General features: G+C 42.8%; 1 protein-coding gene across 1 annotated transcript; it reads left to right on the top strand.

Moving 5' to 3' along the window:
• Positions 1–13,129: 13,129 nt before the first annotated feature.
• Positions 13,130–66,473, top strand: MAP2K6 (mitogen-activated protein kinase kinase 6). The gene is made up of 13 exons (XM_047081505.1): positions 13,130–13,134; positions 16,258–16,261; positions 21,229–21,295; positions 31,627–31,675; positions 32,504–32,617; positions 34,468–34,587; positions 35,887–36,003; positions 36,662–36,713; positions 38,999–39,126; positions 40,055–40,132; positions 41,739–41,878; positions 49,924–49,969; positions 56,157–66,473. Exons 5-13 carry the CDS (start codon positions 32,540–32,542, stop codon positions 56,232–56,234), a joined length of 837 nt encoding a protein of 278 aa, XP_046937461.1. The 5' UTR covers positions 13,130–13,134; positions 16,258–16,261; positions 21,229–21,295; positions 31,627–31,675; positions 32,504–32,539; the 3' UTR covers positions 56,235–66,473.
• The last annotated feature ends 5,391 nt before the right edge of the window (positions 66,474–71,864 follow it).

Raw genomic sequence — 71,864 nt, 5'->3', positions numbered from 1 at the left:
GGCTCTGTGCTGATAGCGCAGAGCCTGCTTGGAATAATCTCCCTCTCTCTCTCTTCTTCCCTCTGTGTGCCCCCCCCCAAAAAAAATAAGTAAATAAATATGAAAAAAAAGAAAACATCTTAAAAAATAAAAGACGCGGCACTGCCAGGTCGCATCAGTGTGGAAGTGGCCAGAACCTGGGCTGAATTGGAAAGCCAGATCAGGGAAGGGGGGCAGGGCTCGAGTTGTCCTCTGCACGCACTGCACTCCAAACGGGGCGAGTGAGGGCAGTTCAGGATTGGAGCAGAACACAATCTGCTCCACTCTTATCTAGCGGTGATGCCCTGGAGTATTTACCTAACCATTCTAAAGTTCAGTTTCTCAGCTGTGCATTGAGGACAACAAATCATTAGGCACTCGGGAGGGTTAGCAGAGGGTGATATCGGTTAAATTCCTCGCTTTGGGCCTGGGGTAAATGTTGGTGACCTACCTCCTGCCTGTGCAGAGCAGAAGATCCACGGATAGCTTTTTAGTCTTATGGGTGGAGGGGAAGGGAAGGAGATGGGAGGTGAGGGATGAGTAGGTAAGAGGAAGTCATTGGACCAAAACGTGGGCAGAAGAGCTCTTCGTGGGCAGAGGACTGTGTGTATGCACTGCACAGGGAGCAGGAGCAGCATGGCCAGAGGAAGGGTCAAGACCAAGGTTGGGTGTGTTCAAGGAAAGAGCAATGGCTTCTGTGAGGCTGGGTCTTAGTTACTTCTTAGAGGTGGCAGGAGTAGACAGCACAACTAGGGAAGGCTCTTGAAAGCCAGCTTGAGTAATTTGAATTATACTTGGCTGGCAGTTAGGAAGGAGGCAGAGACAGACTTCCTCAAACATTGGGAATTAACCACAGGGGCTGCCTGGTTTTCTCCTGTCCCCACCGCCCGGCTCATTTAGGCCATGTAGGAAGTGACCATAGTTCTGTCCTTCCTGGAGCCACTGGGAGTATCCCAGTGTAACTTCATCATTCCAGAAAAGACATACTGGAGAGTGGGGTGGGCAGGAGCAGGGGGCTAGCTCTGATTACTGTCTTACTTTCAGGGCATAGCTTGGTGCCGACGCGTAGTAGGGACTGAGTAAATATTTGAGGGGAGGATGAGTGAACGGAAGCGGCATGTGTTAATCTCTTCAGTTCCCTTCTTGGTGACATCATTAGCTTACGTGGCCCCTTGGGTAAGACATTGGCCCCTGTTGTGCCAGTGCCAGCTGGGAGGCATCCGTCGGCCAGCTACCCAGCTACCACAGAGGGGAGTTTTCTTAGGCTCTGAGTATAAAGACTCCGGGAAGGGTTTTGAGCTGAGCTACCTGTTGAGTGTTCGTGTCTCCACTTTTCTCCCAAGGTCAGAGCAAGCTGTGTTTCAACTTGTGCTTGTAAAAGTGTTTAGTTCACTGAAAAAGCACGTGGTCACGTAAATACTCAGCGGGAAGCCTGGTGTTTCCAGTGATTCCAGCCTCTGCCAAAATATTTCGAACAGGTTGCGTTGTCTGTGGAAAGAGAACTAATCCCATAGCCCTAGCTACTTATTTGATATATAAAAAAAGAAAAAAAAAAAAAAGGCTTAGCCCCAGTTAACGGCTTACTTTTTCCAGGCGGTCTTAAATATTACAGAATTTCAGTACCGCCGGAGAATTTGAACAGTTTCTTGGAGCTTTATGTAACAGGGTTTGACTGACCGTGATAATATTTGGGGAGCCAAGCCCGGGACATGTGCCTTTACCTTCCATAACATCGCTTTGTACACATCCTTGGCTGCCTGCTCTCCCCCCGCCCTCCCCGATACAGGAGGATCGGGAGCGTGAACCTGATATCCCCACACTGAATGTTCTCTTATTTGCTTATAACATGTAAGAATCAAATCGTTTGCAAGACCCAGTCCAGCCCTTCACGGGGCTTCTAGTCCTGAAAGCTAAGCATGCCGAAGGACTTAGTCTCACTTCGTAGCATTTTGCATTTCTGTCTGCTCCTTCATGCTCTTTCACTTTCGTTCCCCAGCACGGGCAGCTCCTCCTGCTGCCTGTGACTCTCTCTGTGCCCCTCCTCTTTGTCATGGGACATTCCGTTCTTCCCACCAGCCTCAACCTGTTTGCAACTTGGCACACAGGGAGAACGCGACTCGTTGCGCAGCCTTACCCCCTGGGACCGTCCTACTTTCAAGCTTTGCAGAGAGCAAAGCTTTGGGCCCAACGGCTTGAGGAGACTGAGACCATTGGAGACGCAGTAAAGCGTTTAGCTTCAGAGAACACAGTCTTTGGCACACAAGGGGGAGGCGACAGAGGGTAGGATTCCATTTATCCGAAGTGTCAAGGATAGGGAGGTCTCCGGGGACAGAATTTAGACTGGTGATCGCCTAGGACCAGAGGGAGGGATGGCCTTGGAGGAAAATAAGCCGTGATGGTTAACGGGTATGATGTGTCTTTTGTGGGTGAGAGATATTAGGGAATTGATTGTGGTGATAGCTGCACAAGTCTGTGAGCATGCTGAAAACCATCAAATTGTACAAATTTATTTATTTCTTTGTTTGTTTATTGTTTATTTATTTTTGAAAGAGAGAGAGAGAGAGCGCAAGTGGGGGAGGGGCAGAGAGAGAGGGAGACCCAGAATCCGAAGCAGGCTCCAGGCTCTGAGCTGTCAGCACCGAGCCCGGCGTGGGGCTCGAACCCAGGAACCGGGAGATCATGACCTGAGCCGAAGTCGGATGCTTAACCATCTGAGCCTCCCAGGCGCCCCTCAAATTGTACAATTTAAATAGATAGGGGCACCTGGGAGGCTCAGTCGGTTAAGTGACTGACTTCGGCTCGGGTCATGATCTCCCGGTTCGTGGGTTCAAGCCCCGCATCGGGCTCTGTGCTGACAGCTCAGAGCCTGGAACCTGCTTCGGATTCTTTGTCTCCCTCTCTCTCTGCCTCTTCCCCACTCACATTCTGTCTCTCTCCCTCTCTCAAAAATAATAAAAACACATTAAAAATTTTTAAAAGAATTCGAGCTCTTTAATAACAGACTTGCTGAATTCTCTAGAAGGATGAAATCTACAACATACTCCCCACGTGTGAGCTTTGAGACTCATGGATAGTTCTTGAGCTGAGCACCACTTCTGACTCGTTTGTTTCCAGGTTTTATGATGAGCCACTTTGGAATGGAGGAGGTTCTTGGAGGAAATAAGGAAGTTATAGATCATACCTACTTTAGCTTTACATAGTTGAGTGGTCTTTTGGAATGTTCCCTTATGTTTTTCATTAGCTACTTCCTCGAGAGCTTATATACTGCAAGGGTATGTGGTAAAGTTTCACTCGAAACTACAGGAACTTCTTTGCCGACCTATTCTGGCTGTTTCTAATGTTTCTTGGCTCCGTGTTTCCTAGGACCCCATGGGAAATCTTGGCAGAACACCCTGTTATACGTCAATACGGAGTGCCTCTCTCAACTTCCCTTCACACTGAATTTTCTTTTTTTTTTTAATGTTTATTTATTTTTGAGAGAGAGGAAGGGGTTGGGGGGAGGGGCACAGAGGATCCAAAACGGGCTCTGTGCTGACAGCAGAGAGCCTGTTGCAGGACTTGAACCCACAAACATGAGATCCTGACCTGAGCCAAAGTCGGACACTTAACCAACTGAGCCACCCAGGCGCCCCTTGAATTTTCTCTTTGTTGTCACTATTTATGCCCTTCTTCCTTCTTTATGGTAAAGAGAGACCCTCCACTCCTTTCTCTGAGTCCAGCCTTCTCCACTGTGCTATTGATCCCACGCTGCCCGTTGGGAATTTTGCCCCATCATTTCTGTGTACTTCTCTGGCCTCTTTGTCTCTTTCCCCATTGGCTTCTTTTCTCAGCTAGACAGCTGCTCAAATTTCCCATCGTATTTAGAAAGTGGTAACAAATGCACAAGAGAACCCAAACTCCCAAACTTTCCTTAGATTCTTATTTCTTCCTCAATATACTATGTGTTGTCTCCCCGCCCACAGTTACCTTTTTTTTTTTTTTTTTTTTTTTGCAAAGTCTGTGTATTTTCCTGTTTTCATTGATGTGTCCTTTTGACAAAGAGATTGAGTTACAGAGTTGGGAGTCCTGTGCTAAAATTAAGTCTAGAGCATATCCTACCTAGGACAGTTATGGATGTGAGAGAGAAATGGGGTTTCAGCAAGATGGAAAGCAGATTTTCCAAATGGTTTTCCCAGGCATTGTTCCAGAGGCCCGACAACCCCTAGTGGACTCTCATTCTGGTTATGTGGCCAGATGCAGTGAGAGTGTTGATTGTTGGTTGGTTTATTTGTTAAGCACTGCAGAAGGGGGCAGTTTCCTGGAGAAAAAGTACCACCGTTACTCAGAGCCAGGAGTTCTTCCATCATAGAAAATTCCCCCAAGGTATTGGTTGGAATATATTTAGTTTTGTGCATTTATTTTATGTTGAGTGTTGGGGTGTTTGGAATATGATCAGATTTAAGGGTTTCGGTGACCTTGAGTGTTTAGTCCAGCCCAGAACTGGTGAATCTTCTGGTAAAATGGGAGAAACATCAGGCTGAGATGTTTCAACCATCGGGATGAGCCAATCAAGGAGTCCATTAATGGACTGAAAGCCCCCACCCACCATTTTTTTTTTTTTTTTTGTATTGAGAGAGGGGCGTCCCCGCACAGCCCAAGTTGCACTAACACAGTGTTTTGCAAACAGAAGCCATAGTGACAGCTTTTAAATAGCCACTTGGCCATTAGCCTCCCGCTAAAGCAATTTATGTCAGGTAGGAGACAGGCTTATCAATTTTATCAGAACCCCCTTAGGGAAGGAGTGCTGGTCTACGAACATACCACAGAACTATCACACGGTAGACAACTTTATGACATTGTCTGTGAAACTGGTATCGTGTTCCTCCAAATACCAGAGCTCCATTTAATGAGAAGATTAGCTAGTTTTATCGATGGAATATTTTCCATTTCAGCATCAGGGGAACTACAGTCCAGAGAGGTTAAATAAAATATCTTGGACAAAGTTCATGACAATAGAGCTTTTCGACTGAGCCTTGATCTCCTGGTAGGCCTTAGGTCAGGTCACAGTGGTTCCTGGTAAACAGCTTTGTAACCTACGTGTGTTATCTCGAGAAGTCTGGGCATCGGGGTAGAAAGTCTGCACAGGGGATTTAACCCAGAACTGTTACTTTCGGATCCCAGATTTTAGGGAGAGCCCGGACACGGGTCGGCAATAATCCCTCTACGAGCTAATGGAAATAGACTTGAGACGAAAAGTAATTGCAATTGAAGGACTGCATATCATTATATTTAATAGGAAAGCCGACTGCTCACATCTGTAAAGCTCCACGTGTCTGGACAAGGGCCTTGAAATGGAATAAGTAATACTCATCCCATGCAGTTGTACTCATCATTAAATTAAGAGCTTATGTGTGAACCTGAGCACCATGCCTGTATGTAATAAATTCTCAATAAATATTAGTTGCTATTATTATTCTAATGAGCAGTTACTTGTTAATAAGAAAGCACCTAGGGGCCCCAGGGCAGGTCAGTCGGTTAAGCGTCCAACTCTTGATCTCGGCTCAGGTCATGATCTCACGGTTGGTGAGTTTGAGCCCAAGCATCAGGCTCTGCTCTGACAGCACGGAGCCTGCGTGGGATCCTCTCTCTCTGCTTCTCCCTCCCTCCATCCCTCTCTCTCTCTCTCTCTCTCTCAAAATAAACAAACATTAAAAAAATTAAAAAAAAAAAAAAAGAACGCACCTGCCAAAAATGGTAGAGTAGCCTGACATGGCAATTTTCAGCGTTCAATTATCCAACACAGTTGTGTCCACTGGCCCTGCATATGTTTTGCTTAGCCTGTGTCATTCCACCAAGGTGAGATACAGATATTCCCATTTTAAGGATGAGGCTTAGATTAATACCTTCTCACGAGCCATTAAAGCTGGCTCGGGGAAGTTGTATAGAGAACGGTGTGTAAGAGACCTCACAGAGTCTATTTAAATTTACACGTTTCACTCCCATTTCTGATCACGTGGGTAGGTGGAACAGTCTCCTGGTGCGGTAAGGAAGTTATATACTTTTTTGGGTCCTGAGTCTTGGACATTAACTGATTTACATGTTTCACGGTGACTGACTGCCTGGAACAATTTCTAGACTTATTACCCAAGACTAGAGAACTCCACTTTTTTTGACACCTTGAGTTATAGTGCTGCCTGAAGCAATAATTGTTAATTACGGTGACAATGGCTTATCCAGAGTTAGAAACTGAGGGCCTGAAGTCTTTCTATGGCACTGTGGAATTTTCCCTAAAGGGTCCCACAGGATCTGACATAGTATTGAAATATGAGTAGATTCACATCAAAAACTCTGCTTTGGAATTAAGTTGATTGCTTTTGTATGTTAGCATTCTCCTCTTGGAAAATCACATTTAAATTTCGTGGTGTTCTCAAAGCTATTTCTTGGTCTCTGTTTTTTAACGGACCGCCGTGAACCTCTACCGAGGAGTGTGCCCAGGGGAAAATGCACTAAGCCAGGAGAGTACGTTGACTATGGTTTGCAAAACAGGACTCTCAGACCGACCATCCTCCCTGGAAAACAAAGGTGACTTAGACATTGCAGAAGCAACCTTAGTGCAAAGGATTATACTGATTTTTTTTTTTTTCCAGGCTGGAAGGTTAGAGTTGCATGGCGAAGGATCCTGACATAGTTTTTTGATGTTGTTTTGGCCACGGTTTCTTTACATTCTTGTTTCTTGTTGGCAGGGTGCATAAGGGATTCCAGAATGAGCCACAGGCCTGGAGAAAGGGCTGCATTTCTTAGAAGTTTTCTTTTGAGATGGCATCCAGTTAGAACTGGAAGCCTTCCAGTTCAGCATTCATTCCTTCTTTGTTCCAGCGAAGGGCATCCACCGAGGAGTGGGATGGCTCCGTCTACCCATACCCACTCCTTCTAGTTTGCAGTTAGCTTCTCAGTGTCGCTTGTTTTGTCCCCTTTTACTGTCAAGGCTTTCTAGGTGTTTCTATGACCACCAGGATTGTAGGATCACAGGATGCTCTGGAAGTCCTGCAGCAGAAGCAGTTAATAAGGAAATAAAGGGAATGAAAATGAAGGGGAAAAGAAGGGGAAAAGACAGAAAAGTAAGAAATCTATTTGGTAGAGAGTGGGGCAGCTTGGGTGTGGTAGGAGAGACACTGGCTAAGTTTTGAAAGAGAATTTGATAAACTTCAGTGTCCATTTCTAATAATTCGCCGTATTAGTTTCTTGCAGCTGCTGTAACAAATTACTGCAAACTTGGTTGCTTAAAACAAGAGAAATTTATTCTGTCTTACTTCTGAAGGCCAAAGTCTGAAATCAAGGCGTGGGCAGGCCAGGCTCCGTCCAGAGGCTCTGGGAGAGAATGGGAGAGAATCCTTTCCTTGCTTTGTGTAGCTTCTGGGAGCTGCCTGCATGCCTGGGACTGTGGCTTCCTTACTCCAGTCTCTGCCTCCATCTTCTCTGGGCAAGCTGAACCTCCCCTTTCCTCTCATTATGAGGACACTTCCGATGGCCTGTAGGGCCCGCCTGGATAATCCAGGATAATCTCCTCATCTCAAAATCCTTAATTTAATCACATCTGCAGAAGTGTTGCTAGGGTAGTATTCACAGGTGCCAAGGATTAGGATACGGGCACATCTTGGGAACCTTTGGTAGCCTACTCCCCTCACTAAAATGTGAACAGTTATATACTTCTACGAATGAATTAAACCAAGCATGCTTTTTTTAAGGTGGAAGGCTAGAAGTTTTCTTCGAGTCAGGATCAAGTGAAGATGTCTGCAGTGACCATTACATTTAATTATTTTTTGACATGGAAGCCAATGAACTTATAGAAGAGGTATACATGTTAAAAAGGTATAGAAGATTAATGGAGGAACAAAGGGACAGATCAACAGGTGGCATTGGGACAACTATCTAACAGGCGGTTTTGGGGAAGAGGAAACAATGTTCTTTCCTTATAAAAAGGCAGAGGCCACTGGGGCGCCTGGGTGGCTCAGTCAGTTGAGTGTCTGACTTTGGCTCAGGTCATGATCTCACGGTCCGTGGGTTCGAGCCCCGCGTCGGGCTCTGTGCTGACAGCTCAGAGCCTGGAGCCTGCTTCGGATTCTGTGTCTCCCTCTCTCTCCCCTCCCCTCCTCACACTCTGCCTCTCTCTCTCAAAAATAAATAAACATTAAAAAGTTTTTTAAAAAACGCAGAGGACAGAAAGGAATGTAAAAATTTTAAATTTTGTATAATCGAAAGGGGAGAAAAGCCCAAACATTGTGTGTGTGTGTGTGTGTGTGTGTGTGTGTGTGTGTGTGTTCCAATACAAACTTCCAAAGGGGCAATGTCTTCTCTTATAAATAAAATAATAATAATAATACTAATATAAAAATGAGCAAATGGTTTGAATGGGCAGTTCATAGACAAACACAGATATCAGTAGACATACAAAAATATTTGTTAATATATTTGTTAACTGTGCTAAATATTTTAAAAATGTGATTAAAAACAATGAGGTACTCTTGTTTACTTAACAAACTGACAAAGATTAAAAAGTTTGTTGAATACGGAGTGTTGTTGAGGGATTATTTATTTATTTCTTCCTTTTTCCATTAAGAGTTGAAGATAGTTTACTAGGATGCATATAATTCAGCAATTTAGCATAAATAAAAAGTAAATGAGGTCACCTGTGAGGGAGTCTTGACAAGCAAAAAAGTCATGTTTGAATCTGATTGAGCTCTAACTTACAGAGGAGTGTGGGAATCAACAAGGGATAAGATCAGCAGAACCCAGTGGGAAGCTTTATGGAACAAATGGCCAGATCTTTGCAACAAAACAATTTCATGTAGAGGGAGGGACAGATAATAAGAAATGGAGAAGGAGCTTATAGACGAAGAGAGACAGAAGAAATTTTATCAAGCAGTCATAAAACATGGACCTAATTTGGATATTGATTCAAACACACCATAATTTAACACTATTTGAGATATTTATGAGACCATTAGAATTTTGAACACTGAGTAGATATTGAAAAATTATCTATTTGTTCACATGCGATGACACTCTTTGTGATTATGTTTTTTTTAATAGTCAATTTCTTTTGGAGATATTGGGTAACATATTTATGTACAAAATGATTTGTTGTCTGGGAAGGTGGGTGGGTATAGGTGAAACAAAATTGGTCATGAGTTGGTATTTGTTGAAGCTGGGGAATGGGTTCATGTGAGTTGATTATAATTGTTTTGTTTACTTTCTCGTGTATCTAAGATGCTCCATGATAAAATGTTATTAAAGGGGTAGATAAGACACAAACAGAAAATACTTACTTGCGGGGGGCGCCGGGGTGGCTCAGTTGGTTGAACATCCGTCATGATCTTACGGCTGGTGGGTTCAAGCCCCGTGTCAGGCTCTGTGCTGACAGCTCAGAGCTCAGAGCCTGGAGCCTGCTTCGGATTCTGTGTCTCCCTCTGTCTCTGTCCCTCCCCTGCTCATGCTGTCTGTCTCTCTCTCTCAAAAATAAATAAACATTCCAAAAAAAAAATTAAAAAAAAAAAGAAAATACTTACTTGGGCACAAATATGAATATGAGTCCCAGTTTGGCCCTAAGCTTTAAAAAAGTTTTTTTTTTTAATATTTATTTATTTTTGAGAAAGAGAGAGAACATGAGTGTGAACAGGGGTGAGGTAGAGAGAGAGAAGGAGACACAGAATCCCAAGCAGGCTCCAGGCTTCGAGCTGTCAGCGCATAACCTGACGCGGGGCTCGAACTCACAAGTCATGAGATCATGAACTGAGCTGAAGTCAGGCACTTAATCGACTGAGCCACCCAGGTGTCCCGGGTTTTTAGCCATCAACCCAAGGACGGAAACAAAAAGGAAAACATTCATGTCATCCATAGGGAGAGATTGATCAATTATACAGAAGAAGTCAACTCTTCTAATTATTGATGACACACATTTTTTTCTAAGAGTCTTTATAAAGAGGGCATTACATAAGGTCATGAAATATATCCTTACAGAGATGAATATCAGATGCTTCTTTTTAAGGTGTACCTTCTTTCATGGGTAAATGATATCATGGTAGAATGTAGTTCAAGAGGAGAAGTGGGGTGAAATCAGGAGAGAGGCAGGATGGACTCTGCACTGGTTAACACTCTAAGAAGGATTATAGACGAAGGACTTTCCTGTGTTATTTCTTTGCATCTCAGCCTTCATGCAGCTGGTGGAATCAAAGTTACTCCTCTGTAGTTTTCCTTGGCTAGAAGGGAGGTGATCACATTGCTATTAAAAGTATGACCTTGGACCAGAGGGGGAAAAATAATCCATTTCTCCCAAGGAAAAAAAAATTCAACCCTCTTATTCACTATCCCTCTATTTTAAGTATTAAAAGAGAATTTTCTGTTGTTCAGTAGCTATTTAATAAAATCTTTATGTTTTGGAAAATTTCACGTATTCACAGGCACCCAGGACAATGAATTACCATGTATCTGTCACTTAGCTTTGACAATTCCCAACTCATGGCTAATCTTATTTCATCTATAGCTCCCCTCCCCACCCCTACTCCACCATATTATTTTGAAGCAAACTCTACAACCATATTATTTCATTTGGAGACATTTCAGTATTTATCTCTAAAATATGAGTGCTAATTTTAAACCTAAACTAAAATTTAGTGCACCATTTTGAAAAGGTGAAACACGTCACTAAATTTCTCGGCAACCCCTTGCCACATTTTTATTTCAAAGTGGTACTTTAACATTCGTATGACTACATTTCCTTTCAGTAGAGACTCATGAATGAAGCAGCCCATAAATGAGGAAGATGAGCACAGACATTGGGGATTCCCCGCCTAACCACTGCCTGCCTCCTACCTTCACTCGGGGCCCAGACCACAAGTAAAGGGCATTGGCTGTGATTTGCTTTTACATTCCTTCAAGAACACATAGTCAGCGTCAAACCGTTAACATGAGAACATGCTTCAGTTCAACCCAGTCTGAAAAAAAAAAGAGCTTCGATCACCTGAGGTTGTAAGGAGAGTCTTCTGAGTGCTTTCATTCTTTGAAAATATGGCCATTTCCGAATGAGTTGATGGTGCTGCTCTGAACACGTTGGCTTATTCCTTTTTGGTACATCCATCAATTCTCTGTGTGTTTCACTGATGCTTCATTCACATCTCATTCTGTCAAAATGGTCTCGCCTTGTCTGCCTTCCATTCTCTTGTTCTTTTTGTTTCTCAGCCTCTCGTCCAACTCTCTACTTTGTTTTGTTTTGTTTTGTTTTGTTTTTGACTCTCTACCTTTGTTGGTCACTCCCAGGTGTGCATATTCCCCGCCCCCCCCACTCCCACCTTAAGCTCCATTTGTCTGCTTGAAATTTGTCACAGTCCCCCCACCCCCACCCCAGCATCTTAGACTTTACTTGTCAGAATTGGGACTCATTGTCTTCCTTCTCCACCACCCATCCCAACTGGCCTTGACCTTCTTCTTTCACTTAATTTCATTTAGGTGTAAAAAAGCCAAACTACTACTACTAGTGTTACTGCTGTTACTGCTTATCTTCTGATCTTCCACACCTCTAATCCAGTAAATTACTAGAGCCTATGGGCTTTGCCTCCATAAAGTTTATTAATTTTTTTAATGTTTATTTATTTTTGAAGGAGAGAGAGAGAGAGAGAGAGAGTGTGTGGGGGGGGGAGGGGCAGAGAGAGAGAAGGAGACCCAAAATCTGAAGTAGGCTCTAGGCTCTGAGATGTCATCATAGAGCCCGGCGTGGGGTTCAAACCTACGAACTGCGAGATCATGACCTGAGCCGGTCAGATGCTTAACCGACTGAACCACCCAGGTGCCCCCTCCATAAAGTTTAAGTAGCTTATTTATCAGTCAGATGGCTGTGGTCTCTGCCTCTGACTTCTTGGGTCTGTTGCTTACCCCATGCCTGGGTAGGACATGGTGGATGGCTTTGAAGAGTTGGCATTCGAATGCAAGGCATGGGTGAACAGATGGATTCAGTCAATCAGTATAGAAAGGAGACATCCAGATTGCTGTGACCACAGAGAGGAGGAGCATTTATTCTAATTTTTTTTTTTTGTTTATGGAAGTCTCCCGGAAGGAGAATATGCCTGAGTTGAGTGTTCAAGTTGACCAGTAGAGACAGGTGATGACAACATTCCAGGGAAAATATAAGCCGAGACCTGGAAGCTTAAAACACCCAGGTGTGTGTATATGGGTGTGTGTGTGTGTGTGTGTGTGTGTGTGTGTGTGTGTGTTGTGTGTGTGTGTGTCCCACAGTTTCAAAATATTCTGCAGATGTAAGATTCACCTTGTTACGTTATTTTTTTTGAAATGTGGATGACCTAACGTGACCTCCTCAACTGAAAAACATAGCTGACTTCCCTTCTTAAATATGAAATTTAAAGATTATTAGTTTTGGGCTTTCAGTCTTTGGCTGAATATACCACGGTGCCTTCTCTCCACCACTAGGAGCTCATGCTCACTCTGCTTAGAGCCTCACTGTTGCATTTCTGTGTTCTGGTTGTCAATATCCTACCCATTATTTTTTAAAAAAACTTTTTATAATGAAAACATTTAAATATGTTAAAAGAAGACCTATTGTATAATAAATCCTCATGTACCCTTAAAGCCTACCAGTGATCAAAGGACCACCTAAAATATCACTTCCCCCATGAGACCATTTGTTTTTCATTTCCCTCATCGGCTTTGAACCTCCTGTGTATTCATGGTGTGACAGTTGTCATTTAATACTCTAATAGTACAGGAACTGGGTTTTCTTATCCCCTGACTCTTTCAGAGCAGAGTTTGTAGCTTGATGAACTTTTTGTTCCTTGCAATGTCTACTTTGGTGAATTATTAACAGTTTTGGCTCGAAGATATAGAGAGCCTGGTCAGGAGCTTCATCTGGAATTTCTTACTGGCCAGAAAGAACTGACTGGTGATGGGGGAAGGACCAGGAACCGAGGGGAGAGTGACCTTGTCCTCATGAAGAGAGAAAAGGTGAAAAAAAGGAAACGCTTTACTTAAACATACCCTTGACAAGGGGTTGTTAACCCTGGCTGGAATCTTCAATCACTTGGGGAGATTAAAAAAAAAAAAAAAAAGAGGGGCGCCTGGGTGGCTCAGTCGGTTAAGCGCCCGACTTCAGCTCAGGTCACGATCTCACGGTCTGTGAGTTCGAGTCCCACGTCGGGCTCTGGGCTGATGATGGCCCAGAGCCTGGAGCCTGCTTCCGATTCTGTGTGTCTCCCTCTCTCTCTGACCCTCCCCCGTTCATGCTCTGCCTCTCTCTGTCTCAAAAATAAATAAACATTAAAAAAAAAATTTAAAAAAAGAAGTATGTAACGCAGCCGCTTTGGAAAACAGTTTGGCAGTTTCTTGCAAGACTAACGTAGTCTTACCATATGATCCTGAAATCACACTCCTTGTTATTTACCCAAAGGAATTAAAAACTTGTGTCCACACAAAAACCTGCACACAGATGTTTATTTTTCATAATATTATGAAATGATAATTATGGGATCATTATTCATAATTGGCAAAACTTGGAAGCAACAGATGCCTGTCAGTGGATGAATGGATTAACGAACTGGGGCACATCCAGACAATGGAATATTATTCAGTGCTAACAAGAAGGAAGCTACCAAGCCATGAAAAGACACAGAAGAATCTTCAAGGAATATCACTAAGTGAAAGAAGCCAGTCAGTATGATTCCAACTGTATGCCATCCTGCAAAAGGCAAAACTATGGAGACAGTAAGAGGGTCCGTGGTTGCCAGGGGTTGGGGAGAGGAAGGAACAAACAGGCAGAGCACAGAGGGCTTTTAGGACAGTGGAAGTACTCTGTATGATACTGTAGTGATATCCATGCATATCTGTAAATGTCATATATATCAGTATACCTGTTAGTATCCATGTGTCCAAACCCATAGAATGTACAATACCCGGAGTGAACCCTAATGTAAACTATGGACTTTGGAGTGATAATGATGCATCAGTGTAAATTCATCACATGTAACAAACCCATCACTCTGGTGGGGGGGGTTGTTGATGTTGGTGAGGCTGTGCACGTATGGGGGCAGAGAGTATATGGGAAATCTCTGTGCCTTCCCTTCCCTTCGATTTTCTTATGAGCTTAAAACTGCTTAAAAAAGATAAGCCCTTTATAAAAAAAAAAAAAAAAAGATACGGATTCTGAGGCCTCGCTTCCAGAGATCCTGAATGCTAGAGCTGAAATAGTTCCCATGGTCAGTGGGAACCAAGAGAATATGGTTCAAAATCAACGAGATGTTTGAAAAATGTAGGTTTTTTTAATTAAAAAAAATTTAATGTTTATTTATTTTTGAGATAGAGAGAGAGAGCAAGAGCAGGAGAGGGGCAGAGAGAGAGAGAGAGAGAGAGAGAGGGGGAGACGCAGAATTCGAAGCAGGCTCCAGACTCTGAGCTGTCAGCACAGAGCCCGACGCGGGGCTCGAACTCACGAACTGTGAGATCATGACCTGCCCGAAGTTGGAGGCCTCGCCGACTGAGCCACCCAGGCGTCTTGAAAAATGTAGTTTTAATATAAATAACATAAGAGAAGAAGAACAGAGGACATCTGAAGAAACATGCTCCCCATACAGGGAACATTCTATTTAGCTCATATTTTAGAAATTTTAGCACAAACATGGAAGGGAGAACAGAAGCTAGTACATATTGAGCACCTGTTATATGTTAGACCCTGCTAGATATCCTCACATATTTTGTGCCAGCTGAGTCCCTCCGTGACCTGAGCCTCTCATCTTACATTTGCAGGTGTGGAAACTGGGTTTAAGACATATTTTCAAGCTCACCGTGTTAATAAGTGGCACAGCTGGGATTTAAAATGAGGTCTACTGGTGTTGAAGTTTGTGCTATTTCTACTCCAGTCTGTTATTTTTGTTTTTTTTCTGAAGGGCTCACTCAATACTAATGTTCAAAACAGTTGAGAAAAGAACAAATATTCAGCCCACAAGTATTTATGATGTGCAGGCACTGGACATCATACGGCATTGCTGCCGTAATGGAACTTCTATTGGGAAGATAAATACTAAATAAGTAATAAATGCAGAAGTAAATACATAAATGCAAAAATAATGTGACATTGTGAGACATGGTATGAGGAATAGAAGTGGAAGACAGTCGTGCAGATCTGTTTGAGACAGAGTGGACGGTTTTTTTGATGGCTTAATCTATTAGTTTCCGGTGTGTAATATAGTGATTCAACAATTCTATACATTACTCAGTGCTCGTCATGATAAGTGTGGTCTTTAGTCCCCATCATCTGTTTCCCTTATCTTCTTCCCGTCCCCCCTGCCCAGCTCCCTTCTGGTAACCATCAGTCTGTTTTTTAGAAGTAAGTGTCTGTTTCTTGATTTCTCTCTCTCTTTCTCTTTCCTTTTGTTGGTTTTGTTTCTTAAATTCTACATATGCGTGATATCGTATGGTATTTGTCTTTCTCTGACTATTTCACTTAGCATTATACTCTCCAGCTCCATACATGTCATTGTTAATGGCAAGATTTTATTCTTTTTAATGGCTAAATAATATTCCATTGTATATGTGTGTGTGTGTGTGTGTGTGTGTGTGTACGTGTGTGTGTGTACAAAACATCTTCTTTATCCACTCATCTGTCAGTGGACATTTGGGCTGCTTCCATAGGTTGACTCTTGTAGATAATGCTGCAATAAACACAGTGGTGCGTGTATCCTTTTGAATTAGTGTTTTTGTATTCTTTAGGTAGTATGATTACTGGATCATAGCATAGTTCCATTTTTAACTTTTTAAAAAAAGTTTACTTATTTATTTTGAGAGAGAGAGAGAGAGAGAGAGAGTGTGTGTGTGTGTGTGTGTGTGTGTGTGTGTGCGCGCGTGAGTGGGGGAGGGGCAGAGAGAGAAGGAGAGAGAGAGAGACTCCCAGGCAGGCTCCGCACTGTCAGCACAGAGCCTGATGCAGGACTCAGTCCCACCAACCACGGGATCATGACCTAAGCCAAAACCAAGAGTTGGATGCCTAACTGACTAAGCCACTCAGGCAGCCCTCTTAACTTTTTGAGGAACCTTCATACTGTCTTCCAGAGTGGCTTCACCAGTTTGCATTCCCACCAACAGAGACAGAGTGGATGGACATTTTAAACTAAAACGGCGGGGGTTCGGTAAAGTGAGTCAGGTTCACATTGTAGGTGAGATGCTGGAATGTGAAAGCCGGATGCATGACCCTTAAGCGGTGTTCAGAAAGGTCTGGGAGGGGGTTCTGTGGGCCATGCGATATGAGAGCTGGATGTGGAAGTTTGAGTTCCCGTCCACAAGGGCGCCAGAACCTTCTAGGCAGAGGCAGTACAAAGATAAAGGCAAGGTCCTGGGAAATCCACCTCCCTCCTTGAAATCAAAATGACTGTGTGTTTTTTTTTTTTTAATTTTTTTTTTAATTTTTTTTTTCAACGTTTATTTATTTTTGGGACAGAGAGAGACAGAGCATGAACGGGGGAGGGGCAGAGAGAGAGGGAGACACAGAATCGGAAACAGGCTCCAGGCTCTGAGCCATCAGCCCAGAGCCCGACGTGGGGCTCGAACTCACGGACCGCGAGATCGTGACCTGGCTGAAGTCGGACGCTTAACCGACTGCGCCACCCAGGCGCCCCAAAATGACTGTGTGTTTTAACACGAGCTTTTTGGGCTTTCTTTCTCTAAATTTTATGTAATTCTGAAGAACTTCGGCATGCCGGCTAGAGCCTCAGGGGTGGGTGCGAGCCGGGGGTTTGGGGGAACAGGAGCATCGGCGTCCTACCGTGTTGTAAAGCCAGCTTTCCCCCTGCACTCCCTTCCCGCTGCTCCATTAGTTGCTTTGCGTCTGATCATCGCCATTTAATAACATTTAATGACACTTCTCTGCCGATCTCAGTGCCAGCTACCCTTGGGACTTAAGCCTAGATGCAAGTATGAAGGAGAGGGCAGCCAAGGCCTCCAGGTTGCCAGTGACTTGGCTGGAAACCCCATTGACGTTGGGAAACAGACTTTTAAAATAAATCTGGCCCTGGAAGCCATGCCATCCTTTTGTAAAGCTGTGTCAATAACCGTAAACCGTCATAATCATGCCCCCCCTCGCACCCCCAGCCCTCGGCCGAGCTGACACATATTTAGGCGTCAGCCTATCCTTACGATGCCACCTTCTGTTGACCCTGTGGGATTCTCTTGCTGTTTGGGTTGGCACTGGAGCACAGTCTTCTGTTTTATGTAATAAAGCACATGAGAGAAGCTCTTTGTGCGTAGCCTGTCCGCGTGGGTACTGAGCAAGAGGTCTGGTACACCCCATCATTTTCAGGATGGCCGAAGCTAGCGAACATTTCTGTGGCCTGGGAAATGTTTGCGAGCTCTTGGCAAGGCTTTTAGGCTCCAGTGCCATTTTGCTCCGGGCCAGGATCGCAACGACCCCGGCTTCGGTTTAAGATGAATTTCTGCAAATGTGTGTGTGTGGCGGGACTGCGTTTTCAAAGAAAACAAGCGACGGGTGTGATACAGGCTGATGTAATCTAGCACTGCCTATGCCCAGCCAAGCCAACGAGGCTTACCCTTTGCAGATTGTACCAGTAAGAGGGCAGAGTTTGTTGAGGTCTGCAGGAATACACAGAATTCTCTCTCTCTGAGAAGGTGGTTCTGACCATGTGACACCACACGGAGCCTATTTCCTGATACGTTTATGTTTTTGTTTTTGCTTTAGGCTATCAAAAGAGACAGCCACTTAACATACTTGGGCACTTAGCTGTATTAATTCGTATGGTCTTCTTGCCTAATTTTTTTTTTTTAACGTGTTAAACGTTAGCATCAGGTGTTGGCAGCCTTGCGGGGGGAACAGATTGCTTAGAAATAAACACAGCTGGAAACTGACCATGTATTGTTTTTCTTCCTTTTAAGAAATGAAAGAGGCATTTGTAGAAAGGCTGGAGAATGCGGTCCTGGCCAGAATTACTTTATAGATTTATCCTTCCAAGTCTAGCTAATGATTAACATCACGCCTTGGTGTCTAAATGGACCCACTTTCCTTCTTTCTCTGTGAAGTTGGCGGTTTGCTGGGAACAATAAACTCAGAGAGGTTTGCTGCGATCCGCACTGGGGAGGGTGGAGTCTGTTCAGTTCTGCTTGCCTCTGCTGAAGTGTGGTGTTCAGCACTGAGCAAAGAATGCCTCGTGTGTGGTGTTCTTCTGCTAGTCTTGCTTGCAGCCTTGCAAACCTCATCAGAGTCACTTCTGGCCTCTTACTGGGCTCCTCCTTCAGTGATGGGCAAGTAAGTGAATTATGGAACGTTGGTGCCTGTGTCTGTGACTTTTGTTTTATTTGATGCACTATCAGAAATGAAGGCGGGATGTATACCAACCGCGTAATTCAACCAGCTTTTGTGTCCCCTGCAACTGTTTCGCTGGCTGCTGTCAGAGAAGAGGGAGCCTTCTCTTCTCACACCTGGAAGACTTTATTTTTGTTGTGGTCCTTTATTCCTTTAGTCTCTGTGCCCAAAGGTTGCTCCCTCTTTCTCTCGTAATATTACTCTTTCTTTGTATAGACGTTTCCATGATTTGTTGAGCTATAGTATAATAATGAATGGCTAATAATTAATTGCTGTGGTGGAATGATTCATTGCTCTGTTTCTTTTTCAAAGGCAGTTTGTCCCATAAATAGCTCCCTCTCTCTCTCTTTCTCTCTCTCTCTCTCTCTCTCAACATCTTTCTTAAGAGCTGAGTAAGAAATGAAGAAGCGAGAGATGTAGGAATTTCAGAGTAACTTTTGCTTTTGGTTTGCTTACGTGGCTACCATGCCTTTTTCACAGGCGAAATGTATTTGACTTTTGTTTTATTTTGTTTTCACTGAGAGGGCTACAGGGTTGTAGCTGCTGGGAGATCTGAATTACCTGTCGCCTGTGTTGGAGTATAGATGTAGTTATCTGGACAAATGGAATTTGCCGTTCATTCCTCACTGGAGTATCCCATTTAAAATAGCAATCGTTATCTATTTGACTGAGGCTCATGGATAGGAATTGTTGGAATTAGGCCATTCATCTATTTGGATTTTCACCATCAGATCCAGCTACTTAACATTCTTGGTACACAGCACAGCCCTGTGTATTGTCTACCCATATGTATGGACACAGTTCGTTGCGTTGCCTAACTAACGTAGTAACATGTGCTAAGCGGCCTTCCAAACTCTGGGAGGAGGAGGTGAATAGTGAGTCTTGAGTCTTATAAAACACATAGGTAAGCCCAAAGGAGGAGAGAGTCGAGAAGACCTGTTACAATGAAGGTGGACCCAAAAGGCTTTCTCTGCATTGACCACTGCCAAGCATATTTTTTCTTGCCTTTATGCAACTTGGCAGAATTGATCTTCATTTTGGACTTTGAAGGCCTAGAGGGGGAAAAGAAGACTCAATTGCACATTGTCTTGGGCTGTGATGATCTGACCAATTGTGCTCATGAATTTCTGAAGTGATTTTTTAAAAATGTGTATTTATTTTGAGAGAGAGAGAAAGAGTGCAAGTGGGGGGTGCGGGCAGAGAGGAAGAGAGGGAATCCCAAGCAGGCTCCACACTGTCAAGGCAGAGCTTGATGCGGGGCTCGGTCCCACGAACCGTGAGATCGTGACCTGAGCCGAAATCAGGAGTCAGACGCTTAACTGACTGAGCCACCCAGGCGCCCCTTAAATGACTCATTTTTTTTAAATATGAAATTTATTGTCAGATTGGTTTCCATACAACACCCAGTGAGATTATACACATTCTTTCTCTGAATGATTATAATTAACAGCTACTTAAGGTATGTCTGTGTTCTTTCATATGTGACACCTCATGGTTCTCATATCCAGCCCAGGAAGGTAGGTATTGGTATTATTTCCCCATTTTACAGTTGAGGATATCGAGAGTCAGGTGAACAGTGATTCCGGCGGTCACTTAATGAGTGAAGTACCAGATGTAAGCCGAGTTTTTAAAAGCTCATAATCCCATGTTCCCCTGCCCCCCTCCTCTCATCATCTCTAAACTCCTTCCATTGTAGACTAGGGGAATGAGCTCCAGTCTGGGTTTTGGAGACCTAGATTCTGATTCCGACTGGGTCATCGCTGGCTCTGTGATGTTGAGCAATCATGGAAGCCTTTGGATGTCATTTTCCTACCAGGAGGTTATACTGTTTGATGTCTTAAGTTTCTTTGCATCTTGAGAGTCTCTGTCCGTCTGTGTCTACCCGACCCTCTATGGGGCTTGCGTCATTGCCATAGTGTGCACCCCTGCGATGTAGAGCAGGGGTGGGGGGAGAAGGAAAGGAGGACCATGGGCATTTGATCCAGCTCTGTTCTGGTTTCTCCTACCAGAGAAAGGAAGGAGGCACAGAATCTCCTTAGGTGAGGAAAATCCTGGGCCCTTAAGAGACTGTTTTCTCTGATCTGCCTCCTGAGGTGGCATTTCTTAGTCTGCTCTTTGTTTTTTTTTTTTTTATTCATCAGCAACAATTATTTGAGCCAAATTCTCTGTACTTTCAGCCCAGGGATGAACACATGGGTTGACATTCCCATCTGGCCCCCAAAGAGGCGATAACCTCTTTGCATGAGCCCATCTATTATCCTTCTTCCTTTTTGGAACAGGGTAAATGTAAATAAATACTCTCTCCGTCTTTTAGGCGTTTCAGCTTATATGGCAGGTGGTTGAGAAATGGGCAGGACAGAAGCGTGGGAAAGTATTGTTTATTTTACCTCCAGAGTTGACTCTATCAGATGTTTACAGATTAAATTAGAAAGTTGTAAGATGCTGAGACGAGGGTGACTACATTTGACTGACATTAAAGGGGAAAAAAAATGTGTATTCGACACCATCTACCATCATCATCATCGTTGTGTACGAGAAAGAACGAAGAACTCAGAATGACCACCTCTCAGCAGGGAGGAAAGGGCAGGTCTTCCTGGGTAAAGAGAGTTAGCATTCTAATAAGGATATTTTCACCCGTAAGTGGCGAGAAACTTCATCCACGACCACAGAGCATTTGGGAAGCTGTGCTCTGCCTGGGGCTTGGGTGCTTGTCACTCACAGGCTTCTCGGGTGGGAAGTGGGGTTCTGAATGGGGAGATGAGAGCAACACATTCCCAGGCTAGCCCTTTTCCTTTGCTGCAGTCTCTGTCCCCACTCTCATGCTGTCATTTAGACCTTAACCTTATCCTTATGTCTTTCCCCCATAGGCAGGAAGCGAAACCCTGGCCTTAAAATTCCAAAAGAAGCATTTGAACAACCTCAGACCAGTTCCACGTAAGTTGGCAAGATCATCGTCTTAATCCAAACACTCCACTTTACAGATTTCCTGGGAATAGGGGTTCATTTCTGGACTGGTGCGCAATGCCTCGACTATGGAAAGCATTGTTAGAAAGAAGAGCCCTTTAAAGGGGAAAGCCATGGACCTGGAATAGGTCCGTCAGTCTATATCGAATGGGTCACTTTGAACTCAATGTCTCACATTACCGGTTGGCAGAAAATTGAGTGTCACAAAGTCATTTGGCAGATGGAGTCTTATGAAAGGTTCCTGGACGTGGACTTTCTGCCTTTTCCGTATAGGCTTGGGCCAACAAGCGAATCCCCGTATAAAGCCACTACTGTAAAACATGAGTTGAGATGGAAAGATGGCATTTGGTAAGGACTCACCATCCTGACACCTAAATCCCATCCCGTATAAATAGAGGGCAAAATGAGGTACAGGAGCGTTTTTTTTTTTTTTTTTTTTAATTAGCCGAGGCTTTGGCCCAGATCCCTAAATGAGCTCGAGTCCTGGTGAAGCGGGCTACCCTCTCCCGTTCTCTCCCTCTTAATTTCTTTTTCACTCTGTGGGGGAGTGAGAGTACCCCCCTGTCCCGCTGGAAGTATGGCCAGCTTATAAAGCATCTGCTTGGGAGGAATGGAAATTGCAAGGAAAAAAAGTCATAACAGGAGTATTGGAGGGGCAGAGCAAGCATAAAGAAAGAAAGGCCATTCCAATTGAAGCTTGAGTTTACAAGGCCTTTGCTCATCTCTGCAACGGTGCCTCCCTTTCAAAAGGGTTTTGGACTTAACCATGACCCATCCTATCAGTAAGCGCACCTCCTGGTGTTGGAATGTGCTGGTAAAAATGATCATGTCTACCGTAAGACTTTGTCGAGGCCATTGCCGTTGCATTCCATTGAAGAATCTCCTAAGTGCAGAGCGGAGTGGAGGGCTTGTCTTCAGGGTTCTACACCATAGTTCAAGGGTCAAGCTCACGTTGCACGATTCCTTTCGTGAGGCTCTACAGGATAAGGTTCCTTCCGTTGCTATCGAGATTAGTTCTTTTGGTCTTTTTGTTTTTGTTTTTTCCTCTGGACCTAAGACCTGTGTAATTAATAACTTTTCCCCTCTGATTGGTTTCTAGAGAGTTTAGAGTCAAATATATTGTTTCCCTGTACTATCTGTATTGGACTCTACGTGATACACTTTTAGAACTTTTCATCTTGAAATTATTGTAGATTCACAGGATATTATACAGAAATGTACAGGGAAGTCCCATGGACTCTTCCCCTAGTTTGTGTCCCTCCCCCCAACATCAACATCTTACACAACACAATATCAAAACAAAGTGGCATTGGTGCAAATCATAGAACTCACTGAGATTTCGCCAGTACTGCACGTACTCGTGTGTGTGTGTGTGTGTGTGTGTGTGTGTGTGTGTGTGTGGCTCTATGCAGTTTTATCACATCTGTAGACTTATGTAACCACAGCCATAAGCAAGATACTCAACTATGTCAACACTGTAAGATTCTTTGACGTCATTCCCTTAGAGCCATGCCCACCTCTAACCCGCAGCCCAAATCTCTGACAACCACTAATCTGCTCCCCATTTCCATTTTGTTGTTCCATGGTTGTTACATAAATGGCATCATGCATCTCCTCCTGTTTGAGGTTGGCTTTTCCATTCAGCATAGTTTCCTTGAGGTTCATTCAAGTTGTTGCATGTATCAGTAATTCATTCCTTGTTATTGCTGACCCCCTTCAATGGTATGGATATGCCACACTATGTTTAACGCTTTAGCCTTTGAAGGAGATATGGGTAGTTTCCAGTTTGGGGCTGTCAATGATAAAAACAAGTTCCTGCTTGAAAATAAGTCTTCATTTCCGTGGGACCTATGTCCAATAGTACAATTGCTGGGTCATATGGTAAGTCTGTTTTTAGCTCTGAAACAACTTCCAAAGTGCTTTCTGGATGATTGTACCATTTTACATTGTTAGCAGTTTATGAATAATCCAGTTTCTCTGCATCCCTGCCAACATTAACACTATTTTCCATTTTCGCCATTATGATAGATGTATAGTGATACATCATTGCAGTTCTGATTTTCGTTTCTCTAATGGTGAATGGTGCTGAGTATTTTTAGGTGTTTGTTTTTCATCCATGTATCTTTAGTGGTGAAGAGTCTGTGCACATCTTTTCTTATTCCTTAATTAGCTTGCTTTTTTAATGTTGAATTTTGAGAGTTCTTTCTATATTCTAGCCATAAAGAGTTTGTCAGGTATGTGATTTAAAAGCATTTTCTTCCAATCTATAATTTGTCTCTTCATTCTTTTATTTTGATGAAATCCAGTCTAGCAATTTTTCTTCTTAGGGATCATGCTTTTGGTGACAATTTTAAGAACACTTTGCTTCACACTTTGTTCTTGTTTTTCAAAATAATTTTGGCTATTCTAGTGCTTTTCTGTTTCCATATTAGTTTTATTTTTTTATTTTATTTTTTCCATATTAGTTTTAGATCAGCTTGTCTGTGTCTACAAATAAACTTGCTGAGATTTTGGTAAAAATTGTGTTTAACATATAGATCAGTTTAGAGACAATGGACATCTTTCCTAACTTGAATCTCCTAATCCATGAGCCTGGTAGATTTTGTAAGTATCTAGATTTTCTTTGATTTCTTTTCATCAGTATTTTATAGTTTCATTATACCTATTCTCTACATCAGGTTTTTTTTTTTAATATTTATTTATTTCTTTGGAGAGAGAGAACGAGCAGGGGAGGGGCAGAGAGAGAAGGAGGGAGAGAGTCCCAAGCAGGCTTCATTCCATCTGTGCAGAGCCCAATGAGGGGCTCGAACTCACAAACTCTCGTGAGATCGTGACCTGAGCTAAAATCAAGAGTCGGAACTTTAACTTACTGAGCCACCCACGCATTCCTGCATTAGGGTTTGTTAACATTTATACCCAAGTATTTCATTTTGTGGAGAGCAATTATAAATGACACTTCATTTAAAATTTTGGTTTCCACTTGTTAGGAATCAGTATATAGAAATGCAATAGATTTTTCTGTGTTGATATTCTATCCTGTGACCATATTGAATTCACTTAATTGTTCTTTGAGTTTTCGTAGATTATTATTATTATTATTATTATTGTTATTTTGCATTTTTGTAGATACTTTAGAACTTTCAATGGAGACGATCATGCCTTCTGAAAATAGAGACAGTTTTCTTTCTTCCTTTGCAAGCTGTATTTTTAAAACTTTGAATAAGATTATTATTATTACTATTTTGCTTTGTTTCAGTGGCAAGAATGCCCCATGCTGTGTCACTTAAGATTGATGAGAGCAGGCAACCATGCTTTGTTCTTAAAGAGAAAGCGATCAGTCTTTAACCATTAAGCAGGATGGTAGGTTTTGTAGATTGAGGTTTGAAAAGTTCTTCTCTAGTTGTAGGGTACTGAAGGTTTTTATTGTTAATGTGTTTTGAATTTTGTTAAGTGCTTTTTTCTGCATCACTTGGCACGATCATAGATTTTTCTTCTTTGTACTGTTGATGTGGATTACATTGTGATTGATATTTAAATATTGAACTAGTTTTGCATACCCCAAATAAATTCCACTTGGTTATGGGTACATTATTTTTTTTACACACGGTGGGACTCAATCTGCTGAAATTTTGTTGAGAAGTTTTGTGTCTAAGTTCATGAGAGATGTTGGTCTGTGGTGGGTTGTTTTGAGTTTTGTTTGTTTTGTTTTGTTTTTGTTTTGTTTTGTTTTGGTGTGTGCTATTATTTTCTGGTTTTGATATTAAGGTAGTATTGGCCTCATAAAATGAATTGGTAAGAGTTTCTTCTTCTTTTTTTTTCTGGTAGACACATAAAGTCTATGAAACAAAATTAGCCAAAATATTTCTTTTTCTGGAGCTTTTAAAATACAAATTCAGTTTCTGTAGTAGTTATAGGACTATTCAACATTTATTTATTTTTTGGGACAGAGAGAGACAGAGCATGAACGGGGGAGGGGCAGAGAGAGAGGGAGACACAGAATCGGAAACAGGCTCCAGGCTCTGAGCCATCAGCCCAGAGCCCGACACGGGGCTCGAACTCACGGACTGCGAGATCGTGACCTGGCCGAAGTCGGACGCCCAACCGACTGCGCCACCCAGGCGCCCCATTATAGGACTATTCAGATGACCTGTTTCATCATGGCTAAGTTTTGGTCATTGGTGGTTTTCAAGGAATTGGTTCATTTCTTCTAAGTTGTTGAGTTTATAAAAGTTGTTCATAGTACCTCTGGATTATTCTTTGAATGGCTACAGGATATATTGTGATATCCCCTGTTTTTTCCCAAGATTGGTAATTTGTGTGTCCTCTCTTGTTAAATGTTTCAGTCTTGCTAGAGGTGTATCAATGCTATTGTTTGTTTGTTTTTTTAAGAACCAACTTTAAAAAATTTTTTTTTTTATTTTTGGCTTCTCAATTTTACTGATTTCTGCCCTTATTTTTATTATCTTCTTTGGTAATACATTTTTATATCACCCTCTCAATTCTCTTACATTCCTTCCCTTCACATTTTTAGTCTTCATTCATTTCTAACTGATATTAATTTTCTGCATTTTATGAATTTTTGAAAGCCATCATAAATCCTTCCTTGGTATAAACAAGTGAATGAAAGCCTACGTAATGCTACGCTATTTCTGTGTTCTTTCCCTCATGTGGTAGAATAAACTTTGAATATGATTTTCTTTTTCACTGTGTAAAGCCAAGAGTATCATTTTATTATTGTAGACAATACCACTCAAGCTCATGGAGAGCCCATTATTATTATTATGATTGTTATTATTATTATTTTAATACTAATGCGTAAATTTGTACTCCTAAAGAAGTAGCTTCCACATTTTGTGTTTTTCTTGGCAAGTTTTTGAGCTTGGCTTGGTGACTCTTACCATTTATACCCTGCCTTCTTCTGCAGTACTTCACAAAAATAAATATCCTGGGACAGAGCTCCATTCTTCCTAGTTCCATGTGTGTGGTCCCTCTGCTGGAGCTCTTTCTTTGAGTAAGTGATGCCAGTGTGTCTTTGGCTCAGGTCTCTGAGCTGTCCCCTTACTGGACTGGCAGCGGCTAATTCTGAATTGATTCGATGCTGGTGAGTATTATTCCAGTTAACCTCCCAAGAAGCTCAGGAGGCCGTTACTGTTACTCTTACTGAGAAAACAGACCTGTACGAGGTCAGGTGCCTTGCTCAAAACAGTTGAGTATCACTTCATGGGTAAGAGTTCAGGCTCGAGTAAGTTGGTCCGTGTTCGTCTTTGAGATCTACATTTCACTAGTTGAATGAATACTTTAGGCAAGTTATCTAACTCGACGGAGCCTTAGTTTCTTCTTCTGAAAGATGAGAATAAATAATGATGTGATTGCTGTGAGGTTTAGGCATCATAACCTCTATTAAGTGTCTAGCCTTTTCCCTTGGGATTTCTCAAAGAAGGCTGCTCCAAGTGTTGTTGCTGTTATTATTACTAATCCACTAAATAATTATTTAAAATGTTTTTATTTATTTTGAGAGGTAGAGAGAGAGAGAGAGTGAACGGAGGAGGGGCAGAGAGAGGGAGAGAGAAAATCCCAAGCAGGCTCCATGCTGTCTGTACAGAGCCCGATGCGGGGCTTGAACCCACAAACCCATGAGACCGTGACCTGAGCCGAAATCAAGAGTCAGATGCCTAACCGACTGAGCCACCCAGGTGTCCCCACTTAGTAATTATTAATAGTTATTATTAAGTGGAAGAGCTGGTGTGCAAAGTCAGGATTCTCTGACTTTCAAGTATATGCTCTTAGCCACATGTCGGACTGGTAGAGAGTGTGGCCAAATAGTCTGTGGCTAGTGAAACAAGAGGCAGGATCTTTTACTCTCGCAGTTGAGAAGACGTTAGAGTGAGGCTCTGGGTTCTAATTTCACCATGTCTTTGAATGACGGGAAGTTATTTAGTCTGTTTTGATGTCAACTCTTCCCATTAAGGTAGAGATAATAGTCCCTCTAAGAGTTGTGTAAATTAAAGAAGATATTTTATATAAAGGGTCTAGCACATGGGTGCCTGGGTGGCTCATTCGATTAAGTGTCCGACTCTTGATTTCAGCTCAGGTCAGTCCTGATCTTGTGGTTCATGGGATTGAGCCCCACATTGGGCTCTGTGCTGTGGGTGCAGATCCTGTTTGGGATTCTCGCTGTATCCCCCCCTTCAAAATAAATAAATAAACATTAAAAAAATAATAAAGGGTCTAGCATAGTCTCTGGCCCAATAGACGAATAATAATTGTCATAACACCCAGTAAGCTGATTACTTATTACTTAGAATTACAAATAAACAGTCACTATAATATGCCGAAGCTTGTTGTTCCTATAAAAGCTAATACTAGGTGACCGTTGGAGTACCTTTGGCCTTCCAGGGAGGGAATTTTGTAATAAGCTTGTTTCTGTCCCCACAGGTCTAAAATATTGAATAAGCAACGGAGAACATACACCCACAGTTTAACCTCCTGCAGAGACTCAGTGCCCCAGGCAGACTAATAATATGCCCAGTCTGGACAGAACACAGTGTCAACTAATCTAATACGAGCTGTCAGTCTTGGCTGCATCGTTTGATGCTTTTGGCAGACTTGATGAGTCCAAAGGCCTCAGGCTCGGGTGGATTGATCATTTTCATTAGAGGGGACCTGGGTGTTGAGAGTAAGTTCCTTGGATTCAATTAGACTTGGATTGAAATCATGGCTTTACCACTTGGGAGCAAGTTAGTTAAACTCTGAACCAGATGGTTTCTCATCTGGACCATTGGAGTAATGATACTCATAGGAGTGTGTGTGTGTGTGTGTGTGTGTGTGTGTGTGTGTAAGGCATTAAATGAGATGTAGGTAAAGCACTTCACCTGATTCTTTAGGTCAAGACAGATTCAAGTGACATGAGTTTTATTTTCAGCTCTGTTAGGCTGTATGGCTTTAGCAAACCACTGAGCTTTTCTGGGTTCCATTTTTCTCTCATTCTGGAAAATGGCATGACCTCCTCCTATTAGGTAGAGGTATAATGCAAGGTTAGTATAACACTTGAGTCTGTACACTTTTTTTTTTTTTTTTTGCAGAAGTCCAGATAGTAAATATTTCAGGCTACTCGGGCCACAGTGGCCTCTGTTGGATATTCTTCGTAAATTGTTTTTCCACAACTTTTTAAACTTGAAAAAAATTATTAGCTGGGCCACGGGCTGTAATTTGCAAAACTCTACATGGATACTGGGACACCAGAGCTGGAAGGGGTCTTACCCAGTGCCCTCATGCAAGAAAATGGAGGTAGCCCCAAATAACCAGTGACATTTCTGTTGCTTCATACCTTTTTTTTTAGTGTTTATTTTTGAGAGAGAGAGAAAGAGAAATCAAGTGGGAGAGGGGCAGAGAGAAAGGGAGACACAGAATCCAAAGCAGGCTCCAGGCTCTGAGCTGTCAGCTCAGAACCTGACTCAGGGCTTGAACTCACAAACCGCGAGATCATGACCTGAGCTGAAGTCGGACACTTAACCACTGAGCCACCCAGGTGCCCCAGTTGCTTCATACTTTTTAAAAGGAAGGGTCCTGAACAATTGCAAAAGGTTTTTTTACTGTTTATGTTAGTCATGTTTCAAGTAATATCTGTCTTTATTTCAGAATTGCATTGTAATTAGTACAAACTATTGACAGTGAAAGAAACAGTTTTGGAAATTTTAAGAAAGAGAAATCAGATTTTTAGAGACTTAATCCTCTGGAACGTATTTCTGAAGAAAATTTCCCTGCTTATAAACACAAGATCTATAAAAACATCACTGGTGTGTGCGTGTACGAGTGTGTGCGTGTGGATGTGTGTGTTTTCCTCTCAATCTCTTCCTCCTACTCCCTGGTTTTAAGTTAGTATAGAAAAACTTTATTTTAGGTATTCTCTGTATTTCAAAGGGATTTTGAGGTGAGGGAGGGCTTGCCATTAAAACTTTAAATTTATGTTTATACCTATGTTTATATTCTTACTTTTTCTTGTTTTTTAAATTTAGTTTCAGCACATGGGGTAGGATTATAACACACGAGGATTCTTCTCTCCTTTCCTTTCATCTTCCCTGTCTTCTATTTTTTCTTGTATTTTTGTAGAGGCAGAGTTCTGGCATGGAATGTCCCCTTAGGAGGACCTGGTTCTCTTTGGTCATCCTTGATTCTGCCAGCACTGGGATCCTTTTGTCTTTTTCTAGTGATGCTTTGGGTGCATTTATTTCAAGAAAATGCTTTTCGAGGCTCCTAATTAGTGGCAAGGCCAAGGCCAAACATCCTTCTCTTGAGTGGATTGATATCAATCCAGGTAGTATTGAAGTAGTAGAAATACATACCCATGAGGGGACTGTGTGCTTTCTCTATGGAGACACAAAATCAGCCAACCTCTGGCTTCTGAGATGACCCCTGGGTTGCACGTGCACTATGTATGGAAGAAATATCACAACCGGATTAGACAGCCTGATAGAACAGAAAGTATTCTGATCACAAACCAGGAGACCTGGGTTAGTTGTGACCTTGGGCAAGTCACTGGGTTAGTTGTGACCTTGGACAAGTCACATCAGCCTCTCTGGATGTTTTTTCCATCTGTAAATGTGGGGACTAGATAGATTTGGAATTATTATGGTGAGTTAATATAACCATAGGCTAATTATTGTTTTTTTTTAAAACAATTGTGGAAGGGGTGCCCGCGTGCCTCAGTTGGTTAAGCGTCGGACTTTGGCTCAGGTCACAATCTAATGGTTCATGAGATTGAGCGCCACGTCGAGCTCTCTGCTGTCAGCACAGAGCCCACTTTGGATCCTCTGTCCCCCTCTCTCTCTACCCCTCCCCTGGTCTTGTGCGTGTTCCCTCTTTCTCTCTCTCTCTCTCTCTCTCAAAATAAATAAATAAACTTAAAAGAAAACAATTGTGGAAACAACCAACAAAACTAAAAGGCAACCAACGGAATGGGAAAAGATATTTGCAAATGACATATCGGACAAAGGGCTAGTATCTAAAATCTATAAAGAGCTCACCAAACTCCACACCCGAAAAACAAATAACCCAGTGAAGAAATGGGCAGAAAACATGAATAGACACTTCTCTAAAGAAGACATCCAGATGGCCAACAGGCACATGAAAAGATGTTCAGCGTCGCTTCTTATCAGGGAAATACAAATCAAAACCACACTCAGGTATCACCTCACGCCAGTCAGAGTGGCCAAAATGAACAAATCAGGAGACTATAGATGCTGGAGAGGATGTGGAGAAACGGGAACCCTCTTGCACTGTTGGTGGGAATGCAAATTGGTGCAGCCGCTCTGGAAAGCAGTGTGGAGGTTCCTCAGAAAATTAAAAATAGACCTACCCTATGACCCAGCAATAGCACTGCTAGGAATCTACCCAAGGGATACAGGAGTACTGATGCATAGGGGCACTTGTACCCCAATGTTCATAGCAGCACTCTCAACAATAGCCAAATTATGGAAAGAGCCTAAATGTCCATCAACTGATGAATGGATAAAGAAATTGTGGTTTATATACACAATGGAATACTACGTGGCAATGAGAAAAAATGAAATATGGCCTTTTGTAGCAACGTGGATGGAACTGGAGAGTGTGATGCTAAGTGAAATAAGCCATCCAGAGAAAGACAGATACCATATGGTTTCACTCTTATGTGGATCCTGAGAAACTTAACAGGAACCCATGGGGGAGGGGAAGGAAATAAAAAAAAAAAAAAAGAGGTTAGAGTGGGAGAGAGCCAAAGCATAAGAGACTGTTAAAAACTGAGAACAAACTGAGGGTTGATGGGGGGTGGGAGGGAGGGGCGGGTGGGTGATGGGTATTGAGGAGGGCACCTTTTGGGATGAGCACTGGGTGTTGTATGGAAACCAATTTGTCAATAAACTTCATATATAAAAAAAAAAAAGAAAAGAAAACAATTGTGGGAAAATGTGGTGGAGTAATTAGGCACATTGGTGTTTTTGGATGAAAGAAAAAGTTTGGGACTTACTAGAATAGTATGGTTATTTGTATAACTATTTACACCTAGATCATATTTATCGGATATTTACTATATGCCGGCCATGTTAAAGAAGAAATAGAAGCTCAAAGAGATTAAGTCATTTAAACCCGAATTTTATTTTATTCCAAATCCCACACTACTAACACTTTTGTGCTGCCTAATTTTACTGATGAACTTCCACTTTAATCCTGCAGAAAAAAAAACATCTCTCCAGTTGTATATGATTTGAGAAGGGCATATTTGACTAAATATTTCATGGTTTTTCTTTACCCCTTTTCTTTCTTAGGCCACCTCGAGACTTAGACTCCAAAGCTTGCATTTCTATTGGAAATCAGGTAAGAAAAATCATGTGTGCCAGTTAATATCTTGACCGTTTTCCATATATGCTTTCTGACTGGCCATTGAAAAATTTATTTTCCATTACACGCCATAAGGAGATGGGTCAAAAAGTTTGAGTTTAAGCAGATGTGATATGTGCTCTTGCTATTTTGAATGCCTTATTGAAATCAGGCTGGTGAGGTCCTGATGGAAGGTGTTTGAGGAGAGTAGATGATTTGCTTTGGGACACATTCCTTAAAGTCCAAGTGTAGATCTCGTTGCCATCGGTCAGCAAATGGGTGACACATGTGATGAAGGGGGCAGAGCTAAGGAAGCACAGTGTGGACAGCTCAAACCGAGCAAGTTGAAAAAAAATTTTTTTTGATGTTTATTTATTTTTGACAGAGAGAGAGAGACAGAGCCTGAGCGGGGGGAGGGGCAGAGAGAGAGGGAGACAACAGAATCCGCAGCAGGCTCCAGGCTCCGAGCTGTCAGCACAGAGTCCGACACAGGGCTCGGACTCACAGACTGCGAGACCATGACCCGAGCCGAAGTCAGACGCTCAACCGACTGAGCCACCAGGAGACCCGCAAACTGAGCAATTTGCAAGCTGAGTTGGAGCTGGATCTCTGTATTGCCCGTGACCAGCAGGTGGCACACCGTGAGAGTCTAAACTTCCCATGGTGCATCTTGCATTCAATGGCTGCCTGGATAAGCTTCTAGACAAGAAGCCTGTGGGCTAGAAATAACCCATAGAATGTTGGGAGAAGCCAGAGAGAGGACGAAAGAGACTGTGTCCTTTATTTCTTTGTTTACTACTGCAGTATTCCTTTTCTCTCTTGCAGAACTTTGAGGTGAAGGCAGATGATCTGGAACCAATAATGGAACTGGGGCGAGGTGCGTACGGGGTCGTGGAGAAGATGCGACACGTGCCCAGCGGGCAGATCATGGCGGTGAAGGTAGAGTCGATGGTCCCCAAACGTTTTCTGTCTGTGGTGTATATGTTCGTCCATCTCAGTTGCAGATCAATTCTTTTCATAGAAGCAAAACAATCTTCAATGGAGTAAAACAAAGAAGATTAATTGTAGGGAACCCTAGAGACCTCCAAATGTGTGGAGAAGGCTTCCTCGGTATAAGTTACATCAACCAGTTGGTTGTTGTTGTTGTTGTTGTTTTGTTTTTTAATTTTTTTATGTGTATTTATTTTTGAGAGAGAGAGAGAGACAGAGTGCGAGCAGGGGAGGGGCAGAGAGAGAGGGGGATGCAGAATCCGAAGTGGGCTCCAAGTTCTGAGCTGTCAGCACAGAGCCCGACATGGGGCTCGAACTCACGGACTGTGAGATCATGACCTGAGCTGAAGTCGGACGCTCAACCGACTGAGCCACCCGGGTGCCCCAGTTTTTTTAACTGATAAATCTGACCTCCTCCTTTTAATTTTTTATGTAACCACCGTGTCATCATCACGCTTAAAAGAATGAACAGTACTTCTTTAATGGCATGGAATAACAGCTCCAAATTAAAATTACCTTGATCATCTCAAAGTTGTTTGGTTTTCTTTGCCTGGTGGTTGTTGAAATCCAAATCCAAATAAAAGTTCACAAATTGCGTTTGGTTGTTATGTCTCAAAAGTCTTTTTTATTCTACATTCTGTTGTTTTTGAAGAATGATCCCTGAAAAATCAGGAAACCAGCAATGTCTCCATTTGTGGAAAACAGGAGAGTAAAATGTATCTTGAGTGAATTTGCATCATTTTTGAGCTGTAAAAAGAAACTTAGAATCACTGCATATTTCTTGAGGGGCTTTGGAGAACTACCCTCTCTCCATGAGTTCATGGATTTGGACCATTGTTAGGAAAGCAAATGGTCAGACGACTTGGATCCCTTTGTTTTTGGAGAATGGAGATACCTTTCCCTTACCTTGTAGAGTTTTCAATTTGTTCTTCTGCAGACTTTTCGCTAATCAGGGAAAAAATATGAAAGCCTAGTGATGCTATATCTTTAAAAAAAATTTTTTTAAGGTATATTTATTTTTGAGAGACAGAGACAGAGCATGAACGGGGGAGGGACAGAGAGAGGGAGACACAGAATCCGAAGCAGGCTCCAGGCTCTGAGCCGTCAGCACAGAGCCCGACGCAGGGCTCGAACTCACGAGGCACAAGATCATGACCCAAGCCAAAGTCAGATGCTCAACTGACTGAGCCACCCAGGCGCCCCGGAAGCCTAGTGACATTATATCTTTACGCTCATTTAATAGCAAAATCGTGCTTCTTTAAGGCTACATTTACTGACGTAACAGATTTCTCTTCTCTCAGAAGCGCTGGGATGGGAATGAACATTTTCTCCATTTCTGTTTGATTCTGTCCATTTCTGATAGCTCTGTCACTTCTTTTACAGTTGCTACTTGATCCAAATATTCTTACTTGTTCCCAAAGAGGGCCTTTGGGGTTTTTTTGTGGGATCCCAAATCAGCCACAAAGTAATGGATACTGTGGTCTCTGAACTGAACATGCATAACATAATGAAGCAGACTGTTCTTGTGACTTGGAAATACACTCCCCAACGTTTGCATGTTTTCCAAAATATATTATCAGAGGGCTTGGGATTTTTCAGGAAATCCAGTGAAAGTCTTCCATATTTCTCATTTGTTACAAATAACTCATCACTAGGACAAATACTTGAGAGGTCATTGCTAGAACTTGTGCTGTGAATTTTGTAGTATTTTCAGGATGGGACTCCTTAAGGTCCCTGCCTTATTAACTGACTCATCCTCAGAGCAGTAACCATAAACTTTTCCATGCGTTTCCATTCAGCGGATCCGGGCCACAGTAAATAGCCAGGAGCAGAAAAGGCTACTGATGGATTTGGATATTTCCATGAGGACAGTGGACTGTCCTTTCACAGTCACCTTTTATGGTGCACTCTTCCGGGAGGTAGGTGATCCGTCAATTCAAAATCTGAAGAGAACAGTAACTTAAAAGGAAGTTTCTCTAATTATATCAATGTGATGTATGGTCATGGTCCTCTTTCTTGTTTGACACATCTTCTTTTTTTTTTTTTTTTGGGTTTATTTATTTAGTTAGAGGGAGAGAGAGCACATGCACATGAGTGTGGGAGGGACAGAGAGACAGAGAGAGAGAGAACCCCAAGCAGACTCCTTCCGCGAGAGCCCCACGTGGGCTCGATCTCACGAACCATGAGATCAGGACCTGAGCCAAAATCAAGAGTCTGAGCGTAACCGACTGAGCCACAAGGCGCCCCTGGCATGTCTCCCATAGACTGTTTTATATTTGTGCAATGATGACAATGCCCCGCCACAAAGTTGGCTTGAAATCGTAGTATTTTTAACTGTGTTTAGCCCTTTTGAAGATGCTGAGGCTCCCTTTCTCCTTTCTGTTTTGGTTTATTTTGGCAGAGTGGTCTATATCAATTGTCTATGGGCTAATTTAGATAGATTTCGTAAAATCGGATATGTTCTAGTCTTTCGACCAGTGGATAAGCTTTATTTAGCCTGTCTATGTACCCTCGAGGCTTAAGCGTATCTCTTGGCTTTACCTTTGCTTTTATTTTACCGTGACACGGATTGTGATGCTTCAACTCACTCTTCTGACCAGCTTTTTGATTCTTGCCAGCGCTCCGTGTGGGAGAGCAGACATGAAGCAGGCATGGAGACCTAAGTTCCTACAGGGCAGTAACAATAAAGGCTTATATTTCTGGGAATCTACTGTTTGTGGCTATTAGTACTGATGTATTTGTTTATTTAAAAGCTTTTTTAAAAATCTGAGTTGACACGCTATGTCACATTAGTTTCGGGCGTACGGCAGAGTGATTCAACCTCTCTGTGCATTATGCTGTGCTTACCATAAGTGCAGCTACCATCTGTCACCATACAACACTATCATAATATCATTGGCCGTATTCCCTGTCGCGTGCCTTTTATTCTCTTAAGTTTTTCATTCTATAACTGGTGTGGCTCTTGGTATTTAGGTCCTAGTCTCTATCAAGGAGCGGGTGATGGTATGTAATTCCTGCTTGGCAATCTGCTAGTTGACTCTTTGGAAACAAACTTGCTTCCTTGTAAGTTCCTTTGAGGTCTGGAAGGGAAATCGTCCATTTCCTCCAAAAACTCAAGTTGAAAAAAAAAAAAAGAGTTCTTCCTGACAGGTGTTAACTGTTTCCTCTTTTTTCCTTTTCTCTCCTTACTAACCGTCTCTGAACCAATCGGTCTCCAGGGTGATGTTTGGATTTGCATGGAACTCATGGATACGTCACTAGATAAGTTCTACAAACAAGTGATTGACAAAGGCCAAACAATTCCAGAGGACATCTTAGGGAAAATAGCAGTTTCTGTGAGTACATCATGAACCCTACTTACAAGGAGAATGTGAGAAGTCTAGACCTTAGGTGTCCCTGATTCCCTAGTATGAAGAAACGCTAGCTGGACTAGAACTTCCCTCCGATTCATGTCTGTTGAATGCACGAGTACATCTGTGGATGAGCAAATGAATGCTTTTCTTTCTGGGCACCATGTAGAAGATTCTACCACTGACCTGGTTGGTAAACTCTCAGTTAAAATGTCTCTAAGCAACGCATTCATCTGCTGTGACCACGTTCCTGGTGGCTATATCCTGATATTAGTTTATTTTGATTTTCACTTGTAGATTTTTAAATATTTTCTTAGGGCTAATAGGGCATAGAAGGAAGCAGAAGAAAATGAAATGGAAAAAAAAAAGGTTGCTCTCTTAATGGCTCATGAGGGTGGAGAGAAAAAATGTTGGAGACCAAATGAAACACCAGTTAGAGGAGGGAGACGCTGTGAGATCCGGTCCTCTCTGGTGGGTGGAGTCCAATTAGTGTAGCTTCCTCTGTGTTTTCCTGGATAGGGCCACCACTATTTGAGAATACCTCACCTTATGACGTTAAGCCAGGGATAATAAACCTGGGTATACTTAACATTCAGTTTCTTTCCAGTGATGGAGAAAAATCGATCTTGTGTTTCTCTTGCAGATTGTAAAGGCGTTAGAACATTTACACAGTAAGCTCTCTGTCATTCATCGAGGTAAGCATCCATGGTGTTGCTTTAGCTGTTCCTTTTATAAAATCTATTTCTTTCACCCAGATTTTTCTTCCCCCAATGGATGGAAGTGGAATTGAGTTAGGCAATAGAACTGAGGGGTTTTCCTTCCCAGATGAATAGCAAATCAGATAAGTAGCCGCTTTTTATCTTGTCTGAGGACATGCGAAGACATGGGCTTTTTATTACACCTAAATTGAATATAAAACACCTGCTACCAGACACAGCTCTGGGATTACCCTACTGAGAATTTTGGAGAAAAGGATGAAAATGCATCTCGTATTGGCTGGCACCTGGGAGCTTGTTAGAAAAGCAGAATCATGGGTCCCAAGACCACCTGAATCTCCATTTTTAACAAGATCCCCAGGAAATTTTTGCATACCTTAAAGTTGGAAGAGTTCTGGTATAAAGCACAGCTTTTTCAGACAACAGGAGGCAGGATAAAGTGAAAACATCGGTAGATTTGTCTCTTTCTTCTTCCTCTACCTCCTCTTTTTTCCTTCTGATTGATTGGCCTGCCATCTTTCATCCATCCATCCATCCACCCACCCATCCATCCATCCATCCACCCGTGTATCAATCGTTCATCTTTCACGTATCCATTTGTCACTTATACTCCTTTTTCTACCATTTATGCAGCACTATAATAGATACCCCAAGAGGTATCTGAGAACAAAACATATTCTTATTAAAATTCCATAAAGGGATTCTTGATAGGGAAATAAGACAAATATACAACAAATGCATGGAGAAAATAAACCACATTGCAAATATAGGAGTGCCAAATATGGAAGCAGTCTAGGTAGAATATAAAGCAAGGAAATGATTAGCACCGGGTGACTATAGTCAAAGAAAGCTACTTTGAAGATGCACTCAACCAAATCTGAGGAAAAATTAATGGAAAGTATGGATAGCTAGTAGGGTAGTGGGGTTTGGTAATTCTTATACTCTCTGAGTCTGAAAGTGATGCAAAATGCCTTACAGAGAGTGCCCGTTATTGCTGTTATTACTATCATTGATTGTTACTTTTAGAAATTGGAAAAATAGGAAGGAAGTGGAGGAGGAGAAGCAAGTGGGCAAGAATCCAGATGGACAGAAGAATGTGGATTACCCACAAACAGGAAACTTAATTTTTAAGGATTTATTTCAAAATTAGGGAGTATTTCGTTTGTATTAAAAATGTATAAGTGAAGTATAAAAAATAATAAAATGTGCATGTCCACTGTTCAGTGTAAGGGAAAACATTATAAAGGATAATTTTTAATGTTTTTAGAATAAGTCTGTTGATTACGTGTGCTTTGTGAAAAGCATCACAAAGGAAAAAAGTTGACCGTAATTTCTAAGTCCGTTATCCAGAGATAATGGTAATCTCTTTGGGGGTATGTTTTGTGGTCTGAAATTTCTGGATTTCTGATGAGTTTACACTATGTGACCTCTGACAAGCCCCTTGCAGAGGCTTCCATCAAAACTGGTTGCTTTGATCAGATTTGATATATCATTTTATTGCGGTCTGCCTTTTCATTCTGTGGTCTGTTTACTCCTACTGTTTTTTTTTTTTTAATGTTTTTATTTATTTTTGAGACAGAGAGAGACAGACCATGAGCAGGGGAGGGGCAGAGAAAGAGGGAGACACAGAATCCGAAGCAGGCTCCAGGCTCTGAGCTGTCAGCACAGAGCCCGACGCGGGGCTCGAACTCACGGACCATGAGATCATGACCTGAGCTGAAGTCGGCCGCTCAACCGACTGAGCCACCCAGGCGCCCCTTACTCCTACTCTTAATGTGCAATAGGTCATGATGAGCCGGGCTTTAAAAAAATGATTTTGTTGTCACAAGAACATTTAACATGAGACCTACACTCACGGCAAAGTTTAAGCATGCAATACAGTACTGTTCGTTACAGGGTCAATGTAGTACAGCCGATTTCTGGAACTTACTCATTTTGCATAATAGAGACTATGCCCAAGGAACTGGGCATTTGATTCACTAATAGCTTTTTAAGTTTTTACTACGTGTATGGGGGCAATAGATAGAGGCAACGGCCCTTTCCATCGGTGGGTTCGCAATCCTACGAGAGGGACAAAACATGAAATAGAAAAGTTGAAAGCAGGAAGGTCTATGAAGTGTGAGTCAGGGATGGCTGTTGACTTTTGTGTTGGGCCTCAGAGGGAAGGGAAGGGGAGGGGGAATGGAGATTTCAGGCCCCCTGGTGGTAGACACATGGATGTTCAAAGCAGGCTGGGATCATGGGCTCCTGGTGCTTGCTTTTAGACGTCAAGCCTTCCAACGTGCTGATCAACACTCTGGGCCAAGTAAAGATGTGCGATTTTGGAATCAGTGGCTACCTTGTAGACTCGGTCGCTAAAACCATTGATGCCGGATGCAAACCGTACATGGCCGTAAGTATGCCAGCTGGGGGGGGAGGCGGGGGGGAGGGGGCCTGCAATCTGGGAACGCAGACACAAGCAGACCACGCCAGGAAAAAGGAAATGGATGGCCACAGAGGGAAAATGGAAATGTGCTTACGGTGCAAGAAATAGTCTCCGTCTTATTTTTTTCTCAAATATTTTCTGTCTGTAATCCTTAGTTATTTGCTTCGTACGTACTATTATTTTTTAATAAAAAGAGGTATATCAAGTACCTCTTGAGTAAAAGAGGTATATCACTTGGAAAAAGAAAAACATGTAAGTAATCCATACCGCCTACACAGATTTTTCACACTGTGTGGCGGGGGGGTGTTATCTTGTTTGTTGGGGACAGAAGAGTGAACAGAATTTAAGTTACCCCAACCAGACAAGGAGCTTAGTCCTGAGAGAACCTCATGGCTGTGAAGATTCGTTGCCATTGGCAGAGACCTCGGGACCCCCTTTAACATGAAGGGGCTTCTGTGTTCTATTTGGAAATAGATTTGCCCTTGGGATTGAAAACCTTCCCATCAGTGCTGAGCTAATCTCAGGGAGTCTCTCAGGGACGCTTGCGCTTTCTTAGTATTGAGTTCTGGAATGTTGGTGTTTTTAACGAGGAAAATTCTAGACTGGCAGAGTAGCTTCATAATGTGTACCTCCTATTTCTTCTTAAGGCGAAATTGAAATTAGTTTTGAATTGGGGGGGACTTTGCTCCATTATCGCCTCCGGGAACAGACTCCTGTAGAAGGCGGAAATCCCACGGAGGTGTCAATATTTTTTGCAGTAGTGAATCTTCTTGGCCTGGGAGGCAGGTTAACAAGTTTAAAACAACTCACTTGGCAGCTGGTGACACCCCCACCCCTAGACACTTTGTGGAGCTAAGAATGTCATCTCATTTGTCTTTTCCCGTCTCCTTTCCAGCCCGAAAGAATAAACCCAGAGCTCAATCAGAAGGGATATAGTGTGAAGTCTGACATTTGGAGTCTGGGCATCACAATGGTAATGATGGCACTGGTCTGTGAGGTTCTGGGCACGAAGCTGAAATGGGGTGGGTTCTGAGACCGGAAGGCAAATGCCCTAAGTGTGGGTCCAGAAACCTCTGCTTTCGGCCTGAGATAGCAGGAGGTTCTAAGTGATGGTTGTCTGCAGTGTGGTGTTGTAGAAATAACCGCCCTGGGATTGAGCAAACCCAGTCTTTATTCCACCTCTAACTGGTCGTATGCCCTTGAGTAACCAATAGAGTCACATGGACGGTCTTATTATCCTCATCTGTACAATGAATCCTGACTACAGCTGCTCGTAGTTTTCCTTCTAGTTTAAAATCAGGGGCGCCTGGGTGGCTCAGTCGGTTAAGTGTCCACTTCGGCTCAGGTCATGATCTCGCGGTCCGTGAGTTCGAGCCCCGCGTCGGGCTGTGTGCTGACAGCTTGGAGCCTGGAGCCTGCTTTGGATTCTGTGTCTCCCTCTCTCTCTGACCCTCCCCTATTCATGCTCTGTCTCTCTCTGTCTCAAAAATAAATAAACGTTAAAATTAAATTATTTGGGGCACCTGGGACGCTCAGTCGGTTAAGCATCCGAGTCTTGGTTTTGGCTCAGGTCACGATCTCGCGGTTGGTGAGTTCGAGCCCTGCGTCGGGCTCTGTGCTGACAGTGCGGAGCCGGCTTTGGCTTCTCTCTCTTTCTCGCTTTCTGCCCCTCCCCTCCTGGCACTCTCTCTCTCCCCAAAATCAATAAATAAACATTAAAAAATTTATTGAAAATTAAATTATTTTAATCGAGGCTCAAGCTTCTCAATGAGTGCTAATGTACGTGGAGCCTGACAGAGCTGAGTCACCCAGGACATAGGCTGTGCTTTCCAGAATAGGATTATGATAGAAGTCTTGGCCAGCGGGGTCATATATAGCCAAAGGGCATAGTAACACACAGGATAATCTCCTTAGGCGCAGTCCTAAAGTTATACAATTAGTGCTTTGTTTGTGACATTGGTGGTCATAAATTTTCAGTGTATCACCAAGGTCTGGAATTATCCACTGTGGGCCTGGCTCCTTTCCAGGCACAGCAGCTGATTAAATCCTGTGAGTTATTTCACATCCCTGCCCAGAAGACACGTGATAGTCTTGTCATGGCAAAGTGGCCTTACTCAAATCCAAAAAAAGACCCGTCATTTGGTCCTAGGGTTTGGTTTTGTTTTGTTTTGTTTCTTCTCCATTCCAGCAAGGGGCCTGCAGATGGCAGCAGATGTACACTCCGCCAAGGTCTCAGGGCGAGAATTCCGTTTCAGACCAAACATTGGAAAACCTGGTTGCTTTACATCCCAAAGTTTAATACGGCTGGCTTGCAATTTTATTAAGTGTCACAGTGGCTTTTGCGGAGGACCCAGTGATAAATAGGCTTCATTGGCTGCCTCTAGTAACATCACGTTTGACAATCCCTAGCGCTAGGAATTGGGGACAAATAGAGAACATGTTGTTAGTTTATTTCTCCCCCAATTTTACTTGAACTTCACCTTTGGAGTTCCCGCTGACTCTTCTGGATCAGGACACAGCGGATTCCCTAAAGTAGCTCCGTGTAAGCTGTTGTCCCCTTGTCTTTCTCTCCCCTCTAGATTGAGTTGGCGATCCTTCGGTTTCCCTATGACTCTTGGGGAACTCCCTTCCAACAGCTCAAACAGGTGGTAGAGGAGCCCTCACCACAGCTCCCGGGAGACAAGTTCACCGAAGAGTTTGTTGACTTTACCTCACAGTGGTAAGAGAGCCCCATCTGCCAAACGCCGGTGTTAAGGACAAAGAGGACTTCTCATGGACTTCCTCCATTGGTCTTAATCCATTCTGCATGCATTTCATTCCCAAAGCATTTATGGAGTGTGCCCTTGATGCTGGAGAGACAAAGATGCCTTTGTCCCAGTCCCCGCCCTCTTTGAAGTCAGAGCCAAGTAGTGGAGTCTCATCAGTCAGTACTTGTGGTTCAATATGGCACGTCCAGGGGTGGAGATCTGCATAGGGTATTCGGGGAACTCAGAGGAAAGGCATTAGGATGGAGTTTTGGGAGGGGATAGATCCTGAGCTGAAGACGACGTGAGGGATTTTCCAAGGGGTGAGGGAAGTAGGGAAGGGAAAGGTATTCCAAGCAGAAAACATAGCATGCTTCATGTCACAAAAGTGAGAAACTCCTTTATGAGAGCTATAAGCTATCTGAGGTTGATTAGAGCGTTAAGAGAACAGTGGTCAGACCATTGGAGGATTAGAGCTGGGGAGTAGATTAGATGCAAAGAATTACTTTGGATGAGCAGGCAATAGGGAGTTGGAGAGTGTGGCTTAATTACCTATACGTCTTGTAGAGTAGTTCTCGTGTCTTCTAGGCTGCCTTCTACACAGTACTTGTTAACGGGGGGTATCCTTGCCTGTGAGGGTACAATGGACAGTACTGGGGGGTCTGAGGAGGGAATCCAATCCAAGTTGGAGAGGGAAGATGGAAGGAGTCGTGCTAACAATGTAAATTTTATTTTCCTGGAAATTGCCAGTGGGATTGAGGAAAGTGGGAGAGGGCATGGTTTTCTCCTCTCTGCCTGGTGACCAGACTGCCTGGTATAACCTCATCCTAAGGACCATTGCAAGTGCTCCTGGAAGAGGAGGAAAAGAACAGAAGGAAAGCACAAAATGGAGCTCGTTGATATGGGCATCCTATCTGCAGAAGCAGACAGTGACAAGCCCAGCTGTGACCCTGGGAGAGGAGTGACCCTGGCCGCTCCCTCTGAGGAAGGAGCTGGGCCTCTGGAGGCTGTTTCACAGCACAGCTCCTCAATGTTATCATTCCTTGGCCTCCACGCTCTTTGGAAGAAGCGTTCTGAATGCAGCTTTTATTGGGAAGCACGATGAGACAAAGCAACCGTCTGTTGTTTGTGAAACTAAGGCCTCTTGGACTTCTGGTTAGCCCCGGTCCCCGTGTCACCCCTGGTCTTTGGCCCCGATGACGTATGAGGCCGGCCCACCGTTGCTCATTTTTGTTTGAGGTTTGGCTGAATGGCTAGAGAGGGGCTGGAGCAGTGGGCATGGGGTGTTGTTAGATGCCTCTTACTGGTACTTCCTCTGGGCTACTGAGGTGTATCCTCCTCTGAGCTTTCCTTGAGCAAATGTGCTGGATATGGTGGCATACTGGCCAGGTTGAGATGGGCCCATGGTCCTGCCTTCTGGATTCAAACATTTGTTTTTGTTGTCGTTGTTGTTGCTGTTTTTCTTTTTCCTTATCCCCAAACGTTGAAAGATCACCGAGGAAAAGGGGGTGAGTCGCGTTGGATAGTTCAGACCAGTAGTTCTCAAGAGGAGCGGTAAAGGGAAAGCATCTTATCTAGGGAAGGCTTCTCAAACTATCCTCCCTATAACCTTTCGGCTGCCTGCCCCCCTTTCCCCAGGATTCTGGGTACTTTGGAAAACTTGGTAAGAACAAGGCTGATGTGAAAAGTTTAAGAAAGCTGAGCTGCCTTTTGAGAATCACCAGTGTAATGCAGTGGTTGTTAACGCTGGCCGTTCATTTATAAGACGCGAGAGAACTTTCAAATGTACTGTCTCTTAGGCATACGCGCAGACGTTCTGACTTCATTGGTTGGGGGAGGGTCCCGAATCTCAATAGTTTTCAAATGTTCAAATGTTCGAATCTTTCCACTATACAGCTGGGGTGAGGGCCCCTAATTTTGACCTGTGGTCTGTGGACCTGATTATCAACTGCTTCCTTTTCAGGAACTGTTTTTCTTCTATAATTTATTGAAAACAAATCATTCAATTGTTTTTTCTTTCACTAGAGTATTTTTTTCCCTCTGATGTAGAATTTCCCCCTGAAGATTCAAAGCATTAAAGTTTTTTTTTTTTTAATGGACATGTAAAAAATGAGAACCTTGAAATAATGCTTTCTAATTTGATTCAAAGCATTAAAGCTTTTTTTTTTTTTAATGGACATTTTAAAAATGAGAACCTTGAAATAATGCTTTCTAGTTTTAACAGGTGCACACACATACGGGGATAATCCAGATACTTTATTATTGTACTTTGTAGGGTGACCACCCTGTGCCTACCCTACACTCCTAAAATCACTGCCAGTATCTTCCGGCTGACCTCTGAGGCCTCTGTTCCCCTCTCATTTTCTGTCAATTTTAGTCTCAGCTACCAAAGTCCATTAATTTAAAAACTTTGAGCCATAGACATTTGCTAGCTTTCCTGGAACCATTAGCTCTGTTAATGCTGTTAATTCTGTGTCCTTTTACTCATATTCATGTCAGCCAGTCTGGCTTGCTTAAGGGGGTTACTAATATAAATATGTGTATATAATATGCATATATATATATATATATATACTATTTATATACATATATACGTAATGCATAATACACTATATATGTATATGTATGTATGCAATAGAAACAAAACTTGAATCACTTGAACTTTGAAGTCTTCAAAGAAGTTCCTCAAACCTTCAGTGTTGTTGTCCCTATAGAAGCTGATATTTAAGAATATCAGTTGTGTAAAATAGCGAGTCGTTTTTGTTGGTAGGAGAATTGGAATGAAGAAGAGAATTAATTCTGAATTTTATGAGCATTCTTAATGATCCTCACTTGGATTTTCTTTAAGAGTATAGACCCTTCTGTTTCAGAATCCAGGTCAATAGTTTTTTGCCTTCCATAAACTACCAGTATATTTTCTTTGGTACCCCTTCAGTGTGAACATTATTTTGAGATCAACCAAGTTGGAAAAGTTGTCTACTGCTTCAAGAGACGGTGCTGATTTTTTTTCAAAAAGCTTTTATGAATGGCTTAGATCTTGCTGGAAGCCATTTCCTTTTCTACGTATTAGCTTACAGATACACACCTGCCCCCAGCAGCAAACTAGGTATTTCACTTGTTTTCTCACTGACAGTTTTAAATTTGATCTGGGGCTGAGTAGAAAGAATGTAGAGGTGATTTACGAGCACCCCCTTTCTATTTCTTGATGAAGAAAAGGATACAGCCTGAGTGTAAGTCCCTTTTATAGAAGTTTCTCTACTTCCCTATCTACACAGCTGTGTGTTGAGATACCTTTTCATGAAAGGACCCTTTTTGGAGAGACCTCCATGTGTGTTTTTGTATTTTAATGGCATAGTCAGGCAATGATCCTTCACGACTTCTCAGAAAGCCCCAATTTTTGTGGTGAGTGGGGAAAGGGGCGTGAGATTTGGGAAGTAAAAAATTGATCCCGAATTTCGAGGTAGGTACACCTGGGATTTTATCTCCTACCTCTGTCTTTGGGCTAAATGCCACACTGGAAGAGAAAGGTTGCAAGGTTGCATTGTTCCTGGTTTAGGTCATTTGTCAGAGTATTTGTGATCCTTCCTGGGATTAATCCTAACTGAGCACTTGATGACATCCCAGTGCTGCTCTACACGGCACAGCTTCTTCCAGGGGGTCATCTTGGCGGCCCCTCTCCTCTCATCACGGCTTGTGAGTTGACCGTGATCCTGGTCTGTGGCGTGTGTGTAGCTGAAAGTGCCACCAGGCTGTCTCTGTCCCACCCAAAGTTACATTTAGAGCCCAGAGCCCCAGCCGATGTGTTTCTTGTGCAGTAGCCTCAGACACTCCGGGGAGTGGGAGGGTGGGGGCAGAAGGGTGGGAGAGGAGAGAAATTTAAAGCATTTGTTCTTTATGGACTTAAAGGAAAAACCAGTGGTGTCTTACACGCCGTTCCCTTCTGTCCTTCCTCTGAAATAGGACTACTGAATGACATTTCCTCCTCTTTTTTTCCCTACACATGGCTCTCTTGTCATAGGGTTTTCAAAGCTTTCCCGGAGTAGGTGGTGCTGACCAGAAAGGCCTTGCTTGGGGATTCATAACACAGAAGTCCAACAGAAAAGCTTTACATCCCAGTCCCACAGAGGCTTAACAAATGAATATCCCGAAAGGAAAAAGGGAGCCGTAGCAGGCTTACGCTTTTCTCTATAGCCACCTCCTATCGATGCACAGGTTTGGTGACTGAAGGAAGTCTCTGGAAACCAACTACTGGGTGCCAAAACAGCTCGACCTTCTTTTTGCCTCTCCTTCAGGCCTATTTAAGGGGCTCAGTGCCCAGCTGACCAGCCTGATGGCATGTTGGAGGAGACCCACCCAGACACTGAACTGTCTGACTCAGAGGGACTAACTAGCATCAAACAGAGACGATCGAATATCGTTCCCGACTTGTTCAGGAAGAAGAGTAAATAGAGGCACCGGACATTTATTTCGCTTCTGACAAATGCGTGGGCTTGAGAGGCGCAGCGTGTTTTTTATTCTGTGGGCGTACCGCACAGGCCTTCTTGGAAACCGTCAGAGGGCGTTCAAATAGGCAGAAATCCTCTGGTCAGCACAGACTTCAAGCTAGCAGTTCTCAAGACAGCACGGAGGTGTTTTTTAGTGTCAGCTACGGTCAGGAGCGTGTGTTGTGGCCTTTGGAAGACGAATTAGAGCAGTTAGCTAATTGCACGCTTGAACATGACCAGCCACTTGAAAATTCAAAAGTCTGACTCCAATCCAAAAAGAAATTGGTGGGGCTTATTCTATACTGGATTTCAAGCACTTCCTATCAAACGTGGAAAATTTGCTCCCTCCCCCCAACCTGATCCTGAGTATTTTCCTATTCTTAGCCCATGTTTTGAAGTGCTCGGTTTAAAAGATGTGTTTCATCAGTTACATTAATTCAGTAAACAGCCCTGGATTGCTCCGTAAGTATTTTCCATGAATGCTCCACAGTAGTGCTATTGCAGGAAATTGTGAGCCTTCTAATCACAGGTCAAGAAATAGCCTATTGGCCAGCAATCCCTGAGGCTTTAGGAATCCTAAACATTTATGATGCATCAGCTTGGGGTACGTTCCCCACGTTTTCTTTATACAGACTAAAAGAAAGAAAAAAAAATCTAGAGAACTTCGCTTAACCTGTTCCAGAAGTAAAAAGATAAACCATCCTTACTTACAATGACCTCTCCTTGGGGGCACCCGGGTGGCTCAGTTGGCTGAGCATCCCACTTTGGCTCAGGTCACGATCTCTAGGTTCATGAGTTCAAGCCCCCCATTGGGCTCGCTGCTGTCAGCGCAGAGCCTGCTTTGGATCCCTCTGTCCCCCCCCCTCCCCCCATCCCCCGCTCACGTTTTCTCTCTCTCTCAAAAAAAAAAAAAAAAATTCTCCTTAAAAAAAAAAAGGAAGCATTTACATCTCTCTACCTGATGAGAAGATAGTCTTATTTCATTTTCTGCTAAATAGAACTTCAAAAATCAGCAACATCACAAAGATCTCTGGTTGGTAGAAGTGGCCATGGTTCTACCATTTGAGCAAGAAGCTTCCTTTCCTGTCATTCCCTTGGTTCACTTGCTGACCGGTGGAAGCTGGTGATGTGAAGGTGGCTGATGGTCCTCAGGGAGGATGTTAACAGAGCCCATGCAGAGTCCTGGCCTGATGGCTGACTCATATTCCTGTCTAAGTAGAGACACCTGAAATCAAGCTGGTGACTAGCGAGCGTGGATTTAATGCTGCGTCTGTGCTTTTCCTTGTTGCTTTTCGGAAGTTAGATTGTTCAGATTTGGGGGAAGACTTTCTGGTTTTTGATTGGCTTTGAACGGTAGCCGAAAAGCCAAGGCTTCTGTGCATTAGCCCTTTTGTTTTTTCACTATGGTCTGTGTGCAGATCAGCCACGCTCCTGGGATCACACTCCTCCTCCTGTGTTTCCATCTAGGTGAACGAGCTCTTGAACTTAGAAAGACAACTTCTGCTTCTGGGGTTCGGGGATAGAGACGTGGTAGTGTTGAGAATGTGTGCAAAGGACAGACAAGCCAGCTGGGGCTGCTTGTAAGTGAATTTCATTTCCGAGCAGGAGAGAGAAGGCAGCAGTGAGGAGGAATATCCTAGGACACGGAGCCCAAGGGTTTGCAGCCTCAGCCCTAATGACTTTTTGGACTGGATCAGTCTTTGTTGTGGGCAACCGTGCTGTGCATTATAGGATGTTTAACAATATCCTGGGCCACATCTAATATCTACCTATTAGATGCCAGTTGTATCAACCATAAAACGCCTCCAGAGGTTGCCAAGTATCCCCTAGAGGTCAAAATCACCTGCATTTGAGAACCAGCAGTAAAGCACTATAGAACCTCAGGATATAGATACGTAAGTATCTATAGAGATACAGAAGGATACATACATATCTATAGAGATCCAGAAGGATATAGATACAAGGTCATAAGTGAGTCCAAGGGTCCAAGGTCTCATTCATTTCACTCAGGCACACCTTCTCATATCGACCTGATTTTGACAGTTGATAATTCCTCTTTCTAATCCACTCTTATTTTTATCCTCAGTTGAGACGAAACTTTCTCCCATAGGTTGTCTGGTCACTGAGGTCACTAGGTCCTAGATCTGCCCTCAGTCCCAGGTTGAAACTTCTCTGCTCACATCTACTGTACCCTGTCTCAGGTTCCCTGGCTTCTACTCACAGCATTGCCTGGAATAAACTGGTAGGCTGTTTTAAGTTGTTTTGGTTCAAAAGCTTTCTCCTTCTCTCTCTCTCTCTCTCTCTCTCTTTTTCCCATTTCGTTTTGTTTTACACCACAGTTTCTCAAAGCGTCTCAGTGACTTCACTCTCTTATGGCTCTGTCCCTCCACCCCCCGCCTCCCCCCCAGACACCCCCCCCGCCCCCGTTGTTATTAGCCTTTGGGGGAGGAGCAGAGCTCATGTCACATATATAAGCTCCCATCTGCTCAAAATGATCCATTAGCACAAATCCCAGCTACCTACTGATCAGTCACATTTTGGTTACTTCGATGCCAGGCTAAGTTTCCTTTCCATTCATGTATGATTTTGTGCCCCCGTGGGCAGAGGAGTCTGTAGGTTGCCTTGCAAACCACAGTCTCCAGAATCCTCCTTTTCTTCATTCTGTAACCTGGGATTCCAACTCCAAAATAAACTGCTTATTTTCTTTTTTTCTATTTTAAGGCCATGGGTGGATACAGGGGTGGGTTGAGGATAGAGGGGAAGGGTTGGTCTCACTGCAGTAAGAAGTTACTGTTGTTGTTACTGTTGCCTCCGGTATCACATGTGATTAAGACATTTGTGTATATGTGCAGTTGTATATACAGAATGGGAGCCAGTGGACAATCGTGCATGGCCACAGAGAATTTCTAAGAAGAAAAACTGCTTAGGCACTGACTGAGGGTGTTTTCTCTTTCATTAGCTAGGAGGTTGTAGACAAGTAGCCTTACTTTAGACATTTCATGGAGGTATTGCTTCTATCTTAGGTGGGTTCGGTTAGGAATATATAAAAGCAAATGATACATTCAAGGGAACCAGAAGCCAGGAGAACCAGGCATTGAAGAGAGTGAAGAGATAACAGATGTAATGTAAGAAACACCTGCCAATTTCTTTCCCGGGGGGAGGGGTGAGGGAAAGCTTTTTGAAGGAAAGTAGATTTGTAATTTGGAATATAATGGCTGTAGATCAGGAGAGCTAGTTTGTACGTTGTTGGTAAAGTATCAAAAGGATACTTTTTGAAAGTACCAAAGGATGCAGCACACACACACACACACACACACACACACACACACCCCTCTTCTTCCTGTTAAGGTACACCGAGAGTGATTTAAAGCCTAATTTTAAAGGTGTAACAAAAGGGGGAAGTCAAGACAAGAGATTTATGTGTTCAATACATTTTAAAGCTGGCTACGTTTAGTCTTCTGCAGGTTCTGACGTCCTAGGCTAGTGAAAATACAGATGGTTCCTAGGTTTTAATGTGATTAATTTTTTTCTTTAAGCTTGAAGAAGAATTCCAAAGAACGGCCAACATATCCAGAACTTATGGTACGTATGGTTCCCAGCGTAAACCTGTCCTGACCAACAGCTAGTAAAGGTAGAGTGACTAAGACCCAAATTATAATCAAACAACCTTGTTGGAGGAGCTGGTTCATTGACATGGAAGCGAATTCGAGAAAACAAGAGTCGAGTCCTTTGTGCTTCCTAAACCCTTCTTTAGCGTGACCTGGGGCAGGTCGCCTTGCTTTGTAATTTTTTCCACATTGGTAAACTGGTTATCATATACACCAGATGCCTATAAAAATTTATATTTTCAAGTTCTTATGATATCAAGAGCCACCACTTATAAATGAAGGAAAGCATGATTTAAAGGATTTCTGTAATGAGGCGAAAAAGTGCTGAACAACTCATTAGGTTTTGATAACATATTCGGGATGAATTCTTTTCGGTGAGTGTTTAGGGGGGATAGACTGTTTTCTCCTTCTGGTTTTCACCAAGCCTTCTTAGTTTCCATTGCCCTACCTCTGCATTCACAGCTTACCATTTGCACAAACTATGAAAAGAAGGGGTGAGAATAGGATCTCAGAATTTTTGTCTAAAAATAGATTCTCTGAAATTGTGGTAACTCCCAAGTTTGAGCTAATTACACATGGTTCTTTAGCATAGATGGTGAGCACCTAAACTTGGGAACGTTTATCTAATTGTATGTTCAAACACACTTGGGGGGGGAATGATTAAATTCTGACTATTTGCTAATTTGCATTAACCATTCCCTAGATTTATTTCAAGTTTCAAGGTTTTAATTTTAGCGGGGGAAGGAAGTTTTGTTTGGTAGAAATAAGAGCAAACATTGACATCATTTCTTTTTCTTTTTAATTTTTATTTTATTTCTGAGAGGGAGACACACACACAGAGTGCAAGCGGGGGGTGAGGGTGCAGAGAGAGAGGGAGACACAGAATCTGGAGGAGGCTCCAGGCGCTGAGCTGTCAGCACAGAGCCCGACGCAGGGCTCGGACTCACGAACCGCAAGATCATGACCTGAGCCGAAGTCGGATGCTTCGCCGACTGAGCCACCCAGGCCCCCCTGCCATTTGTATATCTTCTTGAAAAAATGTCTTCTCAGGTCCTTTGCCCATTTAAAAAAAAAAATCAGATTTTTTTTTTTTTTTGCGATTGAGTGGTATGAGTTTTTAAGATATATTTTGAATATTATCCACTTATCAGGTATGTGGTTTGCAAATATCTTCTCCCATTGTGTGGGTTGCCATTTCCTTCCATTGGCTGTTTCTTTTGCTGCGCAGAAGGTTTTGGTTTGAAGTAGTCCCACGAGGTTTTTGCCAACAAGTACACGAAGAGATGCTCGTCATCACTGGTCACCGGGGAAATGCCAATCCAAACTACACCTGTTAGAATGACTGTTACCAAAAAGATAAGAAACAACAAGTGTTGGTGAGGTGGTAGAGAAAAGAGAACCCTGGTATACTGTTGCTGGGAAGGCAGATTAATACAGCCAGTATGGAGAGCAGTGTGGGCGTTCCTCAAAAAAAGAAAAATAGAAATATCGTATGATCGAGACATCTCACTTCTGGGTGTAATGTCTCAGGCAACGGAATCACTATCTTGAGGAAGCATCTGGATCCGCACGTTCACTGCAGCATTATTTACAGTAGCAAAAGGCAGAGAAACAATGTAAATGCCCATCAGTGCACGAATGGATAAAGAACACACGAGGGGCGCCTAGGTGGCTCAGTCGGTTGGGCATCCGACTTCAGCTCAGGTCATGATCTCATGGTTCGTGGGTTCCAGCCCGCCTCGGGCTCTGTGCTGACAGCTCAGAGCCTGGCACCTGCTTCAGATTCTGTGTCTTCCTGTCTCTGCCCCTCACCCACCTGTGTATGCGCCCGCACCCTCTCCCTCTCTCTCTCTCTCAAATAAATAAACATTAAAAAAAGAAAAGAACACTTGTTACACACACATACACATGCAATGGAATATTATTCAGCCTTAAGAAAATTCTGCTGTTTGTGGCAACATGGATGGAATGTGCATAGCACCGTTAATAGTTAATAGCATAGTTAATGATATTGTGTTGCATACTTGAAAGTTGCTAGGAGACTAGATCTTAAAGGTTCTCATCACACCAAAAAAGAATGCTAACTGTGTGAGGTGATGGATGGTATTATCGTGGTGATTATTTCATAATATATAAATATGTACCAAATCGCCACATTGTATACTTAAACTCACACGATGCTATAAGCCAATTCTATTTCAGTAAAGTTGGAAAAAAGGAAAGAAACAGTATAGCTTGGAGATGTCAAGCCAGAAAGACTTACAGAGAGCCAATCCACACAATAGGTGATGGTCACAGCCAATCACATGGATTTTCAGCTCTGTTGGTTAAAATTTGATTTCAGTCTGAACCATTCTCCGATTGAGGGACCATAAAAGAACCCTGGGGAGAGTTCCAGAATAGAAAAGGTGGTCTCCTCGGGGCAGCAATTGTCCCCTATAAAAAGGCATCCCCTGGGACTTAGCATTCTGTTGGCTGTATTCAACTGTGACCCACAGTGGAGGGAGGAAAGAGGATGCGTAATTGCTTGAGAAAACTTAGCATACCACCTGTTTGGGCTGGACATTTCCTCTCTGGCTATATTTTTAATAGCCAGTCGGGGGCCTTTTCAGTCCTGGCTACCCTTTTTGGATATACTTATGCAACCTCCAGAGCATTTTAAAATTAATTTCACATAAAGTGCAATGGACATGGGGTGATTTCTGGGGTGTCTTATGAAGCCTGTACTCCTATTTTAAAGTTGTCTTGTTTGTCCCTATTTTCAGAAGGAGAAGAGCACTTTCTATATATTTCTGCCTGTTTAAAATGCAGAACGTTTTTTTCCCTTCCGAGGGGCCTCTTATCAGAGGTTTCAGTGAAACACATTTGGGAAAAAAAATGCTGAGTTCTAGCTTCGTATACATGAGCGAGTGATGTTGAATTCCACCTTTCCATTATGTTCTAATGCTGTGGTCTTTTATGGTCTACGTATTAATGTTATAAGGTCATGTGCTCCCCCCCCCCAGTTCTTTTTATGGCATTTGCCTTTGTGACTGGAAATGGATTTGCCTTTTAAGGCTGTAACTGCTCCCTGCTTTCCTGTGGAATTGAGGTTTTTAAGTGGAAAATCTGAGTCCAAACTCTTTGACTTTAGCATTGGGAAAACACATGCTGAGAGACTATTGTTTACATTGTAGGAGTTGGTGAAGAAAGGGGAAGAAAATCCTTTTTCCAGGTGAAGGACAGTATAATTAAGGCGCCAACCCAGACATGTACCCCTTATAGAAATCTCACATGTTTTTCCCCTAACTGGGATGGAGGGTGTACATGCTTCACCATCATCTCCTTGTTCTCTCAAACTCCCACTGAGGGACATGACTCAGTAGGGTTTGTTCCTCTAGAGTGGGGACCAGCCAGCTTGCTCTGTAAAGGGTTAGATAGGAAATGTTTCCGGCTTTGTGGGCTGCTGTTCAACTCCGTTGTTTTAGTGTGAGAGCAGCTCTATCCAATATGTAAACAGATGGTGTGGCTGTGTTCCCATACACCTTTACTTCACGAATCGGCAGTGGGCTAGATTTGGCCCCTGGAACATTGATTGTTGACCCCCCAATCCCAGATGATAACCACTAGAAATGATAATCAGGTGATGCAGATGATTGCCCAGGGAGGTGATTATGTTCTTTGAATATCCTGGGAAGTTCTAGATTGAATCAAAGTGCTGAGCAAGGATGATTGAACCCATAGGAAATGATAGTCATGAGGGACGAGGTGTTGTGTAGAAGAGATATGGTGACCATTGGTGACTGCGGCTCACCCCAGTGCTCCCGGCAGTGTGTTCTCGGATCTCCGTGTTTTCTCCAGGCACAACCATTGGCAATGTCCTCCCTTGCTGTAGCTGGCTCCTTTTTAGAAAAACGCAGCCTGGGGAGAGGAATCCATGATGCCTCATTTGCTCATCTCCGAGCTGCTGGCCTTGCTATTCCTAGTCTATTGCTTATAGAAGGGACTGGCTTCTCTCCCAACCTTTTACAGCCTCAAAACCCACACAAGAAGGCAAGTCACACTTTCCATTTTGACATGCCGGCCTGTCCTCCCCTCCCCCTGTCCTCTGACTCTCACAGCATTTTCCCAGCCCGGGAATGCTAAAAGATGCCTGAGGAGTCTTTTTCTTAAAGACGTCGGTTTAGGTCATTCGATTCATTCACAGACTAAGGCTACCCTCACTGAGCTAACCACCAGAGCAGAACCAGAGGCAAGATAGAGCTGGCAGGCATCAGCAGTAGTCATGGACACAATCTGAGGTTTGACATGTCCTGTTTTGATAGTAAAAACTTTTAAGTACACTAAGAGATCGTGAAATGTCAGAGGATGTGGGAAAGCTAATAAGCATGATGGTAAAGCCCTTGGTAAGTGTGCTGCATAAGTGGTTAGTAATCGGAAGTAACTGTGCTATTTATTTGGGTAAGGAGCTCAGGACGCAGGACCCGGCATCTAGAACTTCGGTTAATATGGTGGGGGTAAGGCTCTGAGCCAACACGCAACCTGTATCTTCTAGATGCGCAAAAGCAGAAAGCCTCTTTTCCATGTTTTGAGTCACGATACTGACCAGCGACCACCTACCTTCTTTGGGGTTTCATTCCTTTGTTCTCTTCCCATTTGCATGGCTTCCTAAACCTTCAATGGGCGGGCATTCAGTTCCCCACAGAGCTGGCTCATCTAGCCCTGTGCCGTCAGGTTTAAAACACATACAGTGAGAAAACCTACCGCTGGGGCAACATGAAGGTGATAAACTAACATCCCCAAAGTCAGGGAGAAATGAAGCGAGTCATCTACATGTCTGCGTGCAGAAACACTCCTATTTAGCAGCTCAACTAGGCACTGAAAATAATACCACCAGACAATGAGGGAGGTGGCCATGACGGAGGGGAGGGTGTACCTGACAGGTGGAAGATGACACTGGCACTAGGTCCTACCCAAAGGAATCATCCTTTTTGGTTTGTTTGTTGGATTCTCTTTCCCACTGTTAGAACTATGGTTCGTGAGTTGATGTATCTCCTTTATATTAGAGGTGTGAGGTTCCAGTGTGACACCTGGGAACTTACTGTAACAAAATTGTGCCTTTGGGGGAGGGTCGTGCTGGTGCAGAGAAAATGGCTTCATTTTCTTCAGAATTGTTCCACTGTGTGGCCTCTTGGACCCACTATGCCTGCGCTCACTATGGCTTTTTTTTTAAATTTTTTTTTTAACATTTATTTATTTTTTGAGACAGAGAGAGAGAGCATGAACAGGGGAGGGTCAGAGAAAGAGGGAGACACAGAATCCAAAACAGGCTCCAGGCTCTGAGCTGTCAGCACAGAGCCCGACGTGGGGCTCAAACCCACGGACCGTGAGATCATGACCTGAGCCAAAGTCGGATGCTTAACTGACTGAGCCACCCAGGCGCCCCTGCTATGGCATTTTTGTGAAGTTTGCTTAATCTGAGCTGCATGAATAGAGATTTTTTTTTTTTTTTTTTTTTTTGCTTTTCAATCTTCAATCTCCAAGTTGAATTTCTCTGCACATACCTAGAGTTTGGCAGTTTGCATTATTTTCCAGATGGATCAACTCTTCATTAAGAGAGACATAAGTACAACTCGTGGCTGTCGATGTGGCTTAGAGAGTGGCTTTGATAACTGTTTCAGTTCAAACCAGCTCTCCAGGGTCAAGGGAAAGCAATGCTTTGCCCATTTACTATGCTACAAAAATTGGTTTCTCCTTTTGCTATCCAATTCTTGAGAAATCAGTGTGCATAAATCTATGAAATTTCTCATTATTTTACCACTGTATCAGTCTAAAATTACTTTGTAGGGGACAGGGTTATTTGTAAATCAGAGTCTGGGCTGTCTTTGCCAATCCTTGTATTTTACCATAGGTGGGGTTTATATAGCCTAATTACATATATTTTCCAAATAAGAAATACTCTGTAGCAGAAACATATCAAAATGGGAGGCTTTTCATAAAAGTTATCTTTAGAATGTCCTCATCACTAGGCGTATACTTGACTTGGGAAGAGGTTGGAAGAGTCCAGTTTAATCCTAATAGGGGTACTTTAATCTGTTTACCAAACACATCTGTTAAGTTGCTAATCTCATGTATTGTCAGTGCTGAATATTAATACCATGTGTTCCTCTTTTCTCTTGCAGCAACATCCATTTTTCACCCTACACGAATCCAAAGCAACAGACGTGGCATCTTTTGTAAAATTGATTCTTGGAGACTAAATACCGTGGACTCAATTGGTTGGCCCTCCTGTGGATTGGTGGGTTTACAGGGTGAAGCAGGTTCACTAAAGCACCAATAGAAACTCATCCTTGAGATAATTTAATCCTGCCTCTCAGAAGGTTGTTTTCCCCCATTTTCTGTTCTTTTCTTTTCCTTTTTTTCCCCTCCAAAGGGGGCCTTGGAATCTATAGTATAGAATGAACTGTCTAGATGGATGAAATATGGCAAAGGCTTAGGACTTAAAAAGGTGATTAAATATTTAATGATGTGTCATATGAGTCCTTAAGCTTCTCAGACTTCTCTTGTTCTTCATAAAACGAATGCATTGGCCCTGGTCAAAAGGTGCTACTGTAGTGATGAAATTGTAAGTAGATCTGTAGTCTGTCCCACTTATTATTTTAATATTTATGTTTAAGTGCTTGGTTGAAAAGATTCCATTTTATGCAAGGAGGGAGATACAAGAGGCAAGGTTGGGTTGGCAATATTTATAGGGCTTTTATTTTTAAGTTCAGTCGTGTCTGTGGTCCAGAGGAAACTATTTAATATGCATCTTTAAGAGTATTATAACAATAACAGTGAGGAGCTCTTCTTTGTAAAACACCTGTTCAGCTGTTGTGGCTGCTTGCCACGTCCTTAGATTTCTGCTCAACTCCTGGGTAGTAACCACATATTTCAGGTGAAGTGGTGAGGTATCCCAGTCATACCCTTTCCCCAACTTTGGGAAACATAAAATCACTTTTGTCGCATCTCAGAGTCACGAGTTGGGTTCTCTTGGCCTTTGTGGTATTAATGGAATGTGATTCCTGATGCAGTTTTTTATCACCTATCTACCCTTCTACATGTGTGCCTGTGTATATTTGATAAGTCCCAAGCTCCGCCAAGTAGCTTCTGTGGACATCTCTACTTAGCGAGGAGGATATATGTCAGTTCTGAGAGGAGATGTCATGTCAAACCACACTGAGAATTGGTGCCTTCTTCTGCCTCTGTCCCTCCTTACAATGCATAAGCCCCAAGGTTTGCCTTTGTGTTAAGATGCGCTTTTCGCTTTCTTCTCTTCTTCCCCCTTGTTCAATAAAGAAGCCTTACTATCGACGGGAGGGCTGCAATACAAGAAAATAAAAGTTCTTTGACAGGATAGGAGATAATGGGGAAGGTTGAATTAGTTCCTAGGAATAGATGGCCCGATTGCCAGTGGTTGAGGCCACATTTCACTTCAGTAGCACGCAGCAGCACGGGGTAGGAGCCTCCGTAGGAGGCTAGTGCCATTATGGGTTCCCGGCAGGTTGACAAAGCAGTGAAAGCTCTTTCTTAAGACTAAATATGGCCCTAGGTTCTCTAGGTTCCTTGATGAAAAGTGAGTGAATTGATGCAGGGAAGCTGTAAACTGATAATAACCAGCAAACATGGCTTTTGGACGTTGGGTTTACATGAGGCTATTCTTGAAGGACAACGATGGAGAATTTCGATGAGAAAGGAAGAAGAGAACTCCCTCTCTTTCTTTCTTTGCCTCAAGTTCGCAGATATGGAGATTATTCCTCCTGAAAATCTTCTCTTCTTTCCCTTTTAGATTTTGAAATGCAGTCGTTAGTTTTTCTGTGTCTGCATTTTCCCCTTGTTCTTGTCTTTTGTCTGGCTCAGAGCAGTTGCCCAGAGTGAGTATGGCCCTCCCGTACCTCCTTTGTATCCCTAGTTCCAAGAGATACCTGTTTGATCAAATGTAGTTTCATCTTCTTTAAAGCTACCTCTGTTCCTCATCTTCTTCCAGCCGGGAAAAGTGTATTATCCCAGTGATTATGGCCATTCTCTTTCTCACCTACCTTACTAAATTGGGCAGTTTCCCTTGTTGAGACCAAGAGAAAAAAACATCACAACTGTATTCCTTCTTTTCTTCATCTGTTTAGTGAGAAAAGCAAGTAGTAGAAAACTCGGAGGTCCCTCCGTCACAGCTTTTGGCGGAGTATGTAAGGTAAAACCTCGTTCTGGTCTGAGTCAGACAACTCATACCTGTTGTTCAGTGCGGTTTCTACTTAGAAATATTCTTAACCGAGTGTGTTCTCATGCGTTCGCCTCTCCAGTTTGTGAACCCAGGGCCCAAACTTGCAAAACAATCGTACTGAGACAGAGAAGGAGTTTGTCAATGGTTCTCAACCTGATGCACACTGGAATCAACTGGGAGCTGGTGAACACTGCCTGTGCCAAGTTTGGGATTTCATTGGTCCAGGGCGGGGCCTGGGAATTGGCATATTTCACACGCCACATCAGAGAGGGCGTGTTCCTGGAATACTGACTTGGAACTTGGAATACATTGTCCCCATAGAAATGATGTACAACATGGTGATTAGATATCTTATGTGCTCAAGTAGAATGGCTTGCTAGACTTATGAGTCTAAATTCTAGAGTGTGTGTGTGTGTGTGTGTGTGTGTGTGAACCGTGTTATAAGTTCTAAACTAATTTTAAAATAAAGAGAGAGATGTGTAAACCATATTTAAGTTGATATAAGTTGGAAGGTCTCCTGTACATACACACAGGTCACTCGACCCTCTATATTACTCCACTCATTGTGCATCAGCATTATTATTGTTTATGGTTACCTTTGGTTGATTAGCTTTTTAATTGTGGTCCTACCCTCCTGTGCTCTTTGTTAGTCCTGAAATGTCAGACGTCCAAGTCAAGGACATGAAATACTCATTAGCCTCAGCATTTGAGGAAGCCAGCCCTGAGACTAACGCGACCCCTGGCTTCTCCAAGTGCATTTGATTTAGTGTCTTTGGAAGGTAGTCACAAAAGTGACAGAGAAGGGCTAATGTTTTCATAGTTTTTAACACTAAAAATGCTTTTCTTGACCAAGAGGCTTCATTAGCTCTGCTCAGAGAAACTACTGTTTCTCCCAAAGTCGTCTAACAAAATGCTTAATCTTTGGCTTAAAAGTGCAACGGATGCCCAGTTCCTGATTCCCCCCCCAAATGCTTGTTTTGGTGATGTGACTCCCTGTGGCCTTGAAGGGAAGATTCATATATTCATAAAATTCATTGGAGTTGGTGGTCAGATCAAGTAAAATGAATTAAATCTCTATCGTGCTGGGGATTTTGTCTTCTTAATGCCTCTCTATGACTTAGAGGGAGATTTGCTGGCTTAAAAGCAACCTTCCATTTTTTATTGAATTAGCAAATAGAAGATGCAGTTGTTAATTGGACCCCTGAAAATTTACATATTCAGGTGGAAAAATGCCAGAGTAAAATCTGGGACGTGGAAGCTATCAAACCAACCCTATTAGAATAGAAAAAAAGAGAGATTTTATTGTAGAAGGTCTGTGTTCCTCTTGTCTAGGGGTGTGTGTGTGTGTGTGTGTGTGTGTGTGTGTGTGCGTGCACGCATGTGTGTGTGTTTTAGCACTGTTAATATGCTGGCAGCTAAAGATGCTCTTTGGTTTTCTTTGGCTTTAATTGGGGTACTCTGGATTTCTTTAGGAATCTGTTGAAAGCTAGGACCTTTTCCCTAGGAAAACGCACATGGTACATGGAACACGTAGTTTTGCAAACATGTTTTGTTGAGGGGAGGGGAGTGGAGTGCAGTTTATAGACCCCGCAGGATCAATAACCTCTGCTCTGCAGAATGTGGACTGTGACGTTCTAGACCAAGACTGGCAAAGTTTTTCTGTAAAGGGCCAGATAGTAAATATTTTTGGCTTTGGGTTGCATTAGTCTGTTACAACTACACAGGTCTGGGGTTGCAGTATGGAAGCATCCATAAATAATACACAAATGAATGAGCGTGGTTCTGTGTCCCAACTAAACTTTATTTACAGAACCAGGCAATGGGCTGGATTTGGCCCACAGGTTATGGTTTGCCAGTACCAGTCCTAGAGCATCGAATGCAAAACTCCAATTGACTGAATATGTGTATAGAGCTTTTCCACTTAGTTAGCATTCAGCTCAGCTGTTGAGGCAGATCAGGAAGATGGACATAGAAACGAATTTGGGAAGAGTGGAGACCATTCAGTCCCATGGAAATTGCCTCTTAATTTTCTTAGGTAAGTATTCCTTGCCCTGGAGGCCAATGGGACAGTTTTCCTCAGATGAAATTGAGCACCTGCTTTTTCCGTTTCCATACAATAGCCGGCATAACGTACTTCAACTTGGCAATAAAAAGCATTCTTCTCTCAGACATCAACGGCATTCTTGTCTCTTAGCTTTGCATTTTATTTCTCTCTGGGACGTGATGCTTGTGCAGGGAGGATCATGAAGCCAGACACTAATCCTCGGGTTTTCCTTTTTCCTGAACTGCATTAAGATTTGAAAATTTGGGAGGCCATAGTTACGTCAGAAGTAGAAGGCAGATAGACGTCTTAAAATCTTCCAGGTTATCCCCCTGTTCTATTTGGCCATCATTTGAGAAAGGAAGAAAGATAAGTATGGGGTCAAAATTCTTGTTCTCAGGTAGACACAGAGCTCTAGGCTCTCACTGTGACAGGAGACTTGGGCCCCCTTGGGTACTGTCCTTGGACTTGGAAAGACAAGGCTGCTTTATCTTACTCCTTTCTTTAATCCTCACTGAATTTCTATTCTAAGGGGCTTATGCAAAATGCCTCCTTTCTGATGTGATTATCTTGGGTCCCTTGTTGAGTTCCTGGGCCCCCTAGTCTCTAGTGAAAGCTTTGCCTTTCCCATGGGACCAGCACAACTGTCCTTTCCTTTGTCTTTGGTCAACCCTTGTCCCTCCTTTGCTGTAGGAACGCTACACAAAGAACTGTCTGTCACCTAAGGTGCCCAACTCCACTTTCCTCTTCCAGAATAGTCCAACACAGCTGACCTAAAGCTGCAGTTGCTTGGTTATTCAGAAACAGTTTTCTTCCTGCTGCATCATCAGGCAAACATAAATTATACTTAGAAGGCTGCTTGGAAACTCTTGAAGAGCATATTTAAGTATTTGATCTGGCAATTTACCTGAAAGAAAGTTTTCTCTTCGCCCTGGGAAACAAAACCTGAATTCCAGAGCCTTCAAAATGAAACCATCCTTCTGGGGAAAGCACCTTGCCACCAGACATATCACTCACCACCTGTTCCTGGTATCTGCAAAGAAGCTGTGTCGTTTTGCTGGGGTTTAGAGAGTCACTGTTGACAGCTATGCAAATATAATTTCCCCACCTCAAGTTTTCTAATGGAGTCATTTGGAATCAGCACTTAAGTTGGGGTTTATCTTTTTAGCTCCTGCCTCAAACTCCCTTTTCAAGCAAAATTTCTCCAAAAGCTCTTTTCCTATCTGACGTGAAGGGGACTGGGCCCTAAGTAGAAACACAAAGGAAAGTCAAGGACTTTGTGGTAGGGATTTTTTTTTTTTAAGAAAAAAATATCACCTCTAACACAAACATGTGTTAATAGAATTAAAAAATATCCAATCCAGTTCCCGGGGACTGTCAGCATCTTGACATCATTTGTATTGTCATTTGAACTAGGAGTCTGAGCCCTCTATTCTTGGGAGTTTAGAGTGAGATTTTTGGAGATGTGCATTGTGTTTCTGTCTCAAGAGTTGTCAGCATGGAAAGATTCCTCTGGGGGCTGTTCCTCCTGACACATACAGGGTTTCCCAGGGTCCACGTCTTTCTGGGACTCAGGGTCTCTTTCGAGGAACGAGGTTAATGCTCTTAGGACCTGGAGACTGATTTCAGGGAGAGCACGGGAAAGTTGAGGCACGCACTTGTGGCTTAATGTAGGAAACAGAACTTCCTACATAGTCCCCAGAGTTTGTGGCTTCGACCGGGCCACCTTGTCTTTCCTGGTTTCCTTGATTGCATTTGCTTGTTTTTCCACTGCCCACGCACACAGGACCTGGGCTGACTGAATGCTTCTGTGGAAAGGAACCGATCCAACCATTTTCATACGGCAGAACTCAGAACCAACAGTTTTGGTTTGGTTTGCCTACCTGGATTCTGTTGTTCCCGAATCTTGAAAATTAATGTAAGCGATGTCTGAGAGGACTTGTAGCAAAACCCTCCTTCTGAACGTAAGACCTTACAGTGAACCTTCCATTCATCCTGTAAAAAAGGATTGCTGGGTTGGGTATCTGTTCCTCTTAAGGAATATTCTGTTGTGGCCAGAAATGAGCAGGTAGCATCATTTGGTCACTACTAACGTTCATTCGTATTGGAGTCTGCAAGCTAGTTCAACAAAGCAAGTCAGGTCCCTGCCTTAGGAGACTGTCATCAGACTTTGGGCTTTAAGGCTGAACAGTGATGTGAAATTATGTTTGGGGGCGGGGAGAAAAGATACATGCAGAGAGCAGTGCTTAACCAGGGTCCCCGAGGAGGAGCACGCTGAAAAAAGAAAATGGCAGACAGGTATATCGCTTAACTTATTTTCAGTATTCCTATGGACGTGATCTCCTATGGGAAAAACCTGTCAAAAAGGCAAACATTAATTTTTGTTCCTTAAAAATACTGAACCAGAAGAAGATTCAGAGAGTGGCATCGGCTTGGATCTCAGAAAATGTTCTCTTGTTTCCCTAGTGTTCTTGACGCTACAGAGTCGCTAATTTAACCTGATGACACCCAGAAGAAAAGATAAATGATTAGTGGTATTATTTTGAGAGCATGCAACCCACCCATGAGCTAGACTCTGAGTAAAGAAATGCAAACGCAAAGCTGAGCCCCTTCATCTTTAGTTCTGGTGGCTGATGGTTTTAAGGAGGGTGGACACCAAAGGCTATCTGATGAATATACTTTTTCCATGAGACAGAGGATGGTGAATATTCTTAGAAAGACACTACAGGTCTTCATCAGAAGAGGAGAATTTGTAGTTTTAAAACATAACGCTCAAAGCTAGTTTGAGTTTTCAGAAGAAGGGACTTGTGTGGGAAAGTAGTTTTATTTTCTGCCGATCTCAAATTGTCTTCCTTGCTTGTGTTCAGTACTCATGGAGGGAGGTGTCGAGGGCACCAAGTGGTTTCCAGACTGTGTAGGGTGGTGCCCGTGGGGGTCTCTGGTCAGGAAGGGAAGGGGAAGAGAGAAGAGTGTGATGGCCATCTGAAAGCCCCATCAACCTCCAATGAGAATATTTGGCTACTGGTATCATTCCCCCTTCACTTAACTATCATTCCCCTTAAGTCTCTGTGGCTATTAAAGGCTTGGGGACTTTGGATGAAGTCACTACTTGGAGACCAGAAGCAGCCACAGAACCCGGGAAATTTTGTAGCCAATGCTGTCTGTGCAGCCCTGGCTTCTGCTGTATTCCGTATGCCAACAGGGCTTGGAGGTAGAAGGGCAAAAAGAGAGGGCCATTTCTTTAAATTTCTGAGCATGAATCATTTGAAAGAAAATGCAAACATCGATATGGGATGGCCACGCATATAGACTCTTGAATTGCTTATTTTTCAGAAGTGGTTGCAAATAATGTGATCTCAGTGGCAAGGAGGGGCAAGAGTGGGCTCTTGATGGGCAGTGGAATATCTACATTTCTATGTTTTCAGGAACAGGAGTTGTCATTTTGGTTATTGACATTTAGAAAAAATTAAAGTTCTTTGTGTGATTTTGGCACAGAGCAGCATCCCATCTGAGAGTCAAGCTAACGGTTACCCTCGCTGGGTGTTCCAGGTGAAGATCGGTCAGGGGAAACTGGTACAGCCTTTGGAAGCTGAAAACAGGTGGTGTTATCTGTCCTGAACTGAACACAAGGGGATCCTTAGGCATCCATTGAAACATATCAGGTGCCTTCCACACACACAGAGTCTGTGGTGAATTCTGATAACGGTGCTTTAGCCACTAAACCAAATTGAACAGCTGGGGGGTTCCAGCACCCATTTTAGAACTCTGTATGTGTCATAAAGCTACATTTGGCAACAATTTGTGGAGCCCTTGGCCAATCTCTGCGTAAAAAGCCACCGGAGGAGGTTCAATTAAGAAAATTCAGACAATTTATCTGTCATATTTTCCCCGTGTTTGGTTTATTCTTTAGTTTCAAATTTATTTTTTGAGTGGAGTGATTTTCTATAGGGGCCGAAATGATGTTTTAGTAAAATAACAGGTATTTTTAAAGGAAAAAAAAAATGCCTTCTTGACGTAATTAATAAGTCCGCCATTGCAACATATTTTCTGCTGTACAGAATCATCACATTAAGTCACTTAAAGCTGAAAAAGGTGTTAAGGATGTAGTTCAAAGTCTTTGTTTAAACACACGAACATTTTTCTATATATTTTGTGAAAAGCCTGATGGAGTGCAGGATGTAACTTCTGTATGGAATTGAAATTTATAAAAATTTTAGTAAAGTAGGTGGGTTTCCCCAGATTCCTTTGTGCATCAGTTTCATTGCTGAAAATGCTGCTTCCAGTTATTAATCTGGTCTTTGTAAGGAAACACACACACACACACACACACACACACACACACACACTTTTTTCCCTTACATGGTGTGAATTTTATGATAGACCTTTTTTATTTGTATATGTGATGGATTGTTTTCCTGTGTTGTACCCCACATTTGTTTGTAAGCCGTGTTGATTGTAAAGACAGCTGTTGGGCAAGTGGAAACATGTCTGGTCTCTACAATCCCTTGATGCTAAGAAGGAAGTAATTCCATATGTTCATTAGGCCCTGCAAACTCTTCCTAATACCTGAAATATGATGCAAGGAGATTGGAGAGGTTGTGCACCCCTATCCTTCAAAACCCCATCTCCAACACTGTGTCTCTGGAAAGCGTGAAATAGCAGAATGACTACCATTTTGTGGATTCCGTCATTGACTGACTCCCTCATCTTTCCTGCTCTGTAGAACATGCTGCTAGCTTTCCCTGGTGGAAATCATCTCCTCTTTATGGATGGCAATATCTTCTCTTTATGAATGAGGCAGACTGGACTGGAGAGTATGGAATTCATTAGAAGTTCATAAAGTAAAGGCCTCTGAAGGATGTGGGTAGAATGTTTCCATGCCTTTGAGGTGATTGGGAAATTGATGCTCTGGCCTTGGGAACGTTTTGCTTGTGAGCTGCAGAGGGAAAGGAGTCGGGGAGGGTGTACTTCATCTGTTTTCCTATAAGGAAATGTACAGGGCTGCTGTCTCAAGGCGAAAGCATTTCTCACCGTTGTCCAGGAAAGAAAAATTATGAATATCAATTGATAATTTCAGTCAGGCTCTAGGATTGTATTTAAAAATACCTGTTTTATGGGGAAGCATGCCTTTTGTTGACTTTGCCATATTGGCTTTGGTGGCCACCATGCATTTTTACTTTAGCCTTGTTTTCCTGTTCTCCAGATCGTGTGCATTATTGTTGTTGTTTTCTTTTGAACTACTGCTTATCGTAAATGGTGATGTTATCTCAGAATTCCTGAAGCCAAGGAAATAGCTACTGTGCAGGACTTGGGGTAGATGAAAGCATTGGTATTGATGTAGGTTAAGATTGGACAGAGTTACCAGAAATATACTGAAGGTGGCTTTAAAGACAGCATGTTTGTTTTAACATTTGGAGAAGCCACCTGTTCTAGGATCCTTATTCTTGGGAAATCCATCTTTTCATGCAAATACCATTTGTGGTTCATACGTAACAGCCTGGATGACTGGCCTCTGTCAGTCACTCTACAAGGAATTCTAATAATTGCCAAAGGTGGAGGTAATTTTGCCTTTTACGGGTCATTCTATGGTGAAATTTCCAATCATGGTATCTTATAAAAAGAATAACTATTATTTCCCATCTCTTTCCTGATCCAAGAGCACAGTAAAGGAAGAGTAAAGTTCTGGTGTGATACAGAATAGTTCATGGAATCTGTTTTTGACCAAGGAAATGGCTGAGATGTTGAACTAAGTGGTTGTTACATGGTTCGTATGGCGACCTCGAAAGGAAAATGAAATTGGGACATTAAGTCAAACTTGGACTCCTCTGTTGGTGAGGAGCTTACGCTTTGATTTCCTATCTCAGGATATTCTTCAGTTTCATACTGCTGCTGAGGAGGAAGGAACAAGCCGTAGACTCTAACTGGTCTCCGGATGTTTGTGCGTGTGTATGTAAAACTTCACACTGTGTGTGTTGTGTTCAATGTTGTGTCAATCTATGAACTGACTCAAACAACAATTTGAAGAGAGAGAAGACAGTAATAATGGCAACAGACACCCATCCACCTCTTTTTTGTCAAAGTGCTTGCTATGACTTTCATAGCTAGGACAAATAGCATACGTATTCAGGAGCAAGGTGTCCTTGAAAGAAATGGTGTGTTGATCTCATAAGAAAATGTACAACCAATAAAAGACATTTTAAAAAGTGCAGCGAGTCTGTATATTAATTGAGTTGTGCATGGAAATTCTTTGTTCCAGGGATATGCTACTTTTACGTATAGAAGCCCTGCAGGTGGAAAAAAGAAAAAAACTGGCTTGAATGATTCATTCTGTTTTTCTTCTCCCATTCCTACCACCCTACTTCCAAAACATAACGGAGCAAAGCATACCAAAACAACAGTGTTGTAGTCCTGAAGCCTCATTAGAAAGTCATTTCCATGGTAACGAACTTCAGACTCAATCTTCTTATAGTCAGTATTCCTAGGTTAGAAGTGAAGGCCAAATATTACATTATTAAAATTTGATAGCTGTGGGAAGGATGGGTCCAGATGGCTTAAATGAAAAGAAGCAAGGCCCTGACTTTATGTCTCTACAGATTTCTGACCCTGAAGTCTTAGGCCAACTAATCATTTGAATTTTTCCTAGTCCTACTTGTAGCGTGCATAATACTAGGAAATTTGCTTTACATCATCAGGCATGCTGTGATGCGGATGTCCTGGGATAGGAAGAAAATGTCATTTCGAGTATATATGGTTGGGTCTGCAGAGTTCTCTGGTTTCTCCTATAAACTGAGCGCCTAAAACTATTTGATGAGCATCCACATTAATCCAATTTAGACAAGAATGGCTAGATCTTAATGTTACCATTTTGAGTGGATCACCAGTTATACCCAGAGGTGCACCTCTGTCTTGCTTATTGCCCAAACACGTTGTGTTGCTGAGTCAGTAGACTCCTTTTAAATCCCCTAGTATTTCACCTTGGACAGATATCATCTCAGAGTTGAGAGTCTGAAGTGGAGGACTCACCCTACTTCTGCGTATGTTGCTTAAGTATTTTCCAATGCTGAGACTCTATTATACTGATCTGGAAGTCCTGCCTGTCTACTGTATTAAGATTGAATCGTTCATCTTTCTTCAATGATAGGGCTTCCTTGGCATTGGGAATTTTATCTTAATAAGGGGAGGAGGAAGGCATCAAACACCGTATTCTCAGGCATCATGTATGAAAGTATTTTATACAGTCCTCTGTAGTCATTCCTTATTTTCATACATTGAAATATCAGATCTTAAAGCTTTGTTCCTTTTGATGGGTATAATGCCTTCTTTTTTTGCATGCTTCTCATGTTGACCAACACTAAGTTGCCCCCATCCAACTGAGTTCCTCTTTACTCAAGATTTTGTAGGAAACTGAATTAAACTGGAAAGTGGAGAAAATGATTGGGTTAGTAACAAAAGCTTCTTTGGTTTTGCCTTGGTCATTTGACGATCTACTGTGACATTACAAACCCTGAAACTTAGTAGCTTATTACTACTTCTCCCAGGCCTGTGGGTTGGCTGGGCTCAGCTGGGTGGTTCTTGCTTGTCATCTCTCATGCATTGGTAGTTGGGCAGCTGAAGCAAGAGCCACTGGGGGTGTCCTCACGCACTTGTCTGGTGCCGGGCAGGGGTGGCTGGACTGGGCTTGATCAGGCATCTCTCCTTCAGGCAGCCTGTCTATGTGTCTACCGTGGGTTCTTCACAGCCCCTCAAATTAGTCATCCAAATTAGATTTCCCCCACATTAGTCATCCAAAAGCCCCAGGCAGAATACTGGGACTGTGTTTCATGGTGGGGCATTTTGAAGACTAGCTACATGCTTGGTCAGTCCCATACAGTTAGAATATACGCGTGACCTTTAAAAATGGATCTCATTCCTTGTTTCCTAAATTGGAGGTCCAGAGGCAGTACAAGAAATGTGCTAACGTTCATGATGGAATTAGTTTTCCATTCATTTATTATCCACAGTTTTGTCAAGGCAAGCACTTTGGTCAATGACGTTGTCCTGTAGAGGCTGAAGTAGCCATCCCTGCCTGAAAGTCTGAAGCCATAGTCGGAATGAAAATAAGACAAGTGTCAAGAACATTGATACTTGATGACCCATGAAACTGTTAGTATGTCCCTGCCACCCCAGACGTCAGGGCTCATGAATACTTGCTGAGTAGCTGTTTTCTCCTCAGATGGAAATGGCTTTGATTTTTATTTTAAAAATAATGCATTATGAGAAAACTTAGAGAATACATGCAGGAAAATAAACATTATCCCCAATTCCGAGTGAATAGTTCATATCTTCCTTATTTTTTTTAAGTTTATTTATTTATTTTGAGAGAGAGAGAGAGAGCACGCACGAGAGGTGGAGGGGCAGAGAAAGAGGGAGAGAGAGAGAATCCCAAGCAGGCTCCACACCATCAGCATAGACCCTGACTTGGAGCTCGACCCCAAGATTCGTGAGATCATGACCTGAGCCTAAATCAAGAGCCAGGCACTTAACCTAACCAACTGGGCCACCCAAGTGCTCTTATTTTTAATAAGTTATTTAAAGTATATTGTCCTATACTCTCTCTCTCTCTCTCTCTCTCTCTCTCACACACACACACACACACACACACACACACACACACACCATCTTAATGGGATTATGCTATTATCATCTGTCTTGCTTTCCAGATTATACCACAGGCATCTTATGTCGATTAATGTAGATGGTATCACCATTTTTGATGGCTGCCTAATATTCCAATACATATATATGTATGTATTGTATATATACATATATATGTATGTGAACATGTGTGTATATACATACATACATATATATATGTATGTATATACACACATATATATTTAGCTGCGTCCCCATAGGTGGAAATTATGATTATTTACTTTTTGATTGCTTTGATAAATATTCTTATTCTTACATATTTATGCATGAGTCTTATTGTCTTGGAGAAGTTTTAAAAAGCTAAAGGGCCTTAAACATTTCCACCAGGGTTGAACATCAGCAATGGTTTCACTTACTTGTCTCAACACGGCTGTCTCCTTTTCTTACCGTGGCACCCACTCTTCCCCAGCTTCAGTCATAAGAGATCAGACTTCTCTGGCAATGACCCAAATTAGGAATTTTCAGTGTGGGGACCAGTCCACACAATGGCGCTTTGGTGATATATTTCTTAAGTAAATTGGAGCATAAGGAATAGCCACAGAGGAAAGAAAATTATCAGGAGGAAGCACTTGGAGGAAAAGTACAGAGCATACTTTTTAAAAATCTGTTTTTAAAATTATTTTTTTATTTTAGAGAGACAGCATGTGATCAGAGGAGAGGGCCGGGGAGACAGGGAAAGACAGAATCTTAAGCAGGCTCCACACTCAGCACAGAGCCCAACATCGGGCTCAATCCCATGACCCTGGGATCATGAGCTGAGCTGAAATCAAGAGTTGGACACTCAACCGACTGGGCCACCCAGGTGCCCTGGTGTCTGCCTTTAAGAAGCAAAAGATTGCTTTCCTTTCCCCTTGTAGTCTTGGTGCAATGATTATGCAATGGCTATAATGGACACTAGCAGAATTTCTGGTTAGTCTAGTGGGCACCCTAACCATTTATGACCATGTAAGTAAGTCTGAATGAAGCTAGAGCTGCCATTCAGCATCCATCACTCAATAGGCATTAGCTCTGAAAGCCCTTTTCAGGGGTGATATAGCTACACTGGTTTGGAGAAGCTCTGCTCTACTCTCGAGTTCGCCTTCTATGTCCCTGCTCCTCAATGCCATGGCATCCGTGCCACCGCCCAGGAGCTAGCTAGCAATGCGGAGAAGAGCCTGGAGGACAGCCCTGCTCCAGGGGACTCACCTTCACATTACAGTTGGAGAGATAGCCGTCTATCCATCTCATCTGATTTTGGAGTTTCCGTGGTCAGGCCGCAAATGTTGTAATTCTTTCGACATGGACGCCATGTTGAAACATGGACTCCAGACAAACAAGATGCCTCTGGAAGTGATCATCAGCTTTAGAAATGGAAAGTCTACAGTGGATGGAGCATTATATGTGTTCAGGTATATGTAAATATATAGGTATTCTGATGATGGGTTCAATGCAGAATTACTGAAAACTAGTCTCATGAAGGGAAAAAATGACCCTCATGCTTGAACACCTTTACATCAGTTAGAGATAGAAATGTTTTATAGATTGTAAATGGAATGCTGCTTTGGGGATGCCAAACATTGTGTAGCCTTCCTAGAGAAGGAGCTTTAGTGGGTAGCAACTGTAAAGCTTAGAGAACGACCTAGTGCTTCCACTGTTTCCAAATTCCCCAACTTCCTGGTCTTATCTGGGCCATGATGCACCTCATCTTTGGTTTCCTTGCACTGCTGGTCTGCTGGTCCGGTCAGAAACTTCCTTGGCAAATGGTGGCTCTCTGTCCCTCGAGAAAGGGCAAGAGGCAGACTCAGAGCTTAATGCTACTCGCCTAAGAATGCTCAGCTCAGCTAAGAGCAATCAGCTTTCCCCTGATCCGGAGTGACCCCATGGACCGCGAGGCAAAGAGCTGTTCTTAGACAAGAACTTGCTAAACCACTTGACCTTTTCAACAGCTGCAGAACTGTTTATCGAGAGCATGCCATGTCTCTTGGCTTCTCCAATTTGTCAGCCAGGAAAGTCAAGCCAGTGACATTGTGTGCTTTAGAAGACTTCTGAACAATTCACAGCTTCCACCATAAAGTGGCTAAATTGGTCTCACTAGTCAGATAGTGATCTTTGGATGGGCTGTGCACTCCGTGAGCTGGTTGGCTTTTGGGACTCGTTCACCGGAATCAAATGAGTCACAGCTGGAGATAAACATAAATGCTGATATGCCAAAGCCTCCAATTCCCTAAACTATAGCTCATAAGGAAGAATAGATTGGGTGTGTTTCAAGCCACAAACCTAGGGCAAGTGGTAATGCCTGCCAAGAGCAAAGAACACGAATTCTGTTCATTTGTGTAAGCAATTTCTTGAGAAATTATGGAGCCAGTGATTTTTACTTCAGCTTATCTGAAAATTGTTTGTGTGCAAAAATACCTATGATTCATGGCATCCTTTTGACGGGATAATGTGCGTTGAACTATGATTTGAGAATGCTAAGAAAATGGGTGAGGAAATATTTTTAAATAGCGGAAGTGAGCCGGAGATGGGGCTTGAGTGGGTATGGAAACAAGGAAGATGGCACCAGCCCAGGGCCACACAGGCTGTTTAAAGCCCTGGCTCGGCCACTTACTAGCTGTGTGACCCCGGACGTATGCCTTCCACTCTCTGTCCCTCAACTGATTCCTTCTTCAAATGGAGATAATAACAGGACCTACTTTAGAGAGTCATTGAGGATTCCGTGGAATGTCACAGCAGAGCACTTACGCCATGTCTGCTACATCACTATCAGTTGATGAAGTTTTCTTAATACAGTCCTCTGCTCAAATCCTTTTTCCACCAATAAGATTCAACAGAAGTGTATATAAAGGAAACATGAGCAGACAACTTCAAGTATGAAGGTGTTCTAGACTACTTACCCCAATCCATCACAATAAGACTTGG

The sequence above is a fragment of the Lynx rufus genome, unplaced genomic scaffold (assembly GCF_022079265.1).
Source record: "Lynx rufus isolate CCGP_SWC_20201006 ecotype Redwood Valley unplaced genomic scaffold, mLynRuf1.p SCAF_18, whole genome shotgun sequence".
In the NCBI taxonomy this organism is placed as follows: domain Eukaryota; kingdom Metazoa; phylum Chordata; class Mammalia; order Carnivora; family Felidae; genus Lynx; species Lynx rufus.
The sequence above is the reverse complement of the archived record's forward strand: the minus strand, read 5'-3'. Positions and strand labels throughout refer to the sequence as shown.

What these genes read in the sequence shown, in the direction of transcription:
- MAP2K6 (XM_047081505.1), top strand. Translation starts at nt 32,540, where the DNA reads ATGGAACTGGGGCGAGGTGCGTACGGGGTCGTGGAGAAGATGCGACAC. An exon ending in ATGGTGCACTCTTCCGGGAG is followed by an intron (nt 34,588 to 35,886) that starts GTAGGTGATCCG and finishes ATCGGTCTCCAG; the next exon opens with GGTGATGTTTGGATTTGCAT. An exon ending in TAGGGAAAATAGCAGTTTCT is followed by an intron (nt 36,004 to 36,661) that starts GTGAGTACATCA and finishes TTTCTCTTGCAG; the next exon opens with ATTGTAAAGGCGTTAGAACA.